The 72,089-nt window shown below is 41.3% G+C and overlaps 1 pseudogene; it reads right to left on the reverse strand.

Annotated features, from left to right (window-relative positions):
* Positions 1–39,772: 39,772 nt before the first annotated feature.
* LOC102983110 (neuropeptide-like protein C4orf48) lies at positions 39,773–40,129 on the reverse strand (annotated as a pseudogene).
* Between the last annotated feature and the right edge of the window lie 31,960 nt (positions 40,130–72,089).

The raw sequence follows: 72,089 nt of genomic DNA on the forward strand, positions 1-72,089 counted from the left end.
CCTGATTTCTGGGAAGGAGTGGCACACTGTTCACCAGCAGACCTGCGGTCCAGCCCTGACATCAGAAGTGACCTTGAGTCATCTGTTTCCCCTTCAGCTTTGGTTTCTTCTCCCACACATCAGGACTCTAAAATTCCCTGCCTGCTTTAACATTCTAAATTTGAATAAGGAGGATGTTTATCTATGCTGTTGTCTTCTCTTTTGTTACTCATTCTTGTTTTCATGTCTTAAATTATTTTCCTTTTCTCTTTTTCTCATTTCTTTCTCCTCCTCCTTTTGGGATGGCTCCTCCCCTCCCCTTCCTCATGGTTATTCTCCTTCTCACATTCAGTGTCTGCATATTTTCTTCCTCATTACCTAAGCACATGTAAATTGGCCATGTTGCTGATGCGGAAGCAATTTTTTAAATTGGTTAAAATGTACCAACGTCAAACATGACGAATTCTTCCACTTTTGGAGTCCTCATGATTTTAATCATCCCAGATCAGCCATTTAGGAAATGACAGCATGAAAAACAAATTCCCTTAGCATCAAATCTTTTGTTGTCTTTTGATGGTGTGTGTGAGAGTGTGTGTGTGTGTGTGTGTGTGTGTGTGTGTGGTATTTGCCAAAGTTGTTAGTGGGTTTGGGCATTATTTAACTCATCAAGTAGCACTGAACACCTGCTGTGTACCAGCATTGGCTGGGTAGGTGGAGATGGAAGAGAGAAAAAAGGGAGCAATTTCTAGTGTCTGTAAGTTGGAATGGGATTTGGGTGCTTGGTGGGTGAGAGCATGTAGGCATGGTTAAAAGTAAAGAAGGAAGCTTTGGATGCATAACAATGGTATTTTGGCCCAAGACCCGGGAATGCCTGACTCTTGCCTTAGGAAAGAGTTCTTGGGTGTTACTGATACACAGTAAACTGCAGCAGCAGAGAAAACTGCCACCTTGCCACTGAGGCCTGGCCTGATAATCCCTGATAAAGGGCTGTCTGTTAAAAGCTGGTTTAGAAAACATGAGTTAAGCCTATTAACTGCCTTTCTAAGCACCAAATCTCTATCTTGGGATTCATACATTCAGGCATATCCGTGCAAAGGGAAAGAAAGAGAATTGGCCCCAGAGGGACCGTGAACACGCTTACTCAATCAGCCATGAATGGAAGTCAAAGGCCAAAAGGATAACCAATCTGGCCTGGGGCCAGGCTTTACCTGGGTTTCAGGCAAAAAACCAAGAGAGAACATAGCACAGCATGCTGCTTGTATGCTTGTATAAGGTACAGTAAGCCAGGCCACAAGTAAACTGGGCTTACTGAATGTCCTGGCTCTGGACAATTAGTAAATTCTTCTGCCTTTGAAGGGGGAGTAGCTGGAGAGGGCATGCTCCCTACTACCCCCACTCCCCATCAGTTCAGGAGGAGGTACTGACCTGATGTAGCTTGAATGAGTTTATGGGAAGAGCAAAAGCACTCCCTCCTCTAACAGGGTCCTGGATAAAAGACATTGCTAATGACAAATTCAGGATGGAGGAGTGCACTCAACCGCACTTCAGGTTATGTGAGCAAGTTCATGAAAGTGGGCAAAGAACTGTATCTGGAGAATATGGTGAATTATATTCTGATTTCTGAGTAAGTGCTCAAATGAGCAAAGTGGCTCACCCAGTGCCACACTGTAGATCTAAGGCCCAAATAGAGCTTCTTACTCCAAGTCTGGGGTTATTCACATTTCACCACGGCTGCCAGGGTAATAGGCACTGTGCGATGGGTCATAGCAGGTGGGCAGAGCACCTGGGAAAAGGCTGAGCATAAAAGATGAAATCCCTGTCTTTCAGGAGAGGGCAGGATAGAGGAAAATGAAAAGAGCACAGCAAGGGCCTAAGCAGAGAGGAGAAGGGGACCAGGTTGATTTTCTAAGAAGGCCTGGAGACAGAGGTCAGGAGATGAGGCCAAGGTGGGGTTGGATTGCAGACAATGCAGGAGCAGCCCCTGAGCCACTGTGACAATGTCAGAGGGCTCTTGCAGCCAACCCACCTGGGGCTGACTTCTCCAGCTAATCCACCAAGGCTTCAGGGAATCTACTGGTGTGCTCTGGGATGCTATATGAAAGATATTGCCCTGAATTGAAAACAGACCTCCAGCTCTCCTTACCTGGAGGGAGAAATAGGCCCTTTCAGAAAACCCAAATGATATGGGAGTTTCTACATCCCTACACCTTCAGCAGGCACTCCATAAGTATCTGATCTGCCCACACCGCATTTGAGAGTGGACGTAAACGTGTCTCATATACTGGTAGGAATGTGGGGTTATTACAGACAAAGTATCTATAAAAGAGGAATCGGGACAATCACCTTCCTGAAACATCAATGTGTTCACCAACCAGGAAGCTTACCTTAATCCCCGGGATCTAGAGTTTTTATCGGGGTCTTATTGACAGAGATTTGAATATGACCATGCATGTAACACTGTGGCTTCAAAGTGAGATGATGGTTTGAAGGCTGGGTTAGCACCTTACTAGTTCCATGGTTCCAGGTAGGTTATCTCACTTCTCTGACCCTCAGTTTCCTCATCTGTAAAGCAAAGATAAACAATACCTACCTCCAAGCGTTCATCTACGGGTAAGATAAAATAAACAACATTTGGACATAGTATGTGCTCAGTGAAAAGTACCATTACTCCTGGTGCCATTTGTTATCCTACATATTATAAAATATACTAATTACCTGCTATAAAATATACTAATTACCTGCTATAGTACAGTGACTCCTAAACTCAAATGTGCTTAAGAAATCATCTATGGAGTTTGTTAAAAGTGTGGATTCTCAGTCCCATCCCACTCCGAGAGATTCTGAGATAGAGCTCTGAAACATGCATCCCCAAGTGCCTCTGATCACCCTTTGAAAAATACTGCCATAGAGTTATATTTTAAGTTTAAAATATGACTACTCCGGGTTCATGGCTCAAATCTGTCCAGTTAGGCTTATATCCTTAAGATTTCCAACTCTTCTTCCTTACCCTCCCCTCCAACCTCAAGCACAAAGGAGGTAGAAGGTGTTTAAAACAAGCTGTTACTGTTATTAGCATCACCTTTGGGTATTTCCAAGTACAGGAGCACTCAACATTGGCGGCATACAATAATCACTTGGAGAGCTTGCAACCATCCTGATGCCCGGGCCACACCCCAGACCAATTAATGAGGATCTCTGGGGGGCCTTAGGCATAAAGGTTTTGGAAGCTTGCCAGGTGATTTCAATGTATATCTAAGTTGAGAATCACTGCTGTAGATCCACTTTCCCATCTTCCCTTCAAATCTTCTCCCTCACCTAGTTTCCACAGCATGCCTGATATTAGGGTATTTCCTCTCTTTCAAAGCTTTTGTCTATGTTCACTCAACAAGTTTCCTCCTTTTATTGTTGTTTTTCCTGATCCACTGATGCCTCTTAACCTGGCTGCATTTGGCATTGACGTTCTATTCACCGCTCTGTTCACACTCGCCAGACACAACACTGCTGTTCTAGGAAAGCTCTATCTTCAGAGTGGGGATCAGATGGAAACATGCAACCGTCTTTCAAACACTTTTGCCATTTCCTCCCAATAAGAGTGTTTTCCCCACTCTTGCCTACTTGTCCTGCGAGAACTCATGCCAAGTTCTCCTCCTCTGTGAAGCCACCTCTACTTATCCCATGCCAAGGTAGAAAGATCCCTATTCTTGACTTCACTAATAAGCATCTACATCATGTGTTATGACATTATATCTATATATTGAGAGGGGAAGGTGCTAAAGTAACAGTAACCACCAGAACTTCTTGTGGGAAGGGAACTGTACATGTTTGGAAAAATTATGAGCGTTTGGGGTAGAAGTTTATACCAAGAAGGATGTAAAACAGATCAGTACTATTTTGCTCAAAATCCATGAAGGATTATTTATTACTCCAGGAGGAATATAAGAGGACAACCACTCTGTGATGTGATGCACACCATGATTTCTTCAAAATCCTGAGTAAGCTCTATATGCATTACAAAATATTCGATAAAAGTAGATTTCTCAGGGCACTGCTAAAGGGTCTGAGTCCAGGGTATTGTAAGGAAAGACAGGTCACATGGACACCGGCTTAGAGACAAGCAGTAAACAGAGAGCTCTAACAGAAATCTTAGAGAGAGATTTGGAATATCACAGAATGTGGGTTGTGGATTAAGGCCAGGTTTAACCAGACATCCAAGGAACACAGAGGTCTCAAAGGATATCTGGATTACATTCACACATTCTCTATGCCCACTGAACCATGAGTTTTCTAATGGCAGGGCCTATCTCCACTATATCCGAGTTGTCCTAGTGCCTAGCCCAATTCTTGGCACATGAGATGCTCTAAATAAGCGTTTGGAGAATGAACAATACAGGCAGCGTTAATATAGGCTTTATCCTAGGTCAAAGGAAGCACCAGTCTTCTGTCTGTGGCTATTTTGTGGCTAAGACTGAATTTACTTTCATTCACCTCTTAGACGCTATTGAACTTCTTTCTCCAAACACTGTTACTCAAAATTTGATTAATTCGAGCTCAAAATGACATTTCAAAATCCCCTGTTCCCAAACACATAGCTCATCAGAAATGCCAGCCACTATTTACAGTTTCACTTCATTGAAATATGATGATGCCAGGCAGACAGCGATGTGTATTCAGTGGAATTCAATTTTCCTGATCACTGGCTCCATCGATCAGTCTATTTGCGAAGGGCTGATGCAAGCATCAATCCACCTCGTATAGACGATGGGTGAGCTGCTCCTATTATTTCTGCATGTGGAAAGGGTTGTTAGACTCTAATGATGGGATTCTGGAGGATCACTTTATTATTGTTGTTTTAAGCTTTACTGAGTTCCTACCATGAGCCAGGAGTTTTACTATGTGTTCATATTTAATCTTTATGCCTGACATTTTGTGGCTGAAGAATTTGAGACAGAGGACTTGGGGGGAATTGTTTGTGGTTACAGAGCTGGCAATGTGTAGAGCCAGGATTCAAATGAGCTTCTTTTGAAGCTCATCCATTATGCTGCTTCTCTTCTTGGGAGTTGTTTTGGGGCCGAAGCAGGGGAGCAGAGAGAGTGATTAAGAAAGGACTCTGAGACAAGTTGACCGGGAAGAGTGACTGTGGTTTATTATTCATCATGCTCACTGCCTGTCAACCCTTCCTGTGACCTCCACTGTGCCTATATAAACATTTGTCACTGTACCTGGAAGGCCACTCTTGGCCGTTGGCCAGTTCCTCCTCATGTGATGTGAGCTCCGAGAGGGTACACACTAGGCACGTACACTCAGTGAAGCATCCAGACCCAGAGGAGCAAACGCAGTGTAGACAGGAGGTGCCTTGAGGGCAGTGCCATATAGATGGAAGTCCAGGGAAGGAATCTTTGTGGATCCTGCAGGAAAACAGCTTCCTCTTTGGGTTTACCAGAGGGCATGGCCAGGGCATCTGACTCAGACAGAGGGCAGAAAACACGGAAGGACCCACCCAGAATCCCAGTCTACCTGGTAGCTGTGCCAACCCAAATCCGTCTCAGGATAAAATCTGCATAGCATCCTCCCTTTTCTAATCTAGGCAGAGTCAAGAAAATACCTCTGTGGGACTTTCAGCAACTCCATCAAAGTCTGGGGGCAATGACTACTGTATCTTTCAAGCTTCAGGAAACTTTCCTTGTTGCTCATAATTGTGTCAACAAACATCTGTTAACCTGTAGCTACTTTCAATTCATGAAATGCATGGAAAATCTCAAACAGAACCTTTATTTTTTTGATTCTTAGGCAAAGTTTAAGAAAAGTGGAAGCATGCTTCTCTTTTCAGGCAATAATTCTAGCTGATAACAAGACCAAAGCTGATCAATAACTGACCTCAATTTCTCTGAAAACTGAATTACACATTATGAATATTCCCTCCACAAGTAGGATAGTTTTTCAAAGCCCTCACTTTCTTTATTAGAAAGTCAGGGTGTTTTCACAGACCTTTGGATTTGTCTACAAGGCCTGGTTAACAAAGAAAAGGATTACTCATACGACACATAGCAAACCTGGAGTCGGTTGGGCTGATGCTATTTTTTCCATTTCACAGATGAAGAAACTGAGGCTCAGAGAGTACCCCTGAATTATCCAAGTTCACATGGCTAAATAATGCTGTCACTGGGATGACACCTGTGTACTCTGTTGCCCAGTTCAATATCATGCTGTGCATTAAGGACTGACTCATGCCAACATCCTGTGATCACAGTCATATTTTATCATTCAACCCTGAATCCTTAAACCTTGAATCTTATTCATTTCTCCTAGAAAAAGAAACCAGGTTAGGTACGAACTGCTGTTTTTAAATATAATCTGACGCTACTCTGAAAAGATAAACTTGAGGAAGCCATTCTGGTGGGTAGTAAAAAGTCATGGTAGGTTCAGTGTCTGAAAATCCAATATAGATTTCAACATTCGGGTTACTAAGCAAAGAGCCTCAGATAATCTTTCGAATCCTGTTAAGGGCTAACTCCTATTCCCAACTCAGCTGATAAAGTTCAATTACACTGCCAGCCAGAATAAACACTCTAGGTCAAATATGTCACTGCTTTGCTCTTGCTCAGGCTAAATATTTTATTCCTTTTGGACAGCAAGTATTAGAGCTTCAAAATGTGTGTGTTTGTGTGTGTGTGTGCATGTATACTGTTTCCAAGCCCTAGTAATTACAAGGTAAGTTTTAAAGTAAATATTATAAAAGTTGTCTAGAAATTGGTTAACAATACTGATTGGGGCTTCCCTGGTGGCGCAGTGTTTGAGAGTTCGCCTGCTGATGCAGGGGATGCGAGTTCGTGCCGCGGTCCGGGAGGATCCCACATGCCGCGGAGCGGCTGGGCCCGTGAGCCATGGCCGCTGAGCCTGCGCGTCTGGAGCCTGTGCTCCACAACGGGAGAGGCCACAGCAGTGAGAGGCCCGCGTACCGCAAAAATAATAATAATAATAATTCTGATTGATATTCTGTGTTCCAGTTGCAAAAAAAGAAGAATGGGGAATAGAAATATTTGAAAAGACACGAACAGGTAGAGTGGCATATCAACACACACATACACAACATAAATAATCTCTCACATGTATAAAGTATACTATAACTTATAAAGCACTTTTACCCACGAACATCTCTACTGTGACTCTCAGCACTACCCCATGTATGAAGTAGGCAGAATAAGTATAAATAGCGGCATTTTTTAAATGAGAAAACAGAAAGATAGGTTCAGATCTAGCGTCTTGTTTAGGAGCCTTGAGTCCAGAACTTCCCCTACATTGTTATTTCCACATACCTATTAACCTTCACTTATATAGTGTTTACCAGCAGAAGAAGCCCTTAAAAGTGCTTTATGTTGACTCACTTAATGTCTAGATGTACATACTCTGATTCAAAATGCAATTGACCTTTCCATATAAACCCACCAAAATATAATTCATGGTGTGTGTGCGTGGATGTTCATTACAAAAAAAAAAGTTAACTGTTGGCAGGGTGCAATTTTAAATGGTTTGTGCTGCATTTGTACAACACTAAACACTCTTCAGAATGCCTTCTCCCATACAGTCTCTTTTGATCCTCACTAGATCTGCATTTGACACAGCAGGGAAGCTGAGGCTCTGTCTCCTGGGACTAAGTCACATTAGCCATCTTTTGACAAGAAGCCATGCCGTTAGTGCTGGTGGGTGGTATATGCTGGAAGGGAAGTGGGAGGAAAAACATAAGGGGTGGGGAGTGGGATGGAAGGAAAACCCAAGGGGTGAAGAGTGGCTCAGAGGGCAAAGTCCTCGAAGCAAGGTGAAAGCTTGCTTTGAGTGGCCCCGGGATCAAGATGAGGCTTTCTTTTGCTTTGTGCTTCAGCCTTCACTGACATTCATCCTTCTCACTTTCCAGATTTATACTCCTTCATTGTGAACCCTTTATGTGCTCAAGAGGCTGTGCACGCAGATAGTCTCCTCACAGGGACCTTGTAATTCTACCTGCATCCACATTCTGGGGCCTGATAAGGAAAGAGGGAGGATGGTGCGGGAGCTGAGAGCACAGTGGCCATTGTCTCCCGTGGCAGCCTGATAGGGTGGAATAATTCACAGGATGCACAGCCTGAAAGGTGTGGGTAAAACATGCAGGTGTCCTCTTAAGTCATGGTGACAGCTCTGCCACATCCATGCCTGGGTGCTGGAGCCGTCTCACTCAATCCTGCACCCTATGGTGCTGGTATTGGGTCAAGGTGAGGTCACAGATTGTGGGTCAGGACTTTAGGGTTCTAACCACCAGTTGGCAAGAATGCCCAGCCTTGTCATTTAATTTTTATCTTTAACAATCATTTATCGTCCACTGAAAATAAGCACCATACCAAGAGCTGGGGAAAGAAGTAGACTCCCATTTATTATAACTTATTTTATATTTTATTTAACTTATTATAAATTACTTTATATATTAACTTATATAACATTCACTATATACTAGGCACTGGTCTAATTGCTTTATTACTAATTTAATCCTCACTCCAACAATAAGAAGAATATTATTATCCCCATTTCACAGATAAGAACATTGAGACATAGAAAAGTCAAGAAACTTGCCTGAGGTCACACAGCTAGTGACTGTTAGAACTGGAATTTGAATCTATGCTCCATAATTTCTGAGTAAATGTTTGTAACCACTGTCCTTCAAAATCTCTGCCCTAAATAAACTGTAATCCAGAGGGCCAGACCAACATATAGACATGATAGAGCATGATTGTTGTAATAGAGACATATGCAAAGTATTATGGAAATTTAAACAAGCTGAACTGCCCAGCACTTCTCCTGTCCTGCCAGCTGTAACTCTGACCTCCTCACACCCTATTCTCACTAGCTTCCTACTGACCTAGTCCCATATCTGACTCAGAGACCAACCCTATCACTGTGAGGGGGGGATTTCAAGCACCCTATGCCAGGAGGGCAGGCACTGGCATGAAGAGAGTCTGGTTTCTGGTCCTGCTTAGGTCCCTGCTCTCTATATGGGTGTCTTCTGCCTTAATCTTCTGACCAAGCCCCATGTCATATCACTGGTCCAGTAAATTCTACTTCTGCCTTGGCCCCTGCTTGGGCTCTTTGGAAAGTACACTAATTTCTCTCTGTTTCTGGTGGATGAGAAAGGGATCTGGCTGTAATATTTCAGTTCTCATCCAAGACCAGGGCTCAATGCACTCTTCCAGGTACTCTTCCCCTCTCACTACTCCGAGTATGTCCCTCCAATGCTTGGACATAGAGGATGACCTTCTCTATGGGAGAAGGCCTCTTCTCAGTCAATGGCCAGTGGGTGTTTTCCCACTGGAACTTCTAAACAAGCCCTTGAGGTCTTGCATGCCTTTAGGACTGAAGCTCTGCCTTCTCTCTCCAGTCCTCTCTCCATTTCTACATCCGAGGTCCTGAGACTGCTGACCGATGTCACCACCATTGCTTACCTCTCCCAGACACCTCCCTTACCACTCCCCTTCCCCAATCACATGCCAGGGCCACCATCTCTCTCCACACCCTGTACATCCTCTGCTGCATTTATCACAGCCCTCTCCTGTCCTCTGCAACTGTTTCCGCAAGATTATCCTGATGTCTCCTCCAGCAACCTCTGCAATTACCAGTAATTTGTCAGCAATCTTCACACTCGGACTGTTTGTTTATATCAAAGTCTAGCCAATGGTCTCACCTTTTTTTTTTTTTTTTTTTTTGACGTTTTGTCTCAGGAAAATGAACCATTCCTGACACTTAGGACACTGGCATTTTTCACTTAGCTTTTTCTTCTAGATCCGTGAAACAAAGGCTCTGACTGTATAATCAAAGGGAGCAGAAGATAAGGGCTTGGTCCCAAAACACTGTCATAAATATATTTGACATTTTTTGACAGTTTAAGATATGCTAGGCACCTACTACAGGCTTATATTCATTTTCTTATCCATCCTTAGAAAGCTCTATGAAATTGGCAATTACAACTATTTTACAAGTGAGGAAACTGAGGCATGAAAAATTAAACAACTTGATGGTCACATAACAAGTGGAGGAACCAGTTCTCAAACCCAGGTCTGTCTGCCCCTAAAGCTGAGTTCTAACAACCAATATTTTTCCTTCTTCACTTCTTCCTTCTGAGTCTTGTTTTCCTTACTGTAAAATAAGGGGGTGAGATGGATCACAAAATCACTTCAAAACTCTGCTTCAGCTTGAGAAGAGTGTGTCTCCAGCAGGACAGATCAGAGTTGAATACGACTCTTGTCTCCCTTGCCTTCTGCTTTCTGTGGTTCTCTCTGGAGAGGCAGCGGCACTGCGTTCAAGTCTGAGGGGTGTCCTACGAAGGAGGAGGCTGGCGCAATCTTGGAGGCTTGAAGCAAATTATATTCAGTCCCACAGTAACTCTCTTACAACTGCAGCAAATTTAGTGTCTTATATATATTAGGAGCCTAATACTTTTTAGGAAAAAATGGAAAGTTTAGAGTTTGGGAAACTTGTAGACAAGAGAAACCTGAAGGCATGTCTTCATCTAACTTAGAGACTAGCTCTGCTTTGGAGTTAAGCCAGTTTTGAGGATGCTCAGTGATCAGGCCAATGGAATCCCCCTCACCCCCACCCCCCCTCCCCTACCCCCGGAAAAAAAAGAAAAAATCTTAAAGTGGGAAGGACATGGGATATCATATTACCCAATGTCTTCATTTGGCATATGAGTGAACTCAGGCTGGGAGAGCGTCCAGTTGCATGGTAACTCAGTCACAGGACAGTACCTTGAGCTGTTTTAGGTACTTTTATGGTGAGTTTCTTTGCTATAAATATCTTTGCTGTAAGCATTTTTACTGCAAACATTTTGACCACACAACTAATTGGCTTTAAGGCAATTCTGTCTTGGAAGATAAAATAACTGGTTGACAGTTTTTGGTTTGCCAGTTTGGATTCAACTGGTTGAAATGCATTAGTGGTTCTTCCAGTCAGAGATGTTACTGATGGCTTTATGGGGTGGACAATGATTTACATCAAGAGTTGGTATATTTGGAGACATACTACATTGGAGGAGAAAGAGTCTGAGGGCCTTGATGGTGCAGAGTTGAATCCACATTTCCCATAGAACTTTGGAATGTCTATCAGTGAACATGTGACAAGATGCCAAGAACAAACAACAGTATAGAGGCTTTCACAATGCAATACAAAGCTTGGTTACAAATATGCATCCTAGTACTGTATTTGGAAGCTGATACCTCTTAATGAAGGAAGAAATTTTAGCAAAAAAAGAAAAAGTGCAATGCCGAACCAGGAGACTAATCAACAAGCAAAAAAAAAAAAAAAAAAGTATAAACACTATGAATAAAAGACTTGGAAGACAAACGCTTAGGTACAAACCACAAAATATCATTTATTTGCACAAGATTGCTATGAATCTACACACATTTAAATGTATTCAAATATTTTGTATTTTGTAATAAAGTCTTTTTGTTATTCATTTTTCATGTTTTATTATGTCCTTCATTATAACGTCCCTCTTTCATTTTTCATGATTTTATCTTTTATGGCAAAATTGCATTATGACCAATCAGTTATGCCATGAAAATGTTTGCAGCAAGAATGCTTGCAGCAAAGATGCCCAACAAAGATACTTTTGGTGAAAATACCCCATATGGTTATTATCATCCTGTGTTATAATTAAGAAAACTTAATGTCACAAAGCTTGATGGTTAATGGGTTTTCCTGAATTATTGCATTCCACACAAAAGAAGGAAGAACTGAAAGCAGAATTGCAACACCACCTGCTCTCTGTGAAGACTTGAGCAGTCTTTGCTTCTACACCCACTGGGTACATCTTCCAGCTGAATGGTCTGCAGGAAACCCCTTCATCTCCAAGGCATTAATGCAGATGACACTATAGTTCTTTGCAATCACAGCTTATGACTTTATTATCAGTATTTTGAAGAATATATTTAACAGTGTTAAACTTACTGAAGTTGTTCAGTTCCATCCAAAAAAAGGATTGACCAAGATCAAATTAGCATTTAGTTAGCTATTTTAAATACAATTCAAGCTTGTTGAACAATGATGACAGAATGTCTCAGAAGTGATCATGCATTGAATTGCCCTTCAAATTCAAGTTCTCCCATGCTTATGAGAAAAGTGCAAAAGGGAGATGTGGGCTGACAAAACAAAGACACTTCTCCATCACAGAAGAGCAACAAGAATAATTTCTTTGCATGGCAATTCTAAGAGTAGAGTTTCAGAAAATTTCCAAGAGTCAGAATGATTCCCAAAGCCAGATTCTGAGTAAGATATTTTGAGATCCCACACAGAGGTCCCTGTGAGAAGCTAGTGGTGGAGGAGACAGAGTCAGGACCAAGACTCTGGGAAACGTCTCTGACTTACAAGCTGACTCTGAGTGTGGTGGCCATCAATTCAAACTGCATCATCCACAGGAGTGTGGGAACTCAGCTCATGTGAGCTGGTAGAGCCAGAAGGGAGATCCAGTCTGACAGGTGGGACGTGAGGCAGAAGTGCCCAGGCAAAGGTGACGTGGACACACGTAAGTGCAACAACACGGTGGCATAGTCCAGATGAACTGCTTTTTTCAGCAGGACCCCAGGACTCACTGTGAGTTGGGAAAGAGAAATAGGATCCAGTGCCCAAGAAGAGAATGGCCACACACAGGTAGAGCACCTGGGCCTGGTTAAATGGCTAGTATTTATAAACACTACAGTCTCAGCAGGAAAATGGGGAAGAAACGACTATTCATATTGACTGACCAAGCATAGCAGGAAGTAGATGAACCCTGTAGCTTGGATGAGGGAGCATGCCAGGCCAGAGCCCACCTCAGCGGAGTGACTTCCAAGCCCAAGAAGCAGAAACTACCCTAGGCCTCTCCTGGTAGACGTGCTCAGTGTACTCCAGGTCTCCAAGCTTGACTTGGGGAAGAGAGGTAGAGGCCTCGATGCCCAACACCACACAAAGTCTGGAAGTCAGGGACTGGCGCTTATGCTTTGGAGGTCACTGCTCATCTACACTGCAGCTATAGCATCATAGAAGGACATGTGGCTAATTTCTGGCAGAGAGAGAATGCAGGTACCATTCTTCTGCCTTGATGTCTGGGCCTCTTTCCATCACCTTCAATTAGGGGACCTGTCAGGTACTAAGAAACTCACCTCTTTTGAGTGAGATGGCTGCAATCAGGTCAGTGTGTTGCCCCCACTAAGTAACATTGTACTTAATAAAGACACATCCAAGGTCAAAAAAATGTAGTTCCTAAATCTAACATCAGTATATTTTCTAGGATGGTATAAATTTTGGGCTCTGATGCTTGGCTTATAAGGAAGAAGAGGAAAGAAAATAAATTGGGGGGTAGGTTTGGGGATTTTTGTGTTGTGGGCTAGTTGTGAGTCAGCCTTACATCCTTCTCAAAGATTTTCCTGATCTAAAAGGTAACCATTATGGAAACTTCTCAAATTTTCTAGCACTTGAATATTTTGGAAGCATTATGCAGTTTTATGATCACAAATTTAGAGATACAGAGTATATTTTAGTATCCCCATTTGACAGTTACAGTTAACTTCAGACAATGGAGTCATTTGTCCAGAGTTATCAGTTGTCAGTAGAAGAGTCTGAGCCCAGACTTGCTCCTATATCTTCTGAGTCTCAGGCCCTGGGCTTGTGTAAAAGAAAAATTTTGTTCCAGACACTTGTTAAAAATGACAAGACTGATTTTATTTGAGATAACTTCAGTAGGGAAGAGACTTCAGTGTATCAACTGAGCTCAACTCCAATGAACAAGAAGCAGGAGGCTTTTTAAATTCTGGAGGATGCTGAAAGAAAAGTACTGAGGGCTGTTAAGAGGTGGGCAGTCAGTGTGATTAGGCCATCTGTGTTTGCTAATTGGTGCTTTTCAAAGTTAGCCTCCCACTCTCCCTCAGAGACTGGGAGACCTTGACTCTTTCTTGGTGATTACATTTCAAAGGGATGGCTCCCAAGTCCTTGAAAAAGAAATGCCTGGGTTGTAGGAGATACATTTCAAAAGGACAGAGAAAGGATTTACCATTGTAACTTTTCTGAAGTATATGCTCTAAGAAAAGGGAAGTCAGAGGCTTATAGTCAGGTTTTAGCTGGAACAAACATTACCTTCTTTTGGTAGCATTAAGCTTTCTCAGGCAGGCTCTTCAAGGAGGCTTGGAGTTGTCATCCTAGGGACACAGCCCCGAGCTGATAGAAGTCATGCTAGAGTTTGTTCAAGTCTCATAGTGGGTGGGTGGGGGAAGTAGATGAAGTCGTTTGTGCCAAGAGTTGTGCAGTTTTCACCTGCTACCATTGCATGTGGGCTCTCCATTTCACTGCTAGGTGGGCTGGATCTCAGGCTTCTTGGGACATCTCCCTGATGCCAGCCCTAGAGAGAAGCTCCTTCATGTTTTAGAGTCCTGGCAATCCCAAGACTCATGTAAGAGCCGGGCCTGCTCTCAGTTTCTCACTATCCTACTAGGATCCAAGTGGAAGGATTACTTTCTCGTAGGCTAAAGGATCATCTCTCCCGCTTTCTGCCTTGTGTCTAAGGAGTACCGTTGTCCTGTAGCTGTTAGACAACTGTGGCCTTGCACCCTAGAGGGAGCTACACTTTTCAGTAAATCTATTTGCCATAGGCTCTGGAAACCTTGCTGAAGGACTCAGGGGGAAGCAGAGATATTATTATTATTTTCCACTGTTTGATTCATGTAGCATTCATTAGATGATTATAGCTCTTGGGATTTGATGGATGGAGCAGTCTGTCTTGTCACTATATTTCTGAGTCGCTCTGTAGCTACTCAATAATTACCCGGCAGCAAAGTGGGGGCATGTTCAAGAATGCTAATGAATTATCCGTTTTCTTTAAGCCTCATTAGATTTCTTGATAGCAAAACCTCCCATTGACAAGATCTCATCCAACATGATTTTCCAAATGTCCTGTTGCTTGTCAGGCACAACGCTATCTCCACATGCATGAGGTACTTTGGAAACCACAGTGGTTTCCTGCTGTGCCATTATCTCATACATTTGTTTTTGTCATAGCTTTTTGTGTGTGCATCTGTTGTGTACATGTGTTGTGGAGGTGGAAGAGGGTAGACTGAGGTCTCTGGAGAAAATTTCAAAAAGGGCAATACTGAATTCTATTATAGAACTGAATTTTCTGGTTGGAAATTATTTGAGACTCATATTGAACTCTTGCCTTTCACTCCCAAATCTATTTTTCTCATATAAGTAAATGGTAAAATGATCTACCCAATTCTTCTGGCCAAAAGCCTAGGCATCATCCTTGATCACCCTCTCTCCCTTAGATCTCATATCCAATCCATCAGCAAATCCAGGTGGCTCTACCTCCAAAAGCTATCCTAACTCTATCCTTTTCTATCTCCATTGCCATATCTCTAGGTTAAGCCATTGCCATCTCTTTCCTGGTCTACTGTACCCACTTCATCCCTTGGTTTCCTGCTTCCATTCTTGCTCCCTTAAAATTCATTATTCCCAAAGTAGTCAGACTGACCTTTATGAAAGTAATTCAGATTGTTTCACACCACTCTCCTGCTTTAAACCCTCCAGTGACATCCTGTAGCAAGTAGAATTCAAAGTCCTTTATACAGTCGACATGGCCATACGGGAACTGGCTCTTGTCTACCCCTCAGACCTCATTTCTTGGTTTTCCCCCCATTATTCACCACCTTCTAGACAGGCCTACCTCATTCCCACCTCAGAGCCTTTGTATTTCCTCTCCTCTCTGCCTGGAACCTTATTTCCTCCGAGTTTCACATAGATGGCTCCTTCATCATTTGGGTTTCAGCTCAAATGTCATCTCAGATTAATTCTTCAGAGAGCAGCCTCCTACCTTCAGATGCTTTCTACAAGACTGCTCTCCTTTATTTTCTTCTTAGAAATTATTATTTCTTGGGATTTTATAACATTTTTAATGTCTATTTGTTTATTGCCTGCCTCTCACGACTTGCATGCAAGCATCATGAGGGCAGGGACCTTGCTTTTCTTGGTCCCTGCTAACCCCTAGCTATACCTACAAGAGTGCCTGGCACATAACAGGAGCTTACAAAAAATCTACTGAGTGATTTAAGGAGTGAAAGAATGAAGGAATCTAGTACAACTTCTTTCTTTATGAAATGAAGACACTGAAGTCACAAATTGAAAGTGGCTTGTCCAAAATTACAAAGAGGATACTGTACTGTTCTCCTCATCCCCACTTTTATGATCTTTCCAGCATCTCCAAGTGGTTGTCAACCAGGGTGATTTTGCCCACCAGGGGACATTTGACAATGTCTGGAGAGATTTTTAGTTGTCTTAACCGTGGAGAGATTGCTACTGGCAGTAAGTACATGCCAGGGATGCTGCTAAACATCCTACAATACGCAGGACAATCTCCCACAACAAAGAATTATCTGGCCGAAGATGTCAAGAGTGCTGAAGTCGAAACGCTCTAGTAGCACTTGGAAAGGAAGGTTACTCCTCCTGCTTTCTTTGCTCTTCCTCTGGGCCACTGGAAAACCTTACATAAGCCAGTTTTCCTAGATGGCCTCAGTTTCTCTGTCAAACAAGCAGTCACTTTCCATTCAAGAAAGATGCTGTCTTTGACCACCAGATTCATCTTTTCTCTCTCGAAAGTAAATCTTCCAACATCTAATTAGCATAGGACATGCCGCTGAGTTGACATTAAATTAATACTAGTTTTAAAGTTTGTTAAAGAAATTAGTTGCTCAAGCTGTCCTTTCTGCTCGTCTACATTCTACCTATCTTTCAGTCCTAAATTCTACCACTTCCAGGGGGCCTTTCCTGAGTCCCAGGCAGAGTTCATATCTCCCTTACATAATATTCTCCAAGCACTGAATTTATATTAATTAAATTACTGACTTAAGCCCAGGAGTCGCTCATTTTCCCACCACCTCTAGTAGTTTATGCATTCCTTGAGGGCAGGAACCAGGTCTCAGCAGAGCATTGGTCAGAGAGGGTGCTCAGTGAGTACTTTCTGGAAGGAAGACACATGTCCCTGACAGGCTGCATATCCATTCAAAATGACAACAAAGAAAACCTTGCAAAATGAGCATGACAAGAGAAAAGGAAATACTTTCCTCTTTCACTGTAGTCAAAGGAAGTTGGGAGGCAGGCTTGTTAACTGACGTATCTTTTCAGAATATTACTTCTCTTTTGTGGATGAATGCCGGCATTCGTGAGGCAGACAAGTGGAGCCCGCTCCCCACCAACTTGAGAAGAGGCAGAATGAGTAATTATCCTAAGTTGGTGGCGAGGGTCCCAGGAGTGGGAGGAGCAGTGTGATCTCTGCAAATCCCTAAGCCCATGACAGGGATGGGGCAGGTGGCATGCTCTGTGATCAGCACCCCAAGGGAGATAAAGAAAACAAAGCAGCAACTCTGCTTTCCGGGGAAGCTGCCTTGCTTGCCTTAAGCCTGGTGTGCTAGTTAACTCAACACAGCTGCAAACAAGATTAGAAATGAATGATTGATTTCCTTTTAAAAGAGAACACAAACAAAAGCTTTTTTTATTGTTGTTGTCACTACAGGCAAAGCAACGGAAGTGCCTGTGGAGGAAAACAATTCCAACACGCCAGTTCCTTCCGCATTAGCTTAAATGACCTGTTTAAGACATAAAACACTGAACCTAGAAAGGCCGTTAGAAATATTGCCACATTCCCATTTTATGGACAAGGAAACTGAGACCTGGAGAGGACTAACGACTGACCCCCAAGTCACAATGCACACCAATGGAAAAGCCAGAATCTAGAATTAAGTTTCCTGTCTCCTGAGTGATGTGGAGAGGGGAAAGGTCAGTGGATCTCTAGAGAGTCTTACCACCTGACCTTCAGATTTTATCAAACTGCAATCTGTCCAAATTTGGGCAAGTCACTTTTCCTTGCTTCACCTCCCCCATCCGTGAAATAATGGGTTTAGACTGAATGATCTGTAAGACTCCTCCTAGTACCAAAGCTATATAGCTATGATTTCAGTAAATGCTAATATCAAATAAAAGAATAAATGAATAAATAAATAAATGTATGGAGTGCATACTATATACCAGATGCTATGCAAAACTTTTTCTTTTCCCCAAGAGGTATCTCATTCAATCTTTACAGCCCTATAAAGTAGGCATGTTTGTTACTGCCCTTTGCACACGAGAAAGCTGGAACTCAGGTTAAGTAACTAGCTCAGAGTCACACAATTGGTGTGTCAGTTGTGACACTGGTGACAGTGGGATCTGAACATCTCCCGGTCTGACTTCAAAGATGGAAATTACAAGGTCAACAAATGTTCAAATAGTAGTACTGTCCAGTTCTTCCAGGGACTAAGACCTCACATCCATCTCCACAGAGATGACACCAGTTGGGGATACTGTGATTGTGACAGAATAAAACTGACAGAGTATAGCTTGTACTCATTGATCCAATAATGTTGCAAGGCCACCAAGAAGTGTAACATGTATTCTATAAAACAGTTCTATAGGTAAGGGAGGATTGGCTTTTATGACCCTTATTCTGAGAATCTTCTCTAAATTTCCAATCACCTCTCTGGTTCTTTGTTTGGACCTGCTTCCAACTCCCTCACTACCCTCGGCAGAATGCCTCTGCCCACACCCAACGTATCTCACACTTTCAAATTAGAGTGTTATTACTGATCAACTCTTCAGTAATTGCAATAGAGGTGGGAGCAGGGAGGATGATTTCAGTGCAAATTTGAACACGGAATCTTTTGTTTGGGGCCATGACAGAGTCATAGGGACTTAGTTGCCCTTCCATCTCACACAACTTAAGAAAAAAAAGGCAAAATAAGCCAAAGAAAGAAAACAATAAAGATCAAAATAGCAATATTTGAAATAGAAAACAGAATAACAGAGAAAATCAATGATTTGAGGAGATTACTAAAATTGGTAAACCTGTAGCCATACTGATCAGGAAACAAAAAAGAAAGAAGACAGAAATTACCAATATTGGGAATGAAAAAAAGGTATCACTATAGATTTCACTGATATTAAAAAGATAAAAAGTGAATATTATGAACTTTATGCCAATAAATACTACACATTATTTGAAATAGACAAATGCCTTGAAGAACACAAATTCCCAAGTTCACTAAAAACAAAAAGATAACCCTAATATGCCCATATTTATTAGAGAAATTAAATAAATAAATAATAACCTTTCAGAAAAAGAGAAATCACCATACCCAGATAGTTTCACTGGTGGATTCTACCAAGCATTGAAAGAAGAAATGATACGAATTCTCCATGATCTCTTCCAGAAAATAAAAGCAGAAGAAACACTTTTTGTCTCATTCTCTGAGGACAGCATTGTACTTGATACTCAAACTAGACAAATATATTGCATAAAAAAGGAAACAAAAGGTAATTATCCCTCCTGATGCAAAAATTCCTAATAAAATTTACCAATATAGAAAGAGGTTAGCACATCACGAATAAGTGAGGTTTATCATGGAAATATAAGTTCCCTTTAACATCTGAAAATCAATCAGTGGAATTTACCACATTAAAAGACCAAAAAAGAAAACCCACATGATCATCTCAATAGATACAGAAAAAACATTTGATAGAATTCAATGTCTATTCATGATTAAAAACTCCCAGCAACCTAGAAATAGAAGGAACTTGTTTATCCTGATAAAGAGCTTCTATTAAAAACTTACAGCTCATATTATACTTAACAATAAAGATTGACTGTTTTCCCTGTTAGATTAGGTAAGAAGTCATGAACACCTGTTCTCAATGCTCTTTTCAGCATTGTATTAGAAGTTTTAGCCACTGCAATAAAGGAAGAAAAATTTTAATACAAGTTGAAAAATAAGAAATGAAATTGTTATTATCAGATGATGGCATAATATATTTGTAGAAAATCCTAAGAAGCCTCTAAACCAGCTACAAGAACAAATAAATGAGTTTATCAAGTTTGCAGAATACATGGTGAATACATAAAAATTATTTATAAGCAATAAAAAAATTATATACAAGCAATAAACTATCATAAATAGAATTAAAAACAACTTATGTCATCAAACTATGAGATAATTAGTGATGAATTTGCCAAAAGATGTGTAAACCTTATACACTAAAAACTACAAAATATTAATGAGAGATGTGAAAGAACACATAAAGAAATGGGATATACCACATTCCTAGATTGGAAGGCTCCATATTTTTGAGAAGCTAATTCTTCCTAAATTGATCTATAGATTCAGTGCAATTCCAATTAAAATTCAATTTTTATACAAATATAAATTTTCAAGCTGTTTGCAAAATATACATGACAATACAAAGGACCTACAGTGGTCAAAATAGTTTGAAAAAAACAAGAACAAAGTTGCTGAACTCATACTTACTGATTTCAAAATTTATAAATCTATAACAATCAAGACAGTACAGAATTGGGATAAAGATAGAGAAACCTATCAATGTAACAGAATGGAGTATAGAATTAGATCCACATGAAGATACATGGTGTGGTTACAGTTTGTTGTACATCTACCATACCTCAATAAAGTTGCAAATAATTTTTTAAAGAAAAGAGAAAATGAAGAAAGACAAAATTTTATAACAGGGAGCTTGACAGAATCCTCAGTGAGAAAAGCAAAGAAGAGGAAAAGACATTGAGGAACTGGTGGAACGAAAACGCAAGAAAAAGCAATAATATATTAGGAAATGGACTCTGAATCGACAGCATTCTATCAACCACATTTTAAGCCCAGGTTGATTCACACTGGCTTTATGGAGGAGATAATCTGAAAAGAGGCTTAAAGCAGTGGTTTTAGAGTGTAGGCTGCAATATGACACATGATTCTTGAGCAGAGTGTTAGAAGAAAGAATATTAAATTACAGGCTTAAAAGTGTCACCTTGTCACATGCTCTGCCTCCAAGCAGAGTTTACGTAGAGACATTTGGAGAAGAGAGCTGTTCCACAGTCCATTTCTCTAAATTGTGTTCATAATATCAGGAAATGTCTAGCCACCATTCAGGAGCCTTGGATTCATCTTTGACTTCTCTCTCCCCTCACTCCTTGTGGCAGCCAAGGAAGAGACCCTTCCAGATCTCCCCTGAAGAGACAGCATGCTGCAAGGCCTAGAGTCAGCTGACAGCCTCTGCCTGCACTGTTTTGAGATCCATCACATCATTTGAGCTAAATCCCTTCTCTTGCATCTCCTAGTCAGTGAATGAGCCTCACTGTTTCTGTCCAATGAGGGATTCCCGCCAGGCAATCCTGGGATTAGAGGTGTCCAAAGCGTTGGCCAAAACGTTCACAAAGCTTCACCAAAATGAGGCTCTTCTTTCTAATCATCCTTCTTCTCTCTTTCATGGATATCAGACATGCATCATGGTCTGAAGGCTTTCCCTACCCACTTCTGCTCTCTTTATTTTTATAGGCATTCCTCTCAATACATCTCTTGCACTTCTAACTCTGTCTTGACATTTGGTTCCCAGAGAACCTGAATTGACATGTACCCCTGACACTCTCTTCCCATCACTTTAGTCCCCAAGTTTTATTGAGTCTATCCTCAAACTCTCTTTTGAAGTTACTTCCTCTTCTCCAATTTCACTGCCACGGTCCTAGGACAGGCTGCCTTAGTTCCATTGCCCAAAACCTTGCCCTAAAAATAGACATCAGATTTGAATTTCAGTGCTAGTGCTACTCTAGGAACAAAGTGGTTGTTTGTGTGGCCTGGATATCTGATATCAGGGCTACACTTCCCTTAAGAATAGGATATAATTTGGAAGGGGGATGTGAAGTTTGACTGCTAAGCTCTGCTCTGACAATTAACTGGGATCTAATGTTTCATGCTCAAATACTACCTTACTTCTTTTACATCTGAAATGAGAAAAGTTTAATCACAGTCTCTGCTCTTTGCAAAGAATCAGGGAGGGTGGTGAAAATCTGATTGGTAAAGTGCTGTGAGCTCCTTAGAAGCTCCAATAATCCTCTATGGATAAAAATGCTGTCCTGCCACTATTCCCATATATACCTTTCATTTTGACTCCAAATAATGCCTGGCTGCCTTCATCTGGTGTTTAAAGCCCTCTAATTTTATCTCTCAATACCCTCTCTCATCCTACATATGCTGCAGCCAAATGGAACCACTCACTTATCCCCAAGCACAGTCAGTGCTTTCTCACTTCAATAATTTCACTCAGTCTCTTTCCTCCATCTGGAATCTCCTCGCTTCTTACTCCCAAAGCTACTTGTCCAAATTCCACACATCATTTAAAGCCTCTCTAAAATATGACATTCCCTAAGAATCCTCAGAAGTACTCTCTCCCTCTGCTACCATTTCACAGTAATTTTGCTTGTATATTTCTCATGGCACTCATTGCTTTCTACCGTGTCTTGTGTTTATTATACTCCCTGTCTTATACAAGTACTCTCTACTAGGCTATAACCTCCTTGCCCATCTCTCTGATCCCTACCCTCTCCCAGGACCTGCCACCTAAGGGCTGCTCAAGCCCTTGGTTCTGAATAGGTGCATTGTTTTCAGAGGTAGTCATGGGTTCTCTTGTGTTCCGTGCATTCTTATGCAGTACCTCTTTGAGACCCAAGGTTACAGACTGTCAGGGCTGCTGGAGAGGGCTCCAGGCAGCTTTGCCAGGAAATCAAGTATTTCCCTGAGCAAAGCCTGCTGTGCAATCCAGTGAGTCTTGCATTGTTAACAAAGTTATCTGGTCAAACTAGCTAAAAGAGTAAATAAGCAGAAGGTCTCCAAGTTTTCACATAAGGATGTGAATAGCCATCATTGCTAAAACAGACTGCCTTACCTCCAGTGTCTGAACAAAAGTTTTCAGAAATTATTGCAAGCTGGGGGGAACATCAATATTAGCTTCCATCCTGCGCCTAACATCTGCTCCATTGTGTGTTCTCTCATTCTGATTCTCCACTTACCATCAAGCCTGATCCCTGAACGTCAACCACTCACTCTGTAAAGTAACAGTCAAAATGTGAATGGGGGGCTTCCCTCGTGGCGCAGTGGTTGAGAGTCTGCCTGCCAATGCAGGGGAAACGGGTTCGTGCCCTGGTCCGGGAAGATGCCACATGCCGCAGAGCGGCTAGGCCCGTGAGTCATGGCCGCTGAGCCTGCGCGTCCGGAGCCTGTGCTCCGCAACGGGAGAGGCCACAACAGTGAGAGGCCCGCGTACCACAAAAAAAAAAAAAAAACTGTGAATGGAATTCCAATGCATTTTTCTAAGAACATTACAGTGGTCCTAGTCTTGCCAAGGGGTTCTCTCTGTCTGCTGTGTCATCCAAAACAAGCTTCCATGAACACATTCCCAGGTCAGTAAACATTCAACAAGGAATACATATTGAGGTATACTGTGTGCCAGGAACAGGGCTGGGCATACAGAGATAAATAGTACCCAGATCCTGCACTCAAGAAGCACTCAGTGAACCAAAACAGCCTTTATTCTTTTTTTTTTTTTTTTTTTTTTTGCGTTACGCGGGCCTCTCACTGTTGTGGCCTCTCCCTTTGCAGAGCACAGGCTCCGGACGCGCAGGCTCAGCGGCCATGGCTCACGGGCCCAGCCGCTCCGCGGCATGTGGGATCTTCCCAAACCGGGGCACGAACCCCCGTCCCCTGCATCGGCAGGCGGATTCTCAACCACTGCGCCACCAGGGAAGCCCCAGCCTTTATTCTTAGGATACAAATTTTCTTTTGGTTCAAACTTTTATGACATCCTTGGACCATACAACTCTGTCAATTCTTATTTTAAGGTTCAGTTCTAGAATAGTTTTTAATGAAGCAAAACAAACCTCCCTGATTCAGAGGATCAGCTCTGCCCACCATATCTGTCCAGTGCAGTGAGGTTCCAACCCATCACCTAGAGAAGCAATTTTACAAAAGCTCTGCGATAGAGCATCAGTAGAACACAATACAGCAACCCAGTGGATGAGTTAAGACCCACACATAAAAAGGAAAGTTGTTCTTTCACATCTTGGTCTTCCATGCAACGTAAAAGTTCTTTGAGTTTTCCCAGGTATAAAGAGAGCTAAGAACAGAAAGTTCTAGAAGGCCGTTCACAGAGGCAGGCAGATCATGATCAGGAATAGCAATTTTCTCCGGTGTGGTTAATTAGCTCTAGCTGAAAAGGCAAATGTGTTTCCTTCAGCAGAGCAGAAACAAACATGGTGCTTGTCTTAGTTTGCAAAAGGTTTCAAACAGTAGTGTTTTTAATCCACAGATTAAATATCCAATAGCGGCTACCAGCCCAGTTCCAAAGGCTGCAGTGCAGCCTGACTATTAATTTCCTGAAAGCTTAGCAAAACAAAGTTGGATGCCAGATTCTTGAGAAAAGTCTCCTCTTCGAATAACAAATCTTCCTCCAGCTTTTTAACTTCTTCCCAAGGTCTCAGCCAAGATAAAAGAAACATAGAAGCATCACCTTGGATGCTATCTCACCACCTCTGAAAAGCCTGAGAAACCTATCACTGCTTGCCAGCAGACCAAAGCTCCACCTTGTCAACAGCTCAAATGCCCTGGGATTTTCCATCCTTCTGATCTGTCATTATGGAGATGCAACACATTCATTAGTGAGCTGCTCCTAACTCTTAAAGTGTTGCTCCTGAAACAAGCTTGAAAATTTAGGTGCTGTTGCCTATGTGGAATGAGCCCTGGAACCAGAGTCAGGAAACCTGCATGATGGACTTTGAACTCAATGTTTACCCGTGAGAAAGTTATTCTCTTTGAAACTGTGTATTTACTTGAAATATAGGGATAATAGCACCCACCCTGACTACAGGATGTTTGTAAAACTCAAATGAGATAATGCATGGAAATAAATTTGATAAAAGGAAAAAAAAATCACTATATAAATATAGAGAAATAAGTAGAGCTGATGGCCAATCTGTTTAACTTGTATTGCTTATGTAGGCCACATGGACACAAATATTTAGAGATACTGTCTTTGTCAAATAGCAAAAGAAAAAAAATACCTTAGGATTAAGAATTAGAAAACCTGTAGACTGGACCATATTTGAGTTTTAGCACTGTCAGGTACACATATGACAATACATCTTTATTTATTTATTTATTTAATTTATTAATTTATTTATTTTTGGCTGCGTTGGGTCTTCATTGCTACGCGCAGGCTTTCTCCAGTTGCGGCGAGCGGGGGCTACTCTTCATTGCAGTGCACGGGCTCCTCGTTGCGGTGGCTTCTCTTGTTGCAGAGCACGGGCTCTAGGCGTGCGGGCTTCAGTAGTTCCGACCACGTGGGCTCTGTAGTTGTGGCTTGTGGGCTCTAGAGCGCAGGCTCGGTAGTTGTGGTGCATGGGCTTACTTGCTCCACGGCATGTGGAATCTTCCTGGACCAGGGCTCAAACCTGTATCCCCTGCATTGGCAGGCAGATTCTTAACCACTGCGCCACCAGGGTAGTCCATGACAATACATCTTTTGTTGAATAAAACCTACCTGCAAGAGTGATGGGATGCAATCCGTATATCAGCTCAAACTCTACCTTGTCCGCTTTAGCCTGTGCATGGCATCTCAGGGAGAGTGCTTATGCCCCTGGAAGGCAAGGGTGTTGTTAACACAGGGCATTACTGTTGAGGAGGTAATACCAGGACACTGGAGCTCAGTGGAGGAAACCAACAGGTCCAGACATGTTTAAGAACTTTAGTTGGGTATCATTCTACTGAAAAGTGTTGGGAGAATAGAATTAAAAACAAAACCGGGCTTCCCTGGTGGCGCAGTGGTTGAGAGTCAGCCTGCCAATGCAGGGGACACGGGTTCGTGCTCCGGTCCGGGAAGATCCCACATGCCGCGGAGCGGCTGGGCCCGTGAGCCATGGCCGCTGGGCCTGCGCGTCCGGAGCCTGTGCTCCGCAATGGGAGAGGCCACAACAGTGAGAGGTCCACGTACCGCAAAAAAAAACACCTCTTCCCAGACCAGAAAATCTTTCCACAAAGGAAGTAAAGAAGGAAAACACTTTTATTATTGAAAAAGCATTAAACCATGTGATGTGTTTCACAGGCAATTTGCTAAGTGATTTGCGAAGGCAGAAAGGACTCTTACTCCCTTATAAGGCCAGGCCAGGCGGGGCCAGGCAGATACAAGTCATTAGACACATGGATAAACAATCACTAATCCTCAAGTAACAGCTCTTAACAGCACCTTTGTCACACATAGTTCATCCTAACTTTACCATGGGAACTGGGGAGACCACCCATGTTGTTAGCTAATTGGCTTTATCCAGAAGAGAAACAAACTTCTTATCTCTTTATGACAGACAGTTTAGCAAATTGGAGCAAGGCACCCACTGAAATTAGGTTTTACCCTCCCATGGGAACTGGGAAATAGGAGCACCATCTCCCTTGATGTTCGCATTTCAAAAAGATGGTTTCCAAAAAGACATCCCTGGGTCATAAAACTGAGGAGAGGTGCATGTCAGAGGGATGAAAAACTACTCACAAGTTTTCTAAGGTAAATGCTGTGTGAAAAAGGAAGGGAGGGAAATCTTTATTTTCAACAGGAAGAACCAAGACTTTAATTTGTATTTGCTCTTACAGAAACCCCAAGCTTTTTCAGCAGAAAAATTATATTTGAGGGAACAGATGGAAGGTATAAGCACACCTTATTCCCAACGGTGACTTCTGGGTGGTAGAAAATCTGGGTGACAACTCTTCCCTTCATGGTTGGCTTTGGAGCCCGAGAGAAGCCCTGAATTCCTTACCTTTCATGCATCAAGTCCTCAGCCTTTCTCTGATATTACAACCTCCTAGTAACCAAAAAGGGGATGTCAACTCTCACCTATCAGTCACATTCCCCTTGTTCTTCTGGATATTTCTGCTCTGAATGCTGCTCTCTACCCTCTCTGGGCCATCATCTGTCTGTATGAACTGCCTCCCTGCTGACCACCCCTGAACCTCTGACCCCTCTGCTGCACACAGGTGCTCCTGTTGTTCTTCTCCAGACCAGGGGCTGGGGCCCTGCACCACCGCTGGTTGCCTGTTGTGGTTCTGCGTCCACCATGTCCTGGTGCCACTCGAGCTTTCCACAATGTAGCCATGAGTAACACTCTGGTGACAAACGATGCTTGAGAAAGCTGCTCTCTCCACTACTACCACGTAGAGCTCTGCCATTGCCTCCCTGCTTACCTTCCATATCCAAAGCTCTCTTCTATAAATAGGGATACACTTTCTCCTTCCAGTGTGCCACTCGGAACCCCAGGAATAGAATTCTCTATATTTTCACTTGTAGTTCTCTCTTACCCAGTGCATAGGACCCCTGAGGAAACTAGTTAGGACCATTTAACGTAGTGCTTCTAGGTTGACCAGAACCCCTGTTTGCCTGAGACAGTCTAGTTTTAGCACTGAAATCCCCCCAGCTCAGTCCAGAGTAAATCAGGCCAGCTGGCTACTCTATGACGGCATCTCAAACTTTAATAGGCATGCAAATTCCCTGGGGATCTTGTTAACATGCAGATTTGGAATCAATGGTTCTGGGGTGTGACCACATTTTGAACAAGGGTGTAAAGTACAGCATCATGAATTTTTGTCAGATATCTGATTTCTTCCCTTTTGTGCTTGCTACTGAGTGTGAGCCTCCATGCTCGGCTCTATTTAGCAGTGATTTTTCTGTACTTATTACCCCACCATCCTTCATTGCAATCTGGCTTTTGCCAGAGCCTCCTCTGATATACCAGATAGCCCCGCTGCAATCCCTGGTAGCAGACACTGTTGATTTTATAACCAACATCCATCCCTCACATTCTCCCTCCTATAGGACCTGACAGGTGAGTAAATATGGATCCAAGAGGTTTTAAAAACCATGTTGTCTAGCTCTTACGTCTGTAAGTTACTTAAGAGCAGAGACTGTTTATCAGCTCATTCCTGATGCTCACAACACAAAGCATGACTTCTTGCTAAGAGCAGCCTTTCCACAAATGCTTGTTTGTTCCTTCTTTAGGTCCCCAACTCATTCTACAGCACATAATTAGTATTTGAAATCTTCTAACAAATAGAAATATGAGAGTAGTTAAGGTGTCTTGGAGTTGTAGGGACACAGAATTTAGAACTGGGATTAAGAATGGCTTTAAATATCCTAAGGCTGCATATTTACCAATAAACACTATTGTTTGTCTTAAATGACAATGCCTTTTATGTACATGGCATTACACCATAGACTCACTTATTGAGGTTAACCAAAGAAAATGCTTGCAGGGTAAACACATGTCAGTGGACACTCTAAATGTAGTGTTAACCTTGGATGGAACATCAATTTAAAAACATCCATAAAATAGACATTTTTTGTCCAACAAATGGCAAACAGATTAACAGTGTTATAATAACACAATTATTTAATATTTTGTTTTTCCTTTATAGTAGCTTTTTGAAGAGAGGGGAACAAAAGGAGAAGAAGGTTTTAAGGAAAAGACTGAGCAGCAAGATGGTAAAAAGATGCTTAGATAAACCTCTCATGATATATAACCCACTTAAAATGTAAAAATCATATTTTTTGTCCCTGCATGGATGAGCTGCTGGGAAAGTAAAAGAAGCCAGACATAAAAGAAAGTATGGATCCCTGGGGATAGTTTGCACTTGTGTGAGCTCTGATCGTGGGTGGTCTAGCGTCTGGCTTCTAACTAGAGACAAAGTGTGAGCCTGGGCAGCGTGGGGTTAAGATTAGAGACTACATAAAGCTGGATTCCGCTAAGGAGAAAACATCCACAACTGGTAGAGGAAGAAAATGGACAATATACTTGATTTGATTTTGACTCTGGGTGGAGCAGAAAAAAAAGAAAGAAAAGAAAAGAAAGAAAGAAAGAAAAACAAGTTTCCTCTGAGAATTCCTAAACCCTGGCAGTGTTTGAGGATTTGAAGCCAGAATCTATCTTGCTTCCATGGCACCAAAAAAACCCAAGCTAAAAATTAAGTTTAAAGTGGTCTTGGGTGGCAGTGCCTCTTGATGGCTATAAGGAGCAAACACAAGTCTTCTCCGGAGAAACACACTTCAAAGCCAGGCCTCAAAGGATTTCCGCCCAGAACACTCAAGGAACATGAACTCACATGCAAAAACTAGTATACACACCAGTTAGCCTGTATATGAGAAACAGCAAAAACAACAAATTACTGAGTTTTATCCATGTGGCTGACTGAAATTACTAGAAATGGAATATAAAACAAATACTATTAAAATGCCTAAAGTAATCAAGAGGGTATTGAAATAAAATTTTTAAAAAAGACTGTAAAATTTAACCAGGCAGAATTGAAGGAAAACCTCACTATAGAATGTTTATTTATTAAAAATATATAAATTGACATTAGAAAATTAATGGATGGGTTAAACAGTATATTAGGCACGGCAGAAATGAGAGTTATTAAACTCTGAGATATATTTGAAGAAATTATATGGAAAATAGAATAGAAAGACAGAAAAAGATGGACGTGTTAAAAAATTTAGACACACAGATGACAGAGTACAAACCTCTAATGTGCTCGTCAGAATTTCAGGAGAGAATGGAAGAGAGAAAACACTTGAGGAGCTAATGGAATTGATGAAAGGCACCAGCACTTGGGTTCAGAATGCCCAGTGAATCCCAAGCAGAATAAAGGAAAAGAAATTCACACTGAGGCACATTGTAGAGGAACTATAGAACTCTGAACAGCAAAAAGAAATCTTAAAAGCAGTTGAAAAGAAAAATCTACACAACTGATAATTTACTTCTCAACTGCAACAATCAAAGTTAGAAGACACATCTTTAAAGTGCTAAGAGAAAATAATTGTCAAAATAGTATAGCATACATAGTGAAACCATCTATCAAGAACAACAGTGAATTAGAGACATTTTTAGACAAAAACAAAAAACCACTTCACTTCCAACAAACTCTTAACTAAAAGAATGTCTGGGTGATGTTCTTCAGAAAAAGAAAAGAATCCCAGAAGGAACATCTGAGAAATAAAAATACCAAATAAAGGACAGTGTGGACTTACGGGTAAAACTAAACAAATATTGACTGTAAAAGAAATTAACAATATAATTCAATTTGTGATGTTAAAAAAATAAAGATAAAATTTATACCTTGGAAAACAATGACATGTGGGGTGAAGTTAGTGACTGTCTCAAGAATTTTAATTTTATCTTTTTGTCGAGAAGGAAGATAAATATGCCGGTTTGCTTTGGACTTTGTTAAGTTAAACGGGCATGTTAAAATTTTAAATGTAGCCAAAAAAGTGGAATATAAAACTTCCAAACTGGTGGAGGAAAATAAACTGTTTGGGGTGTGAATAGGGAGCAGAGTCAATCCAAAAGATTGAAAGAAAAGGGAATTAAAAAAGAACACTGAAAAGGCACAAAAATGGAAAAATAAAATGAAATAAATGATTTCAAACATATCGTTTATCTCAATCAATGTAGATGAACTAAACTCCAGTTAGAAGATGGGGTTTTTAGATGGATTTAGAAACAAACTCAGCCTATATGGTATATACAAAAAGATACAACTAAAGAATAAAGGCAGAGAGATGTTAGGATAAACTCATGGAAAATGAAAATCTAGGAAAAAGTCAAAGAGGGAAGACGGTATTAAAAGTACTGCTAGAGGGCTTCCCTGGTGGCGCAGTGGTTGAGGGTCCGCCTGCCGATGCAGGGGACACGGGTTAGTGCCCCGGTCCGGGAGGATCCTGCATGCCACGCAGCGGCTGGGCCCATGAGCCATGGCCACTGAGCCTGCGCATCTGGAGCCTGTGCTCCGCAACGGGAGAGGCCACAACAGTGAGAGGCCCGCGTACCGCAAAAAAAAAAAAAAAAAAAAAAAAGTACTGCTAGAGATAAAGATGATTAGTAAATATTAATAAAGCTTTAATTCTCTAAGGAAATAATTCTAAACTTGCAAGCACCTAAAAACATACACACAGCGTCCAGCAATAGGATAATACATATCATTTTTGAGCCCACATGGAATCTTTGCAGAAAAGTAGCCTCAAGTTGGACCAGAGAATTTCCAGTAAGTTTTAAGGGGAACAAAGTATTTTAAAAAAGAAAGAGACAAATATAGATCAATGGAGGCAAGAACTCCTTCAATGACAAGTGTATCTCAAATTTTTCTTTTAGAAACTAAAAACAGAGTTACCATATGATCCAGAAATTTCGCTCCTGGGCATATATCTGGAAAAGATGAAAATTCTAACTCAAAAAGATACATGCACCCCAATGTTCATAGCAGCACTATTTACAATATCCAAGACATGGAAGGAACCGAAATGTCCATCAACAGATGAATGGATAAAGAAGATGTGGTATATATACACAATGGAATACTACTCCGCCATAAAGAATGAATGAAATAATGTTATTTGAAGCAACATGGATGAACCGAGAGATTATCAGACCAAGTGAAGTAAGTCAAACAAAGACAAATATTAAATGATATCACTTATATGTGGAATCTAAAAAAATGATATACATGAACTTATTTCCAAAACAGAAATAGACTCACAGATACAGAAAACAAACTTATGGTTATCAAAGGGGAAGGGGGGAGGGAGGGATAAATTAGGTGTTGGGATTAACATATACACACTACTATATATAAAATAGGTAAACAACAAGGACCTACTGTATAGCACAGGGAACTACATTCAATATCTTGTAATAACCTGTAATGGAAAGAATCTAAGAATATATATAAATATATATATATATATATAAAACTGAATCATTTTGCTGTATACCTGAAACATTGTAAACCAACCATACTTCAATTTTAAAATAATTTGTTTTCTTTTAGGCTTTGCTGATTGACAATTTTGATAAATTCATATCTTATCATTTTCTGGAATCCTCCATCTGGTTTTTTTCTTTAATATACAAAATATTTGGTTGAAGCATGAACAGTCTGTAAATTGGTTCTCTAGTGTCATGTCTCACACACATGTGCATGCAACTGTATGTGCTTACTCTTTGGTTGTTTGACATAATTTAATTTTAAAAACAAGCTGAATTTTAAAAATTCAGTCCTCTATGTTAGCCCAGACATTAAAGACTCTGTCAGTAATTGCAATTCACTTAAAAAAGAAAACTTTGATATAATTATTTTTTAAATATCAGTAGTGTGGATATTGATTATTGTTGTACTATATAATTTTTTTTAAACCCAGTTATCATTCCTTATGACAAAGTTCTCTTTTGCTTGGACTTGAGATACTCTAAGATGTTTCAAATGATCCCAAGGACATAATAATGTACAGAAATAGTTTGGAAAAGATAGGATTTGTGAAGCTGATTGTAATAAAAATGCATTCATTACAAACACCATAAAAGCAGGCACGCAGTCATTTTTTTCTCACCATTTTAACTTCAGGACTTAAAATAATATCCAGCACATAGTAGGTATTTAGCAAATTTTTTAGTGGAAAAAAAGATATTGTAAATGTAGGCTGATAATTAAGTGGCCAGAAATGAAAGGACTGCATCTAATAGGAAAGGAAAGGCACTCATAATCATTAATTATTTTATTTCATTCAGCCAGTCTCTACTGAGTACCTACTCTGTGCCAGGAAATGTTCTAGGTATCTTGTGATATACTGATGAGTAACAGGCATGGTTCCTTTATCAGCGTGGAACTTACAATCTGTTTGGGGAGATACAAACTGTTGAAAATATATAGGGTGGTCACAAGTATCAAGTTCTGAGCTTCTGAACAGTGTGGCAAGGGAATGGGAGAACTCAATTCATCGCCTGCTACAGGCATCTTCCAGTGCAGCTTTGATTTTACCAAAAATTTAACCATTTACAATAATTCTTCAATATCCATTGTTGACACAATACTTTAATATCCATCATCTCATTTGAAGAGGAAAGACTGTATATTACCCATTACAAGTAAGGAAAATGAAGTCCAGCGCAGATAAATCACAGGATTAGAACCCAGATTTCCTGAATCCAAATTATTGGCAATAAAGGGGATATCCCCTCTTTAAAAATGGATTTTGATATTTGTTTTTAGCAAATATTTGAAAAGAAGAAAAATCATAGTCTTCTTTTGGTGCTTTCCAAAATGTCAATCTATCCAGAATTTCCAATTCTGGGTGACTGTCAGAATTTTTCACTTTTTCTCTGAGGATTAGTTCTTAGCTATAGAGAAACAGTCATCGGTTATATGAGAATTAGTCCCTGAAAGAAAGGCAGGTTGGACGTGGCCTTTAGTCCACTGTGAACTTCTTGAAACAAGACAATGTGATTTGCATCTCTGCCCCTAGTGTCCCCCACTTAACAGGGTGGCCGAATGTGCGGGGTCAGCAGTAAAGCGTGTCAGTCCTCCACGCCATTCTGACAACCACTTCCCCGGGCCCAGGCCCTGTGACACCACAGCTCAAATTATCTTCCAAAAACAGCAGTGTCTGTCATGCCTTTGCTCAGAAGCTTTAGGTGGCTCTCTCTTACCTACTAGGTATTGATCAAATCATTCAGTCTGTCACTCGAAGTCTGCCATAGCCTTTTTGAGGTTTATTGTGTTCTGCTCATCTCTCCTTCTCTCATTCAACACCTCCTCCCCTGGTCTCCAACCACCCTGGTTTACTCGCTGGTGCCACAGCACACTTGATTTTGTACAACGCCAGGTCTTTGCTCAAGCTGCTTCTTCTGTCTAGAACACCATGCCCTGCCTATGTATATTTATCTAACACATCCTTAACAATCTCTGACTTCTTGCATCCTTGACTTGTAATTAACCTCCTTTCCCCAGGCTCCCACCGTGAGCCCTTAGTTTGCAGGCCTCCCTGACCCTTATCACAGTCTACTTTGAATCAGAGTGACCACTACATATCAAGAGTTTAGGAATGGCTTGCAGAAAGTGCCAATGTTTCATTCTTGCTGACCCTAGCTCAGTTTCTGTCACATAGTAGATGTTTCTTGAATTCCGGAATTAATCAATTATACCACTTAGGGTAACCAGAAGTGCCAGAACCACCTCTATAGAGTCAATTTGACCCTGCCAAAGTTTCCTCCCTTGAAAATAGAATGCAATGACTCACAGAAGTGGCAATATTGTCATGATCACAAAGCAGGTGACAAATATAACATGCTACCTGACATCTATTTTTAAAAATGAAGAAGACCTAGAAACTCAAAGCAGGCATTGGAAATTAAAACTGTCTGTTCACTGTTACCAGAATGTTACTAATGAAAGTTGTCTAGTGATCCCAGAAATTGGTCCAACCAGGGAGAAAAAGTTTTCTCACTTCTATGCTTGTTTTTCCCCATATTGCAAAGTTAATTTGTATCTAGCTCTTCTAAACTTTTATTTTGTTGGCTTTCAGTCTCCCAAATTCAGAAAACTATTGAATTGCTCCTGACATCTAGTTGGCTTGATCTGGAGTGCATGCATAATTTAAGCTGATTGAATATTTTGCCACATTAGAGTGGAAAATATCTGAATCCCCAAAACAGTAAAAGAAAATGACAGGTTCAAATAACACTTGGCATCACCTTCTGCAAATTTCTGCCAGGTAATTAAGGCTGTCTAGGAGGCTGAAATGGAAATTTGCCTTTAGCTATAGGATATGCTCATAAACAGTCAAGGCCCAGAAAGATGACTGTCTTTAGCAGATGCAAAGTCTTCCTTCCTTGGAAGCAAGATAAAATAAACACATTCCTCAGATTATTTGCTTTTTATTTTTTTAAAGATTTTTTTTTTTGAATTGATTTCCTTTTGAACCAAAGAAAATGAGGCTTGGAAGATGCTTTCATTAGTAGAATTTACTTAGCTTTGAAATATACAAAAAAGACACTATTAAAACCGTCAAGGTTTGTTAGAAAAAAACAACTAACAAAGCTGCCAAATGGCTCAGGTTATAGTTGCTGGTGGTTTCCCCTCCTTGCTCCAGCCCTGTGCCCCCTCTCACTCAGTGTTGTACCCGCAGGGCATGAAACATGCTCTCCCTTCACCCTGGCGATGACCTTGTGCAAATGGCCCGAATTCTAAGAGTGTGAAGATGAGGCATCTTCCACAATCGCAGTTGCAGCAGTATGACAACAGAACTGACAGAGCTAAAGAGAAAATCTACCGGGAAGGCAGGGTGTGGCAAACTGGAAAATGAGGGCAGAGAGGCAGCTGAGCCTCCAGCATAGCCCGGAGGGAGGAACAAGTAGGATCTGGGAGACTCCTGCGCGGCTGGGTGTAGGTAGACAAGCTCTCTGTTGCAGAGCAGGGGCATTTCATCAGGCCTCGCCAAGCGAGGGTATTCCTTAGGGCTCTCAGTTTCTTTTTGTTTTCTTCCCATGCTCATCAATAACAATTCTGATCTTCCTTTTGAGATACTTTGACTCTGGGAATGGGGGTGGAGGATGTGAGTATTCTGGTCCCTGGAAGGGATGAGTGCAATCAAAAATATGCACCAGCTTGCTCTATTTGGCAAATTTGTTGAACACGTACCCAGGGCCCTGCACTGGGGATTTGTCAGGAAAATAAGAAAGGCCATGCCCTCATGGAGTTTCTATTCTAGAAGAGGAAGATGGACAATAATCATATGAACAAGCAAACAAATAAGATCAATTGATATAATAATGAAGGTCACAGAGAAATTTTACAAGGTGAGTTCAGGGAGGGTGACTGGATTGGGGGAGGATAGCTGCAGATGGAGTGGCTGGGAAGGCCTCTGTGAGGTGGTGCTCTTTGAATTGACACCTGAATGAGAAGAAGGAGGCAACCATGTAAAGATCTGGGAGTTCCAGGCAAAGGGAAGAGCAAGAGCAAAAGTTCTGAGACAAGCATGAGTTTACAGTCAGGAACAGGAAGGAGGCCTTATGCCAGGGAAACAATGAACACATGGGTGAGCAGGGAGAAGTGGGCTTGGATAGATGCTAAGAAAATAGAGCTTGGGAACCTGAGAAATGGGAGACCAAACAGACCTTGGACCAGATTGGATTAAGATGGATGCTCCCCCTAAGAATTTCTTCCACTAGCCAGTTCTAGACAGTAATCCCTCTCCATCACCCCTCCTCTCCCAAGAAAACCCTTCTGTTCTCTGAACTACCACGGCAATTCTCCTAACACACCCTGTCAGTTCACACCGTGGGCTTTTGCACCTACAGTCCCTTTGTCCAGAATGCCTTTCCTCCAGTCTCTGCCTGAAGAAATCTTTAGCCTATACTTCCAAATTCAGCTAAAATATCCTCTCTGTACATATCCTCCCAAACATATCCTGCAGAAGTCTGTATAATTCCATTTTAACATCTTTCCAATTGTATTGTGTTTGTTGCTCTCTAATCCTAGACCAGGAGTTCCACAGAGGGCAGAACACTTTCTTATTGATCTTTCCAGTCTCCGTGCCCAACAGAGCACCAGATACGTGGTAGGTGCTCAGTAAACGCTTGTAGGAAGGGAGGAAGGAAGGAAAGAGGAAGGGAAGGAGGAAAAGAGGAGGAGAGTAGAGGAGGAGAGAGGTGACAAAGATTCTCTCCTTGACCAAACTCTGATCAGACTCCTCTGAATTCTCTTCCCAAGTAGGCCCTGACTTTTGGGTCTCTGTGTTTGTCTTTACATTGTCTAATTTTAGCAAGAATCCGGCAAAGCTGGTTTAGCTAGATTCCCCCATCCTCCATACCTGATCTCCCTCCATATCCACATCCTCCACCATCCCCCAGGTGAAATCTGATCACTCTTGTCTGCCATCAGAATCCCCCCTTATCTCTGACGTTTTCTCTTAGTAATTTTCTATCACTGATCTCCACCCTGCTCCTTCGCTATAAATTCCCACCTTTCTTTGTTGTATCGAGTTGAGCCCAATCTCTCTCCTCTACTGTAAAACTCCATTGCAGTGGTCCCTACAACTATCATGATAGTCCCCTTTGAATAAAGTCTGCCTTGTCATCTTTAACAAGTGTCATGAATATTTTTTTAACAGAGGGAGGAAGGGAGTGGGGAAGGGAGGAAGAAGGGAAGGAAAAAGGAAGGAAAAGAAAGAGCAAGGAAGGAAGGACGGAAAGCAGAAGGGAGGAAAGGAAGGATTTAAACTGTAAAATGTAGTAACTAGTTCATCTCTGGAATATTTGTATCAATAGTAAAAAAAAAAAAAAGGGAAATAGATGCACCAGAAAAAATATATTTGCAATAAAAGAAAAGTTACACTCATCTGGGAAAGTATTCTTTTGCCCTGCTAAGACCACCAATGAATATAAAATCCCTCCCACACTTCTTTTCAAAGGTATTTGCATTTGAGTCACAATTCCTGCCAATCCCAAATTACATAGATCTGCATGGCAGCAATTAGGTGTATAAAGAGCTATTGGGGAAGAATGACAGCTGTTGAATTCTGCAGTGGAAACAGAAAACCTGTGCACAAGGGCTCAACTCTGACTAGTAACAGAGAGATTGAGAATCTGCTAGGCACTTCTAGAAAGTAATCTTACCAGTGTGAATTATCAGGGACACAGAAATCAACAATGCAGGAATGAGATGATCAAATAACCGTGAAGCACACCAGGCTTAGAACGCAGGATACTCCCAACTGAGGTTTTACTTTGGTGAGGAGAGTGGCACCAGAAGTGGAAAAGGGGCCATGGACCCTTTGGACCCCAGACCATCTAAATAAGAATTTCTGGAGATGGGGCCATAACGTCAAAGTTTTTAAAAAGCTCACCAAGTGACTCTACCAGATACAGGTGACTAAAATTAGTTTACTTAGCACCGTTTGCTAAGCTGGTTCACATGCATAGGTTTATGTAATCTGGATTTATAAAGAAAGGTAAAACCAAAGCTCAGAGACAAGAAGGAAACTTACTCTGAGTCATACAGTTAGTGACAAGGTTCAAACTTGTGCCTTCAGACTTCAAGTTTAACATGTATTCAGTACGTCAGACCAGTTTAGGGAACTGCTCCCAGGGAATGTCTTAGTGGAGAAAATCCGGTCTTGAGTGATCCTGCTCTCCCTTTTCTCCACAGCATTTCCTCCTACACCCCTCTCATTCCCAGGTGCCCATTTCTACTCCCATGATCTAAGCAGTGACTAACCACTTGGCAGGAGTCAGTTTTGTGGGCAGCCTCCCTGTGGGAAAATGTTCTCTTTGAAAGAACACTGGCAAATGAAGTAAAATGCGAACAACTGGTGTGTCTCGGTGAAGTGTATGGGAGTCTCTTGAACTATACTTGAAATTTTCTGTAAGTTTGAAATATCAAAATTGTAAGTTACAAGGAGAAGGAGAGGAGGAAGAGGAGGAGCAGGAAGAGAAGGAGAAGAAAACATCGGCAGGATTTCATATAGATGAGATGGCTTTGGTGATGAATCCACAGCCTGAGGGTCTGGAGGCCTGAGTCTGTTCCTGACTCAACCACCACTCTGCTCTGAAACCTTGGCCACCCCCATTCTAGATTTCATATCGGGAAAATGAGAGGGCTGGAGCAGATTATCCCTGTAACGTTTGTTGATGCATAACAAACCACCCCCAAATCTTAGTGGCTTAAAGCAAAAATTTATTATCTTTCATTGTTTTTTGGACTAACTAGGCCCAGCTGGGTGATTCTCCATTGGGGGATTCTCCTGGCGTGACACTCAGATAGAAGTTGGGCTTGGCACTACCTAGCTCATATGGGCTGGACATCCCATGTGGCTGGCTTACGTGCCTTGCAGTTCATCCTGATTTTGACTGGGAGCCCAGATGGGGGTGTGGACCCAGAATACCTACACTTCAGTGTCTTATTAAATAGACACATGGTGCTCTCCTCAGTTAGGGCATGCGTTTTTTTTTTTAAAGGATGTCTTTCATAAATTAGAAGCTCCACACTCATGTGAATAGTTATTATTGCTGTTATTTACGTTCTGCTGACCACTGGCTGTTACCACCCTGCTAACCACCATCCTGTTGGTGTCCGGATGCTTCTCCTGACTACTCCCTGTCTCTGCTGGCAGTCTTCTAGTTCCCAGCCACTCACTGGAGATGCAGCTACCTAGGAATTCCAGGGTAAGCAGCAAAGGAAAAAAACTTAGGAAAAATTGTGTGGGGTTTCCATTTATAAAAACTGTGATTGTTTTAAAATATTAATCACTATAATAAGGGTAGGTATGTGTAAATACATTCCCAAATGCATCCTCTCTCATACCCTTCCTGTGATGGGTGAGGAAAATATGCTATTTGGGGCTTGCTCAGCAACCCATTAGAACCAGAGAAGTCCACAGGCAGAGAGCTCATGGCCCATTTGAGAAGGTTTACTTCTGCTTTTTAGTTTGTATACTTGTTTTAACCAGTTATATATTTACATTTAAAGTCGATGGTTCCACAGATTTGTTTTAGAAAGGAGTAATTCCCCTCCACTTGAGAGTCCCCTCCCCAAGACAATTTCTTTCAACTATTTCAGCTAGGTTTTAGCTTGGTTTAGTTTAGTATTTATTCCAGATATTGCTATTTCTTGATTTTTTGTTTTTCTCCCTTCTCCATTATCGCATATACACATCCTTCCAGCCACCCAAATATTCTCATGACAGTTACTTCTTAATTTGGGCTAGGTCAATATTCTGTTTCTTTTTACAACTAGGTAAACACTCTTCCCAGCTGAATCCTGTGGTATTCACTGATCACTTTTCCTTTCTAAATAACTATTTTTTTCTTCAGAGCTAATGATTGTCTCGTTGCTGTTGTTTAATCTGCTTACTTTTCTATGTAGATAACACTAATTCATCCAAATCTCTGCCAACTATTCAGCTCTTGTCTCAAAATGGTCAGAAACATCCGTTATTCCATCAATCATATATATATACTTTTTTTCTTTCTTTTTTTTTCTTTCTTTTTTTTGATGGGCCATGTGTTTACTGGTGAGGGAACAGTGCTGGCCGAGGGTCCTCAGCGGTCACACAGGGGCTGACGCTCGGCCTGCAGCAGGAGGGTCTCCGTCCGCGCGTCTAGGCTGTAGGCCGTCTTCCGCAGGTCCTGCCCTGCGCGCTGCATGAACTCGAAAGCAGGGCAGTCCACCCACTGGCGGCTCTGCGCAGGGACGGCGCTCCCGGCGGCGGCGGGTCCCACACGGGCCTGGGCGCCCAGCAGCCCAACGCCCAGCAGCGGCGGCGGCGGCGGCGACCGAAGGGGCCTGCCCAGAGGCGGGGGATCATGGCGGAGCGGAGGGAGCCCGGACGCCCAAGGTTCGGGGATGCCGCGACAGCAGCGTGGGCGGCTCGGGAAGAATTATATTATATTTTTGAGGCATTCTTTCTTTTGTTGTTTTCCCCCTTGTTTAAAGGAAGTACATCTTTGGCAGAGAACAGCTCTCTGAAAAAGAGTATATTGCAGGTAAAATTTTGAAGACTTGCCATCTCTGAAGATGTCTTTATTTTTTTCTCAAACCTGATTGATAGTCGGGTATATCTAAGTTAGGAATCATTTCATTCAGAATTTTGAAGGCTCCCCTCCATGATCTTCTAGCTTCTTGTGTAGCTGTTGAGAGAAATCTGAAATGATTCTAATTCGTGATCCTTTGTAAATTATTGCAATTTTTCCTCCCCTCCCCTCCCTTCTCATTTCCTACTAGTACAGGACATAAGAAAGTTTATTAGTAGCTCTGGACTTACAGGCGGTGGGGGGACTTGTGGACTGTGGACTCTAATGATGAGCTTGGGCCATTTTATATCAATGTCTGTAAATCTTTCCTCTTAAGCTGATCACAGTTCTGGGGAAGAATCCTCCAGTCTTGTATTGGAGGACACAGTCTGGTTGCTGGCATTCTTGTAGCTGTGTTGGCAGAACTAGCTGGAGACCTCAATATTTAGGACACATGTTTTCTTGTCCTTGTTTTCAGAATGGTGCCATGCTACCAACTGTGCCTAGTATCCTGTAGTCCAGGGAGTATCTGTTTTATCCTATCCAGAGAATACATCTCCAGTCTTCTACCACAGTAGGGGAGCATATACACCTGGCTGCAAGGTGTGAGGGAAGGGATCTAGAGAACTGTGTCATAAACAGACTTTTAAGCAAGTCTATTCACTCCCAAATCCTAAGGAACGTGGTGTGAATTCATAAGTTTTTGAGGGCTTCTGCATGTAAATCGGTTCTTTTTCAACTTTTACCAGTGCTAGTTTAAGATTCAGCTTTTTCTGTGCTGCTAAGTTAATTAGCACCCATTCATTTGCATTTTACTTCCTAAAATTTTGTTGCTTGCAACTTTGTCTTTTTTCATTTTCTCCACTCCTGCGGATTTTTGCCTTTTAAGATACCTCTCTTTGCTGTTGTTTAAATGGAGTTTGAGAATGGAGCAAAACAATGTACATTTTTTTCAAACCACCATTTTTACCAAATGTTCCCTGAGGACGATGCTTTGAATTGCTAAGATTGGGGGCGAGAGCAGAAAGATTCAGACCACAATATTTCCTCAGGCTTAAGGGATTGGATTTTGAGGCCAAATTCTCTTTCCAATTTGCCTTCTTAGTTTGTGGACCTTGTGAAATTATCGAGGACATCACATTATTACCACTTTCACCCCTGTCAAGATAAGATGACAATAGCTACGATTCACTGAGTGGTTACCTCATGCCATTGCTGAGCCAAGCACTTTACAAACTATCTCATTTAATTCTCATACCAACTACATAAAGTAAGTAGTTTTATTTATTCTCATTTTAAAGATGAGGAAAATAATGCCTGGAGAGATGAAATAATTTGCCCAAGGTCATAAAGCTATAAATTTGAGGAATCAAGATTCAAACATAAATCTGTCCAGCTGGTAGTTGCTGTATTGTGAGGTTTCTGCTTATTGTAGGCTTTTTGTGCCTTGGCTGACGCAGCTTTCTACTACCATCACCACAGCACCATCATTGCTGTTGCTGTGTGTGCCCCCTGCAACATCAGTTTCACAGAATGCACTTAACAAGTATACAAATCCCTGAAAAGTGACATTCTTGGAAAAGGAAAAGAAATCAGAGGAAAATCATGGTTGCACAGAGGGGAAGCAATATGGCACAAGCACGGGAAACTGTCCATATCAAAGTTTTTTCTCCCTGAAGTACAGTCTCAATTATTCCTACATTGTACACAACAGACTGATATTTGGCACATACTCCAATTGGGGGTATGCATCCTGCTCAGAGAGTCAGTCATTACTATGACAACAACTTCTTTATTTTTTTCTGAATGAATGTTATAATTAGCTGTCACATGAAATCAGATACAGCAACTGACATCACTGTCAGACCCTCTAACCCTAGCTATTCAAGATTTCTTGGTGGCAGCAAGCACCGGGAGCCTTGGCCAAGTGGATGTCTCCAGATCAGGGCAGGCAATTCAAGGATGAGAGTTTTAATGACAAGCAACTTCTCATTAAGGCAACCTAGCTCTAATTAGATGCTGCCTCACTCTCACACATTTTACTACACACGTTAGTCACTCAGCACATTTTACTACATTAAGCAGCCATTTATCTCACACACACTCACACAGGAGAAATCAGACTCTGCAAAAGGAATCATGTTTATTGAAAGGTGGTTGACTCAGGAGAATATAATTGGTTTATTTCTCCAGGCATGAGGAACCATTAAAAGTCAGACGCTGCATATTTGTATAGGCCAAGTTTTGTATAAGGATACATATGTTGGTTTTACTTGATCTGCAGCAAAAGCAAAAGTAGGGAGGGGAAACTAACTTCCTGCACTGCCTACATTGTGTCAGGAGTCTTGTTAAACACTGTCACAAATGCAATGCCCATTAAAACCTCACCTATTATTTAAGGCAAGGTGAAAGAAGCCTTCGATGGAGACTAAGTACATATTATGCATTTTCATTGTAAAGAAGATGAAACTATGGCTCAGCAAAAACCAGGAATGCTTTCTAGCTGGAAACATACTCTAGAAATCCATGTCAAATGTCAAAAAAAAAAAAAGGGTAGAGAGAAATAAATAGGAATAATTGGGATTTCCCTGATTCGTGTAATTTCCACAAATCTACTGCCAACTCCTGGCCATCCAGTGGTCCACACACCACTGACAATAGTTGGACAGAATACGGGAATCAAGGAGGGGAGGAATTAGAGACAGATCAGCCTACTGTAGTGATCAGATCACTGATCACCCATAGATCCACAGCAATGGTAATGCTGATGGGACATAGAGGTCAAGTGCTCCTACTCCTCATTTTACAGAGGAGAAAACAGCCTTGTTGCCCAGTTCACAGGATGAGTAATCAGCAGAGGAAGAAAGCAGACCTCAAAAGCCAGAATGCTTTTCCCTCCTTTATACAGTCTCCTGGGGATGTTATATCAGGATTTCTCATATAAACTCTCTGCCCAAAGGAATGTTTGACTGGGTTCCCTCATAGTGGAATTTCAGACAATGTTTTAGGTGAAAAATATTTATTCAGAGATGCCTTCACTTCCCCTTTTCAGCAACACCAGACAGCCACTTAATCCATCTACACATACTAATCTAACTTGACTGTGAAAGCATAATCATTCTACATCCCAGTCGGAGACTAAGTCACCATCATCATCCATTTCACCCTTTTTCCGTCTGATGCACTGATTAAGGATTCCGTGGTATTATATCAATTTGCCTTGTCTACTTATAGGTCCATTAAATACCTGCAGATAAAGATCTGATCATACAAGAATTGTAATTTGCTTCTTCTTTGAGTTACATTCCATTTTGATAGACTTCACAGATACACACTGGAAATAAATGTTGTATCCATAGTGTTAGGATCCTTTCCTTTTCTCTTACTTTTAACTGGGAAAATGTGTAACAAAGATATTGTTATTTTTCTTTAAATCAATCTGTTAAAGGGAAGACTGGACAGAGAGTATGGAAGCTACATATTATTCTTCCCCTCTTCTTAGACTTATATATTTTCTTCAGTTGGAAAGAGAAGCTGAGCTTGAACACCATTCCTGATATTAATATGACCCTGAGAAAGCTATTTAAAGTTTCTGAACCTTAGTTTTTAAAAAATCTTTTAGTTGAGGATAATAAAACATACTTCAAGGTAGGAAAGTTGACAGAAGTAAATTAAATCATATTTACAAAAGGGCATTGCAATATGTCAAATACATAATACAGTAAATGATAAATGGCTGCTTAATGTAGTAAAATGTGCTGAGTGACTAACATGTGTCAGCCACTGTAGAAAATGTAGAGGTGTTAGAAGAATTAATAATGACATTAAATCAATAATTAATATTAATAGCTACCATTTATTCAATAAATCTCATTGGGCACCCAACAATGTATCAGGCAATGTGCTAGGCAGTTCCTGCCCTCAAGTTGCTCATAGTCTCATTTGAGGAGGCAGAAGTAGACAGGTGTTACAGTATAGTGTGATCAGTACTACTAAAATGTTAGGAACGGGAGGAGAACCTAATCCAGGCTTGAGATGTCAGAAAGAGCTTCACTAGGGAGGTGATGACACATGAATCAGATGAAGGGGGAGAGCATTTGCAGAAGACAGAACAATTTCCACGAAGTCCTGAAGCAAAAGAGAACATGGAACATTCAAGGATTGTTAGTTGTCTAATGCGTAAAAGTTGGAGGTAGCAAGTGATAAGAGATGATGCTACAGCAATAGGAAAAGGCTGGATTATTAAAGATCATAGGAAGTTTAAGAGGATTAGACTTCAATATAAAGAGAATGAGAGACATTAACCAGGGGAGTGGTGTTATCAGATTTGAGCTTTAAATGGTCACTCTGGCTTCAGTGTGGACAATAGATTGAGTGAACATAGGAGGACCATGAGACACTGTTGAAGTCCAGGTAAGGAATGGTAGGGGTTTAGACTAGGTTAGCTGGCAATAAGGAAGGATAGAAGTTGACAGACTTGAAAGAAGTTTGAAAATATTTAGTGACTGAGTGGACCTGGAAGAATCAAGCTGACTCTAGTGGCTAGATGAAAATTGGTGCCCTTCACTTAACAGGGAACCCAGGAAGAGAAGCTGGTGCAGGGGTGAGGTGGACAAAAGAGTGTAAGACCCAGGCTTTAAATCTGGAAGCTGGCAGCAATAGCTTAAAATCTATTTCTATAGAGTATAGATATAAAACGGGACCATATATGGACCAGAGGGGTTACCTGTCTTATTAGATCGGGCTAAACATGCTGACAATGAGGATGGCCTCTCTTAGAGGTTTATGTTTATCTGCAGGACTAATAAGGCAGGAACACTCAGATTCAGGTTTATTAATCAAACTGACCTCAGGTTAAGTGGCTAGGTCTGCAGTATATCCTATATCTCATGGCAGAAGTCATATGGAACCATCAATGCAAGACTTAGATCAGTGGATCCAGTAAAGGAAACAACCAAATCATACAAATGAAGTAATGATCCAGGTTGAAGGTGTCATTTGCCTTTTACCTTAAAAACTTCCTTTAACATTTATTGTAGTGTGGGTCTGCTGATGAGATATCCTCTTGGCTTTCATTTATCTGAAAATTTTTAATTTTGCTTTCATTTCTGGGTATAGAAATCTAGGTTGCCTTTTCCCTTCATTCCATTGCCTTCTGGCTTGCATCATTTCCTAAGAGAAGTCTTCTGACATTCTTATCCTTAGTCATCTCTATATAATGTGTCCTTATTCTCTGACTAAGATTTTTTTTTTCTCTGATGTTCATCAATTGGATTATGATTTACCATTGTGTGTGTGTGTGTATGGTGCATGTACACGTGTATGTGTGTTCAATATTTATTCTGCTTGGAGCTTATCAAAACTCTTGAATCTGTGGGTTTACAGTTTTTATCAAGTTTGAAAAAAAACTTTTGATGTTCTTTCTTCAAATCTTTTTATCTGTCTTCCATCTTTCTCTTCTCTTTCTGGGACTCCAATTTATGTATGTTAGACAACTTGATATTGTCCCACACTCACTAAGGCTCTGTTCACTTGTTACAGTCTTTTTTCCTATGTGTTCCTCATTTTGGATAGCATTTAATGCTACGTTTTCAAATTCACTGATGTTTTTTCTTCTGAAGTGTCTAATCTGTTGTGATTCCCATCTATTATATTTTTCATTTTTGATACATCTTTCACCTCTACAAGCTCCTTTAGATATTTTAAAATATCTTCCATTTCTCCTTAACATGTTTGTGTTTTACTTTACATCTTCATAAATATTTATAATAGCCATTTCAAAATTCCTTATCTGCTGTCTCCATCATCACTGTCATTTCTGAGTCTGTTTCTATTGATTTATTTTTCTCCTTATTATGGGCCTAATTTTCAAGTTTTTTTGAATGCCTGGAAAATTTTGATTGGATGCCAGGTCTTATGTATTGGTTGGCTGTTCTATTTAGTTGCATTCTTTTTGAGAGTGTTGGTCTTTATTACAGTATATAGCTAAGTTACTTTCAGATCGATTTGATTATTTTGAGACTTACTTTTAAACTTTATAATTATAGTGACTCCAGAGAAGCCTTTACCCTGGGGCTAATTTAGCACCACTACTAAGGCATGACCTTTTTCAATGTCCTATCAATACCCAGTATATATCAAGGTATCTCCAATGGTTGGTGGGATTGTAAAAATACTCCCAGCTCTATGTGAGTTTTTTTGTCTTATGGAAGTTCTTTCTCCACCATTAGGAATTTTATCCCATACATGTGCATATCAGTACTCAGTCAAAGATTTGAAGGAATTCCTCTGCAGATATCCAGTGTTCTCTACTTCTCTATGTACCTTCCTCATCTTTGATACTCTGCTTGAACACACATGCCTCATGTGAGTCATACTTGGTGAATGTTGAGAGTGAAGGGCATGGGAAATTAAGAAATAAGAAAAGGAGGTTTTTTGTGCCTGGGACAATCTAAAACTAGGCCAGGACCTCCTGTGTAGGATAAGACAAACCATAAACTATACTAATTTGTCTAGAAAAGGTTCACAACCAGAGATCACTAAGGATAACATAAATCACCATCCCTCCTCCTGCCATAATCACATAATAAATTAGAATGTAGGAATCCCACTGCAAGTAGTATGGGGCATGAGCCCTTTCATTCAAATATCAAAAACAGAGACAGGTCAATTCTTCCCTTTTTTAGCTTGGCAAAGATGCCTATTCCTTTCTGAGCTTCAATTTTCTCATTTGTATGTGAGGATAATAACACCCATATCATAGAATTGTGAGGATTAGATGAGATTTTGCATGCAAAGGACTTAGCATAGTGACTACCCACCATAAATGTTTAAAACCTTTTTAGCCTGAAATCATAGATAATCCAGTTGAATCTATCTTTTCAAATGTCTCCTAACTCTGTCCCCTCTGCTCCATCCTTCCACACACCCTACATTCTCTATCAGGAGTTTGTGTGTATATCTCCTTACTAGACTGTGAACTTCTTGTGTAGAGACAGGGTTTTGCTTATCTTCACTTCCTATCCCACCTTATCTTGAATGTACATAACAAATATTCAAGAAATATTTGTTGAATAGACTGCAGAATTTGATTTTCTCCCTATACTTGGTGCAATAGATAGAAGAAATAAAAGAAATATGGCTAAAAATCTCAAGGTTCTTGAGGGCTGTGATAATTCCTCGTGGACATTTGATGCAGAGCAAACGTCTCAGTAACTCAGTCAATACAAGTCACCCACACAGGACCCCAAGGTAATATGGAGCCTATTAACTGGGAGTCTGAAAGCCCATTCTACAAAAAAGTCTAACCAGTCATTTTGTTTGACATGCTTCTTAGACAACACACAGCAATATTTGTCTTCAGGGGACAGAAGAGGGTAAGGGGCTGAGAACTGGAATGAAAAAATAAAGCCACAAAATAAAACTCTCAGCTTCAAATTTATGATTATATGTATTTGTGTCATTACTTATCACATTTTCAAACACAACACCAGTTAAGTCTAGCAGTTTAATTGACAACTGATGAAAAACACCATATTGTTACTCAGTTAAGTCACACTGATCTTGCTATTTGATCTCTTTTTTCCAATGTCAGTAATTTGCCAGCTTCATTATTGACAATGTAAACTGCTCAAACTCCTATGAGAGACAATTTGGGGAGGGAAGGATATGACATTTTGGTCCAAACTGACACTGTTCAAAAAATACAATTGATAACCAGGAATGGTACAGTCCATAAAATGAGCCATTACTGCTTATGAGGCAGCATTGGACACAGAAATGGTGGTGTTCAAAAGAGGCAATTATAACAGCTTTGATTTTTCTAAGCAAATCCATCTGCTTAATTGAACTCATTGGTCCACCTGGCATGTGATAACAGTATATGTGGAAATCAAGGAGACATCTCATATAGGTGGCCTTATTCATGAAAATATAAAAGAATGTTCTGTTCAAAATGAACAGCTTTTCAGCTTTTCCACTGCTTGAAATTCCACTATTATTGTCAATCTTTATAGTCCTTCTGACCACAAAACGTAACCTTTAACTAATCAAGAACTGGGCAAGTTTTAAAAAATGAAATGAAGTCCACTGTTACTTAGGAGAGAGCAGGTTAGAGGAAGTATGAGAATGGGGCTATGGGTTTTAGAAGATGGAGTTCTCTCAGCTCAGGTCAACAGCCTCACATCAGTGACTGGGAGATAGAAGTAGAAAGACAACTCTGTTCATTCAACCAGCTGACTGATTGATCACTTCCTGCCTGCTGCTCCTGCTACAGAGCTTTCATCATTTCTCTCCAAGATCACTGCAAAACCTTATTTTTTATTGGAGTATAATTGTTTGACAATGTTGTGTTAGTTTCTGCTGTACAGTGAAGTGAATCAGCTCTATGTATACATATATCCCCTCCCTCTTGGACCTCCCTCCCACCCCCATCCCACCCATCTAGGTCATCACAGAGCACCGAGCTGAGCTCCCTGTGCTATACTGCAGCTTCCCACTAGCTATCTATTTTACACATGGTAGTGTATTTACGTCAAACCTAATCTCCCAATTCATCCCACCCTCCCCTTCCCCCCACCCCGTCCCTATGTCTGTTCTCTACGTCTGCATTTCTATTCTTGCCCTGCAAATAGGTTCATCTTTACCATTTTTCTAGATGCCACATATATGCGTTAATATATGATCTCTGTTTTTCTCTTTCTGACTGACTTTTTATACGTTGCTCCCCTCCACACAAATGTCTACATTTCTTCTTAAACTATTCTTCTAAAATTTTGTCTGATCATGTCAATCACCTGTTTTAAAATCTTTAATGGGGTCACACTTTACCCTTAAATTAGCCCCACATTCCTTAAGCTGAACTTTTCTCTCTTAAAGCTTCATCCTCCAGGCCTCCTCTCCACAATCCCCATGTATCTAAACATGTAACGTCCTTCCACAGTTCTGAGTTTTGGCCATTGTGCCTCTCTCCATCAGGAATTTTCTTCCCTGTCTTCTCTGCTAGGTGGCCTCCCACACATTCTTCAGGGCTCAGGTTAAAAGTCAATCTTTCAGTAATGCTTCGTTGGACTCACTCAGCCAGAATTAATCACTCCTTCCTGTGTGACTAAACAGAACCTAGTTTATATTATGTGACTGTCTCATTGAAATAATGTTGGTTGTCTGTCTTCATTTGTGTTAGATTGTGAAGGCAGTGACTGTGTGTTGAAGAGGCAATGGGATGTTTGCAGGAGAAAATTTTATTTCCCTTCTGAAGGGAAATAATAAAAGAAGGACCATATTTCCCAATTGCAATATGTCTGGATGTGGCTTAAAGCTACCTCTAACCAATGCAGTGTGAACAAAAGCGATGTAAACCACTTCCCACTGACCCCTAGCATTTGATTCATGATTTTCATTTTTTTTCTCTTGCCAATTGCTCAGCTACAAGTTGAGGATTCCAAGAAGCTGCTGGACGGAAGGATCCTGGGTCTCTGAGCTACCACCTGAAGGAAATCCATCACAATGAACATTGGCGCCAGATTTCCCCCGAGCAAGAAATAAACCTTTATTGTGTTAAGACACTGAGATTTGGGGTGTTACAGCAACTAGCCTTACTTACTCTGAATAATGCTGGGTCTTCTTCTACATTATGATGCCTTCTTTCTCATTGTGATTTACAGTTGTCCACTACTCCTGATCCAGTTCTGGCCTCACTTTCCTTTAGACTAGATCCCTTGGTCAACCGTTTAGTAATATTATTGCCATCACCCTAGAATCTTCTTCTGATGTTTTCCTTTATTAGTACTAGTGTAGTTGTAATAGTAGGAGCGGTAGCAGTTGTTGATGCTCTTTAGGAGCATGTAATGCTTTGCAGATGAAATATTTTTGCCTTCATTTTCTTACTTTGATTTTGGTCTCTCATGGTTTCTGTCTTACCTCAAAGTGCTTGTTACCTGCTATCTCCACTCCTAAATCTGAACTGATCCCACAGAGAAAGTCACAGAATCTTTGGCTCTCATACAAGTTAATGCTATCTCCTCACTGCTATTGAGCACACCTCTTAGTCACCTCTTATAATCTTTAAGTCTCCATATATAGCTTGTTAAACATGTTTATTAAGACTTTATTTTTTAAGAGCACTTTTAGGCTCTCAGCAGAATTGAGAGGAAGGTACAGAGATTTCCCATTCACCCCATGCCTCCACATGTGCATAGCCTCCTCCATTATCAACATCCCCCTTCAGAGTGCTATGCTTGTTACCACTGACACACTGTAATCATTCAAAGCCCACAGTTTACCTAAGGGTTCACTCTTGGTGCTGTACATTTTATGGGTTTGAATAAATGTATAGTGACATGTGTCTTTCATTACAGTATCACGTAGAATATTTTCACACCCTAAAAATCCTCCGTATTCTGCCAATTCATCCCTCTCCTCCCCCACCCCCTGTCAACCACTGACTGTCTGACTGTCTCCACAGTTTTGCCTTTTCTAGATCATATGGTTAGAATCATACAGTAAGCAGCCTTTTCAGATAGGCTTTTTCCACTCTTCATAGCTTTTTATCCAATTTTTTTCTACTCTCCTCAAAACCTCACCCCTTATTTCTAAGATTAATCCCTCTCGTGTACTTGATCTCTCCTTCCAATAACTTTTTTTTTCTCATTTCTTTTAGAAGGCCATGGGATCAAAAAATGTGTCTAATCCCTCATCCTACCTCTTTTATCATCATGCTTCAATGCACCCTACATTCCAGACATACCAAAATTCTTAGTTCCCCAAATGCAGCTCATACATTTTTACATGATGTTATCTTTTTCTGAAATGTCCATTCCCCACCTCCTCAACCTGGAAAACTCTTATTTATCTTTCAAAAAGCAGATCAGATATCACCCCCTTTATGACATCTTCTCTGATATTCCCAAGCAGACATAGTGGCTCCCTCCTCTCTGTTCCCATAGCACCTCAAATATCATTGTATTATATCTCATTGCATTATCATTTTCTCTTGGCAAGCCTCTCTACCCCTAGACTGTTAGCATTTCTGAGGGCAGGACCATGTCTGATGGCTTGCTTTATTTTCAGCACTAGGAACAATACCTCACACAAGCAGTTCTTTAAATCAAGAAAGCAGGCAATTGAGTCTGCTCCTTGGAGAACTGGCTCAAGCATCCTAAGCATTAACAGCTTAGGACCCAGAGTAAGTGGGGATGAAGTAGAGAGAAAGGAGAGCTATCTTTGTATGGGACATTAGGCTTGGCTCTATTCTGTAACAACAAATTATAAACTTAACCTGGCTGAGTGTTCCATGTTCTTTTAGGTGATGGTCAGTCAGGTGTGGCCATAAGAGGGGACACAGGAGAGACATAGGAAAGCATATTATACTCACAGGTCCTGGAGAGACAGAGTCACCACACACCATGAGGGGCCACATGGAAGGAGTGCCAAGGGAACCAGCTCAACCAAGCAGGTGGGGAGCCAAGGAAGAGGGAGGACCTGTGGGCAAGCACCTTTACTGGGGGTCAGGATGAAATACACAAGAAAAGGTGCAAGGGGACGTCACTGATGCCTCTGAAGGTCACTAGGTCAGGAGATGGTAGGAAGAGGAACTTGTGGCAGGGGCCCACCTATCATATTGGTGTACCTGGTCACCTGGGCAGGGTACTCACAGACTATTTGTGGGGATGTTGAGGCAACAGGAAAGAAAAGACAAAAAACAGTATATAAAGTTTTAGAATTTACAATACATGGAGTATCTTAGATATGTCTTAAATGGCCTCAGAAAGCAGAACTATGACCTATAGACAAAAGTCACAAGTAGACAGATGGGCACTAAAGATAAGAAAGGACTTTCCAACCATCAGAGATGTGAAAAATGGAAGAAGTTACCTTGGAAGGCAGTGAACCTCATTACTGGAGGTATTCAAGCAGAGGCCAGATGGTCGCTTGTGGAAAAATTGCTACATAAATTCATACAGCATGTAGAACCCATGTGGTGTTGTGTGGAATACTCATCAGTGCAGATCAAGTCAAGGCCCACCTTGTTTGGGGAAGGCTTGCACAAGTTGAACAAGCAAAGCTATATGGATTTTATATGACCATTCTTTCCAAAGTCTTTTCTTCATGTTTCTAGTCCAAAAAGATATTCCAAATGAAAAAATATTTCTTAAGTCAAATATATTTGGGAACTACTTCATACAGCACCCTATTGATGATACAAAGCCATTCTCAAAAAGACACTGAGATTTCCTGAAATAAAGGGAGCCATGTCACTTGGCTTATCTCAGCATTTCCCAAAAGTTTTGTTCAGCAAAACTTTTTATTGTGTAATATACCTGTGAATATTGCATGGTAGAATTCCATCTAATTCTGCTTTCACCAGGGTAAAAACGTTTCCCTCTGGAGAGAGGCAAATACAGCATTTTCTCCTTTGCTGATTTCAAATAACTCCAGGTCTAAAATATACAGGAAGGCTGCAGGCATACTAAGGGATTCTTGCGCCCAGGGGAAAAAAAAAGGTATTACCAAACTCATATACCTTTTTTCATTTAATAATGATCCCACCCTATAAGAAAAATGTTAGTATTCTTCTTTTTACATAGGGGGAACCAGAGGCAGCTAGTAAGAAGATGAAGGATTCCAAAATCCGTTATATCCCATTACTCAACTCAGCTGGCATTGAGCTGGGAGCCCAGAAATGGAGGAATTCAACTAAGAGACTGTCAAGACTACTACTAGCTTAATGGTCAATGATTCTTGATTTCATTATTTGAGAACTGACAGTCTCCAGAAGCATAAATGTCACCTTGATAGTAAGTACTGGAGCCCATTAAATCCAGAAATTTACTTTTTCATAGTTGCCACAAGAATGAGAAGGCAGGCAAATATAATCATTACTCATTGGCAATATGAAAATCAATAACCCATTACTTCTGTCAGCTGTATCCCCAGACTGGGCCACCTTCTGAAGGAGAGGCTGATGAGTTACCTCCTGAGTTATATAGTTATATAGTGAGTTATATAGTCAGGACCTATATAAACAGGCTGGAAGTAAATGACTTAGATATATCCACAGACACTGGGCCAGGCAGCAAATGACGGTAAATTCTGGATATTTTTACTGTCAAAAAATACCTTTTATTATCCTCAATGGGCTCATACTTTGCTACCAAACTATTAATTAAGTAAAAATCAGGCTTTCCCATTTGTTTTCATCAATGGCATACAGAACTGCCAAATAGAGCTTGAGACCAGCATCTGCCTAGATGGTGTAACTGTGTTAATTTGATGTAACTCCAGTCAGAAGCAAAGAAATCTGATATTTCAGAGGCTTTTGCCTTCTCATTTCAGGTAAAAGCACAGCTTCTTTGGGGCTATTTAAAATACAGAAAATTGTTTGAGATTATGGTGAGAATGGGTTGAAGGACATCTTAAACTTTTTTCATATATTTTGCATAGGCTCATTGGTATAATTATCTTACATTGTTTTGTAGTCTAAAGAATTAAGAAAGCAGATAATAATCAAAAAGGACAATAGCCTGGGAACCCTTATTACAGCCTTCATGGTCTTGTAAGGGTCTAAAAACTTACGTAGAAAACTAACCTAGATCTATCTCAAAGGACCCTTCTGACTCAAAAAACATCAAGAAAAAAATCCTATGACTTTATGTTTCGTTTTGTTTTCAGGGAGAAATGATTGCCCCCCCCCCCACCACCAGTATGATTCCCCTTAGCTGTTGCAACAATTCTGGAAGACCCTTTAATACTCCTGCTAATGAGGCATCCTTAGGTCCTTGCATTAGGTTCATTCAGTGTCTTGCTGAGAAGGCTGAGTGGTAACAAAATTTTTAAAAATAAAAAACCTTCTCATTTCCACAGCACAAATCATAGCCAGAAGCAAAAAAGGGGTGGGGGAATCTTTAAAAACTCCATACTCCTGGTACCTAAGCATTTAAGTAATTAGTTTCCTGAAAATTCGCTGCCAGACTTGTAAACAGCTACAAAGGTCTTAATATTTATTTTACAACATATTTCCAAACTCACTGCAAACAGCCTACAGGTTGGCCATTAATTGGGTATCTTTTATTTATTTATTTTCTTTGATTGGAGGAGCAGTTGATAGGGAAAAGGAAAACAGAGAAACTAACTTTATCACCCTTCTTCCACTAAGTTCTCCTTAATGTTCTCTAGAGTAAAAGGAAAAAATCTCCAGGAGTGGGTCTCTTTACACTAGCCCCTTCCTTGTAAAATTCTCAGTTAAGATGCTACTTTTCACCACTTCTTTTAATGACCATATTATTTTGCTTTTATTAGTTTGGCTTCTTTCTAACTTCTACTAATGGATGAGTTAACACATGACTCACACTTATAGTTATTTATTCTGATGTTTGGGGATACAGAGATGCTTTTAAAAAATTCCATCTATATAAGCATTTGGACCACTTTGCATTGAAGGCCATATTTTATTACCCATAAGAGAAAGATGCTACACTGAGGAAACCAGTAATACTGGTAAATTGATAGCACTTTTGCCTTCTTAGGAGTCTAGAGGACACTGAGTGAAGGAGTTGCATCCTCCACTTAAATTATTCCCAGGGAGAAAGTGAGGTGCTGCATGGTGTATTTGGGCATTTGGATCACAGTTTGCTTTAGCCAGAGCAGTATGATAGACCAAATGATTTCCTAAAGATATGGTATTAAAAATAACTGAAAACATACCCATTAAGGACAAGGGTAGGAAAGTTGGAAAGAAGTTCAATTTGAACATTTAAAAACATATATTATGTGTCAAACTTGGTGCTGGGGTGCTAGGGATAAACAGATAAATACCCACCCACATAAATTCAGAATTTGCCAGCAGGGTATACATAAACAGCAGTTGATGTATAAATAAATGTAATCTTAAAGAAATGAATTCCAGTTTTACGTAAGATGAAGTAAGCAAACATCATCTCTCCCATTGGAAGGAACTAACAATACTACACAGTATGCATGCAGCATCTATCTGAGGACTCTGAAAAGTAAAGGCTAGCTGGCAGTTTGGGAAACCAGAAGTACTATCAAACTGACAGTGCCTTTATAGCTCCAAACCCAGAAGAGCATGCCAGGTGCAAACAGAAATAGCTCTTACTGAAACCCTCTCTTTCTGGTCCCACGAGCCCCTGAAAGACAGAGGGAATGTATAACTTTCCTCTGGTGGTGGTGGTGTTTGTTTTGTTGTTTTCCACTCTCTCTTTCCCCAGCCCTAAGGCAAGCCCATGGTGGCAGCAGTGGCTGTAATAAATGTGCCAAATAACAGAAATGATGGCAGTGCCAGTAAAGCAGATGCCTAAAACTCTGAGCCAAGAGCATGGAAGGAAATCTCACTGCTTTCCTTTTCCCGTCAGTCCTCTTACCACTCACTTGACCTGGGAGTACACAGCAAAAAGTACACAGCAGGGTAACCAATTCAAAGCCTCAGCTTTCTAGCCAAAGGACAAAGAAGGGGTATCCGCAGAGCTAGAAAGTTCCCAGGAGATGTGTAACAGGGGAAACTGGGGGAAAATAACCCCATAAAGTTGTATATCAACACCTGGGCTTACCCTTAAACTTCACATGCATGCACCTGAACTTAAACAGTAAACCACAGGCTTTGAGAACTAATCTATACAGTAGAGCACTGCCCAGGTCCTATACAGGTCACTTGGTGGCACACAGCAGGGCAGATACAAGAAGCATGCAATGGCTTTGAAAACTGAATTGACACTTGAACCACAGGCCTCAGAAAGCCAGCTTGAACTTATGGCCTGAACCCAACTCAGTCAACTGCCTGCTTAAAACAAAACAAAACAAAACCACATTCATATTTTCCACAGAACATAAGACCAAGAGTCTTCCAATGTAATACTCAATGTGTCCAGGACACAACATACGAAGGGAGAAAATTTCTATGACTTACATTCAACGAAGGTAACATGAAATGCTACAAATGTTGGAATTATCAGATATTAAAGAAGCTTTTTAACCACGCTCCAAGTGAGGGTGCTCACCCTTGAAATAAATGGAAAGAGAGAAAGCTGCAGGAGAGAAATAGAAGGTATTAAAAAGGACCAAATGGAAATTTTTAAACTAAAAAAATACAATAACCAAAATTTAAAAATACAGTGGATGGTTCAAGGGCAGAACAGAGATGACAGAGGAAAGGTCTTTGAACTTTAAGGTTAGAAATTGGATAGAAATGATCCAATCTGAACAACAGAGGAAAAAAGATTGAAAAAAAATTAACAGAGTCTCTGGGACTTCTGTGACAATACCAAAAGGTTTAAAAATCATATTGTCATAGTCCCAGAAGGAGAGGAGGTAGAGTAGACGCAGACAAAATTTTTGAAGAAATAATGTTGAAAAGTTTACAATATCAGCAAAAAGCGCTTCTCTGGTGGTGCAGTGGTTAAGAATCCGCCTGCCAATGCAGGGGACACGGGTTCGTGCCCTGGTCCGGGAAGATCCCACATGCCGCGGAACAACTAAGCCCGTGTGCCACAACTACTGAGCCTGCGCTCTAGAGCCCGTGAGCCACAACTACTGAGCCTGCGTGCTGCAACTACTGAAGCCTACCTGCCTAGAGCCCATGCTCCGCAACAAGAGAAGCCCCCGCGATGAGAAGCCCACGCACCGCAACGAAGAGTAGCCCCCGCTCGCCGCAACTAGAGAAAGCCTGCGCGCTACGAAGACCCAACGCAGCCAAAAATAAATAAATTAAATAAATTAAAAATATATATATTGGCAAAAAAATAGAGAGAGAGATTCAATGATCTCCAAGAAGCATATTGCATCCCAACAGGATAAATTCAAGGCAATGACAAGCCAGATACATCATAATAAAGTTGCTGAAAGCAGCCAGAGTAAAAACAACACACTACAAATAGGGGGACCAACAATTTGAGTGACAACAGATTGCTCATCAGAAACAGTGGAGGAGAGAATGCAGTGGGTTTACATTTTTTTAATTCTGAAAGAAATTTACAGTGAACCTACTTTTTTTCATATTATACTATGAACATTTTTCTATATCATTCAATACTCTTTAAACACTATGATTTGTAATAACATAAAGCTTTGTTTTTAATATTTTATGTAATCATTTTCCTAATGATGAACACTTGTCTAATTTCCAAACTTTTGCTCATAAATACTGCTGTGATAAACACCATTGTACATAAATAATTATACATGCCTCTATTTATATTCCCATTATGAATTCCTAGTAATATAGCTACTGGATCTAAGGATATGGTTAACTGTTAGGCACTTGATATGCATTGTCAAATTGCCCTCCAGAAAAGATTTAAATTATCACTAGCGCTGTATGAGAGTGTATGAGTGCTACTAGTTTTTGAAATCCTCATCAACATCAAAACTAAAATTGGCATGCTATGGTTTCATTTGGCGTTTTAAAATTATGTGTAATGTTAAATATTTTTCAAATGTTTTTCAGTCACTTGAATTTCTTTTCTTCTGAACTGTTTATTCATAATATTTGCTTTTTATTGATTTGCTTACTGATTTTTATGAGCTCATACTCTGAATCAACAGTGTGAACGAAAGCCAAGATAACCAACCCAACAATTCCCTTCCCTAGTGTGCATTGTTTTCACTGGGTCATTTTTTCCTCCCTACTTACAACTATTTCTCTGTTGGATATACACTTCCAAAGATAACATCAGCCATCACCAACCCCCAACTCCTCTTCTGCAGTCTGGCCCTTCTACCCCACCTATCTATGCCAAGTGCTTAAACAGAGTTAAAATATGTGTGTGTGTGTGTGTGTGTGTGTGTGTGTGAGAGAGAGAGAAAGAGAGAAGAGGCTCTCTCTACTTCATAAATACATTACATAAATTGTTCTTACAATAGTGATGGTACATTATGTTTTTTCATCATTTGTTAAGGAAGAATCTCCCTCATGAGGATATAACCCAGGTGACTGAGTATGCAGCTGAAAAAAATCCTAGAAAGATAATATCACCTCATTTTTTAAGGTTTCGTGTTTGCCTTTTTCTGTGCATTACAAGGATTTTTAATGGGAAAATAAAGATGCTTTGTCCAGAGGTGCTACCAGATTTTATACTAAAATTTCAGAAGCTGGTTTTTGTAGGAGTTTTTTGGGGGGTGGGGGGATGGTTCTTTGTATCCTTCCTCCTTCCCTCCCTCCCTCCCTCCCTCCCTTCCCTATTAGAGTTGGGTTTTGAAGCATGGAGTTTCACATTAAAACAGGTGAAATCAGTCCAAACAGTGATATCACATGTGCAAAAACACAGAAGCATGATGCTGGTGGGAAAGGCTGAAGCAGGCAAGAAGTTGGAGAAACAAGGGAGAAGCTGATGTGGATCAAAGATGGACCTTTATGGGTGAGCATGTAATAAATCTGCTAGATTTGTAACCACTGGGCAGTGTATAAGGGGAGGTGCTCTGGCCACCTCATAGAGCAGGGCTCATGCACTCAAGGCTGAAGAAGGACTCCAGTGGGAAAAATTTCCAAGATATGTACCTAATTTGATAAAAGAATAATCATGGAGATGTAGGGTTCAGAAATGAGGAGTTACCATTCAGCCCTGTTCAGGGATATGCTCACCTTGTACTTTTCACTCCAGTCATAATGAACTGCTCCACTTAACACTAGAACACAGAGCAAACAGAGAAAAGCATTCAAGAGCCTATGCTCCCTTGCTGCAGTCTAATTTTCTGGCCTTATTTTCTATTACATGTACTACAAACTTTTCAGTCCGCTCACCACTTGTTATTCCTCTAATCCTCTAGGCACTTTTATGTACCAATGCCATTGCTCAAAGTGTTCTGTCTACTAGAGGGCCTTACTTGTCCCTTAAAAAAGATTTTACCTGTCAAAAATCTTTTTTATGAGCCAAAGCCTAGTTCAAATAATATTTTCATGAAAACTTCCCAGAATTTATTCCTTTTCTCCACTGGAATTTACACACACACACACACATTCCTTCAGTGTAAGATTTTCAAAATATATCAAGTTATAGCATGTACTAGCTTTTTCTGTTTCTACTTGAATCCCACCCTACATCTCTGACTAACCTTGAGAACTCATTCCAGAAAATCTGCTTTATAGGAGTAAAGCTATTTTGTCGTGAATACCTTTCTATTTCATCGGTTACAAAACTCATTCAGAAGGTGCTGGGGACACAGAGATGAATGATTAACTATCTCATTCTAATTATAAGATTGGGAAGCCAGACAGGTACACACATGGTATTGGAATTGTGACAAATTTCTCAAACATGCTCAGAGTGCTAAGGAAGCATATAGAGAAGCATCCCTGACTATCTGGAAGGGAGTGGAAGATCTGGTCACGGAAGTCTCCTCAGGTTGGATAGTGCCTGCGCTCACCCTGCAGGATGAGGGGCGAAGGGAAACAATGGCATTGGAGACAGAAATCGGATGTGTCTATTAGAGCCCTCCTGTTTGGTTATAAATACAAATAGCAGAGAAAGAGTGATTTTTATAACGAAGAACAAAATTTTCAAAGGCGGAAATAAACTGGGTCTCAGAACTAAACCAGAACCAAGGCACTGAAGGCCACAGGAATCTTTTCACATTGACTTCACCTTCTCTCTCTCACTGTGGACTGACTGTGTCTGGTTCCCAGACCACACAGTAAAACATGGTCACCTGGAGCTCCCAGGCTTACATTTTTCTGGTCTATTGCAACGTAACAAATTACCTCAACACTTAGTGATTTAAAACAACAAGCATTTATTATTTTATAGGTTCCATGTGTCAGGAATCCTGACTGGCTTAGCTGGCTCAGAGTCCCATTTTAATATATACCTGCTGAAAACCCAATTCTGTGAACAAAGGGGGAAGTTTTCAGGGAAAAGGGGCTGAACTTATCATTCTAATTGAGTGGGGTTCTCACTGGCCCCTACACACACGCACACACACACCTGACCTCCCTGCCTTGTATCTGTTGTACATATTAGGATTCGGAAAACACTATTTTTGAATGAAGCTTTGAAAACTTATATGTGATGAGATTGAGGCCCCAAAATAGGTAAGACTTGTTCAGGATCACAGAGCAGGTTAGTGGCAGAGCAGGGCAGAAGGTAGGGGTTAGCAGAATACCGGCATTTCATGCTGGTGCCTAGAAATGATGCATAGAGCCTTAGAAGTGGTTTTCAAGGAGGAGAACAGTTGACACCTTGCCTGTGATTGGGGTTTATGAGGAAGAATGGAGGTAGGGAAGTGCTGAAAGAACGAGTACCAGACTTTGTTAGAGGAAAATAATGAAACGATGATGCCAAGACTGGGAAGCTGGGTCAAGGGGAAGGTCTGTTTGCAATGAGTGAGACCTGCAGTATCTGTTGGTTGAGGGGCCAGAGTGGGAGGAGATTTAGCATTTGAGGGAGCGGCGATCCAGAGAGAGTGGACGAAGCCAAATGCATGGAGACAACTGGAAAGGGGGGCGCCAAGACCATTTGGGAAGGGACACAGGACACTTCTTCATCAAAAGGAAAGGAAAAGGAGAAAGGAAAGGGGAAGCGCTCGGAGCAGTGCTCCTGGGGAGGCACAGAAAGGTGAGGAGCCTCAGGGCAGAGAGGCTCGCTCTGCACAGGCTGAGAGACGAGCAGTGTCCTGGGGAGATTGAGGAAAACGGGGCAGTCTTTGAGCCTTAAGAGTGCAAGGAGAATCTGCACAGCTGCTGTGGGGAAGCAACTGGGCATAAAGAAACAGGAAACAAAAGACTGGTGAGGAGTGGTGAGGTCTCAGCTGAGGTCAGACAACAGGACTTTGCAGTGGGCTTACTCAGGTCCATTTCCCAGGACTTCTCTGACTATCTAGAAACCAGCACCCCATCCCAGCCCTGTGGCACCCTGTGGAACTTTACTGTTGCTTTTGCTTAGACCTGGGGAGCTGAGGAATTAGTTAATGGTGGCCAAATGGACAGTATTATAAAGAGGAGGACCAACCATCCTTCCTCTTCACCAAAGACAAAAAATAAGGCCTATGGTATATGCAGAGACCCAGTAGGGAATTCACTGGAGCAGAAGAAATATTGTCCAGCTAGATTCAGGAAAACAAATTCCTTCCCTATGATGGGACAACAATTAGGTTACAGGATGACATATTTAATTCTTCAACTGGTTATTTCTTTTATATGCTTAAGACAAAATGAGCTTAAACTTCAGTTTGAGCTATTTAAGCAAATGTCAAGGAACACATTTGTGGGGTTGTCAAAAAGCTGGATGCATAATGGTTATTATCGCAGGCTTTGGAGCCATGCTGTCTGGATTTGAATCTTGCCTGTGCTGCTTAGTAATCGTGTGACCCTGGATGAGTTACTGCACTTTCGTGTTTCTTTTTATTTTCCATCTCTAAAATAGTGATGACAACAGTACCTATCTCATGGGGTTGTTGTAAAAAGCCCTTGGCACAAAGCCTGATACACAGCATTCAATAAATATTAATTAGCTATTATCATTTTAAAAAATCAGATTGTTTAGTGAACTTCATAGAAGCACTGGCTCTCGGAGTGGAGAACTTCTGAGACCACTTGGTCCTATGGTTCTCAAACTGCGCTCTTCAGAGCCCAAGAGTAAAAGAGAGATGCTTCTGGGGTTCCTTTGGGGTAAATGGGGTAGGAGCAGAGCTGCTATTGCCCCAGCAGCTGCTTCCATAAGAATAGCTCTGCTTCTGTCAGTTTCACATACTTAGTAGGCTTCTGCCTATAGCTGAAAAGAAGCTTTCAATATCGAAAAAGAAAACTGAACTAACTTTACAAATGAGGAAACTGATGTTCAGAAGGGGAAATGACTCGCCCAAGGTCAAATGCTGAGTTTTCAGTAGAGCAAGATCTAGCACTCAGGCCTCCAGCCTCCAGTCCAGGGTGTCTCTACTGCAGCTCTCTATCTGCAGTTCAGGCCCCATAGCAAAAAGGCCTAAGATTTTTCTCTCCCCCAGGACCTAGCCCAATCACATTTCCTCTGAAGAACCTTTCCCAATTCCCCAGGCAGTTGGCTATCCCCTCCTAAAGCTTCCCACAGTGCCTCTTTCCACATAATGTTTTAAATGGCCATTTTTCATGATGGATAAAAGGATCCCACTTTCAAATGCAATCATATTTTATCTATGTTGAACTTCCCAGTGCCAAGCCCACTGATGAGAACATAGTAGGTGCCGGGCAAATAACGGATGTGTATACACGTTTTAAATCAAAAAGCTGATGTACAAATGTGATGAATAATTAATGTTGCTGTTATTATTATGGTGAAGGAGTGGCAGATATAACAGTTCTTGTCCCAGATGAGCTAATTACTGAGTTGGCTAAAAACTTTTGCAAAATTTATTTCTTTTTGAGAATAAAATCTGAGTCCAAAGTGCCACATGGGGTTTAATTTTGATTTGTAACGTAAAATGCCTCTGGAGTTAGAAAGGGGGGTTGAGAGTGGGAGGGACTGGTTAAGGGCAGCCAGTGTCTAGAAGAAGGTTTCAAGAAGACACACTGACCCTGTGTGCACAGCCAGAGACTGGCTTCTTTCTCCTGTACAAGGCCCGCCTGTGAGCCCCAAGAACCTTCTTCCTGTAAGCACCTTCCTCGGCTGATTGATTAGGGGAAACCTTTTAATGAAGGCGTTAATAAAAGAAGCTCCAGTGCCAGAGGGGTCCTGCACTAATTAGGATGGTGTCAGTCAGGAGAATAACCACACAGACAGCTCCCAGTCTTTTCTCCACGGCGGGGGTGCAGGGAGCTGCCAGTTGCTGCTGCCCCTCTGCCCTCTCCTCCCCACCAGGGGCCTGTTTGTTAAAATCTGCTTCCTGGGGGCTTCCCTGGTAGTGCAGTGGTTAAGAATTCGCCTGCCAATGCAGGGGACACGGGTTCGAGCTCTGGTCCGGGAAGATCCCACATGCTGCGGAGCAACTAAGCCCGTGCGCCACAACTACTGAGCCCGCGTGCCACAACTACTGAAGCCCACAAGCCTAGAGCCCGTGCTCCACAAGAGAAGCCACCGCAATGAGAAACCCACGCACCGCAACAAAAGAGTAGCCCCTGCTCGCCACAAGTAGGGAAAGCCCGCGCACATCAACAAAGACCCAACGCAGCCAAAAATAAATAAATAAATAAATAAAATAAAATTTAAAAATCTGCTTCCTACACAGTCAGCCCCCCTGAGAATATGTGGGCCCACCCTGCCCCAGCCAGGACCTGGGGAGGTGGCACTGTTAAACTATCTGGGATGCCTCTATCCTTACAGGAAGCATTGCAGCTATGCACGTTTCCTGGGAAGATGGAGAGACAGCAGTTCTAGGCCTTCTCAGCCTCTCAGTTCCCTTAGCTGAGCAGAGAAGCTTTTGCCTTCCTCCCTTCACTCTCCATCCTTCATCTTATAACCTTCCAAAGTGACCAACTATCCCATCTGTATCAGTCAGTGTTTTCCAGAGAATATATATATGTATATGCATATGGAAAACACTAAGATATATATATATATGTATGTGGATATATATGTGTGTGTGTATATATGTAGATGTGTATATATATGTACATATATATATGATTAGTTTGCAGAAATTGGCTAATGCAACTGCGGGGGCTGACAAATTCAAAATTTGTAGAGCAGGCCAGCAGGTTGGAAATTCAGGCAGGAGTTGATGCTGCAGTCTTAAGACAGAAGTTCTTCTCCAGGAAACATTTGGTTTTTGCTCCTAAAGCCTTTCAATGGATTGGATGAGGCCCACCCTCACTATTAAGAGTAATCTCCTCTACTTACAGTCAACTGATTGTAGATGCTAACACCATCTGCAAATTACCTTCACAGCAACACTTAGATTAGTGTTTGATTAATAACTGAGTATTATAGCCTAGCTGAGTTGGCACACAAAACTAACAGTCACTCCATCTTTATGACATTTGAACCTCCTAATATTTCTTTAAACTAAGCAGAAAAGTTAGCATTATCTCCATTCTACAGATTAAAAAACTGAGGCTTCTCTAAGTTATGTCCTGCTTACTTTTACACAGCTAGGAAATGTTATTGCTGGATGTTAAAATTAAACCACAGTTTTCTGGAATCAGTCTTAAAGTTCTTAACGTGAGATGATACTGCCTTTCTCATACAATGTTCGCTCATTCATTCAAATAATTATGCATTGGTTCCCCACCACACATGCCAGGCACTAACTTGAACGGGATGGACGTGGGGTCCTGACATGACAAAGCTGACCCTCTGCTGAGGGAGAAGCACACACACTAAAGACACACACACACACACACACACACGTGAGCACATGGAGATGCTCGCAGGGTTTAAAAGGTTTCTCTGAAATGACTGATGACCTCTGGAAGAAGCAGAAATTGTCATCCATAACAGAGAAGCAGGAGATTGAGAAGGCCCTTTGGAAAATGCAGCTGTTTTTTCAAAGACAGAGACAAGCTAAATAAACTCAGTGTCAGTGTACTTTAGAAGAGTCTAAGACCTGTCTGTGGTACAGAGGGAATGAGTCAGGAGCCAGGACAGAGTGTCTTGGTTTTTGCCTTTGGTGTGAGAGAGGCTGTCAGGGTGGGAACCAACGTGGGGCAGACAGACTGGCAGCTCAGGGCAGGCTGGCCAAGCAGGCCCCTCTGGTCTACTCCTGGCCTCCAGATGCTAAGTTGTATGAGGAAGAATGAATCAGTTACCTCTCTGGCTGATGAAGACATTTTATTTAGGTCACAGAATCAATCAAAGTATTTTATGTGGTTTTCTGCAAATGCAGAATACGTATCTTAATCCTGTATCTAGGTATCCCTTCCGTCGTACCATTACCAGATCAGAAATGGACCATCCCCAAACAATAACTGTTGTATAGGCTTTCACAGTTTACATATGCTTTCAAATATATTACCCCACCTAATACATGGAAAAAATGCAATATAAACATTCCCATTTCACAGAAGAAACTGAGATCCAGAAAGGTTAAATGACTTGACTGAGGTCTCTAGGTCAATATTTTTGAGGGCATTAGACCTCAGAGTATCTCACCTAGTTCTTACTGCTCAGTCATCAAAACCAAACATCATCAGTACTTTAGTTTACTAGGGCTGCTGTAACAAAGTACCACATACTGGATGGCTTATTGTCTCTCAGTCTGGAGACCAGAAGTCCCAGGTCAAATGTTGACAGGCTAGCTCCTCCTGAGGGCCATGAGGAAGAACCTGTCCCAGGCCTCTCCCATAGCTTCTGGTGGTTTTCTGGTTTTCTTTGGCATTCTTTGGCTTGTAGGCACATCACCGTGATCTCGCCTTCATGTTTCCCTGTTGTTCTCCCTGTGTGCATTTCTGTGTCCAAATTTCCCCTTTTCATAAGGACACTAGGTAGGCATATTGGATTAGGGGCTCACCCTACTCCAGTAGGATTGCATCTTAACTAACAATATCTGCAAGAACACTGTTTCCAAATAACATTCTGAGGTATCGGGGGATTAGGATTTCAACATATGAACTTGAGAGGGACATGGCACCATTAAATCCATCACAATTAGTGACCCTTAAATCCATCATCTTACTACCCTGTGAAGTAGGCAAAGCTGAGATTATTATTCCCATATAATGGATGAGGGTTAAAATCTTCAAGGTAAGGTGAGCTGCCCAAGACCACTGGGTGACAAATCTGTCTCTGCCCTCACTCTGCCTCACCACTCAGCTTTAAAAGCTGAGCCTTGAAGCTATGTTATGGTACATGGAACCCCACTGACGTCCTAGGTTTAGGGTTCAGTGAGGGTAGAACAACAGCCCACATAGTCCTTGAGAAATTGCTGGTTGAGAGAAAATGATTGACTCAATGAAATTCTTAGACTGTGAAGTACACTTGGAAGGGATTTTAACTTGAAAAGGAAAGAAAAATAGTGCTGGATCTGTGTGTCGTCTGTTTCCAAATACCGTACCAAGGAAATGGAACCAGCCAGAGGTCATACAAGGTTAATGAGATAATGAAAAGGTTACCTGTAATCTTTGGGCACATTAACATTCCTTTGTTGCTATAACTATATCAGTAAAATTTTTGTAATCCAAAATAGGATCAAAATATTTGAATGAGATTATCTCACACCAGAAAGACTTCCAAAATTACCTAGATTTTTCTGAAGGGAGCAAGTATTCTTCTGCCTCATCATAAACACAAATTATGGCATGCCTGGTAGAGAATTGATTTGAGTCAAAACTTAAGGCAAGGCCTTTCAGATGAGCTACAGAACATCAGGCAGTGCTCTGCCCTCCGTAGTGCAGTAGAGAAAGCCTATGGTTGCAGGTAGAAAACACGGATTCCCATCCTGCCTTGCTCCATCACTTTCTGATTAGATGGGAGGCAAGTCAGACAGTGGGACCTGTTGGGCATTTTAGGTCAGAGAGACGTGGGATTGTGTTGTGTCACTCACTAGCTATATCACCAGGGGCAGAAATTTAAGCTCTGTGAACCTTGGTTTCTTCATTGTAAAATGGGTATAAAAGTCATTAGAATTAAGCAAGATAATGCATATTAAACGCCTGTCACATAAGTGCTCTTAATGTGAGTTGTTTTTCCTCTTCTATCTCTCTGACTTCACCCTTTCTACCTTCACACAGTTTTTCTGATGATAACTAAGGAAAATGGAAATGATTATCTCTTGGAGGCATCCTAAAGAAGCATTTTTCTAAGTAAATAAAACCCTCTTCCTGAACCTTTGTTGTTGTTGACATGCCTGAGATTTTGAGGCTCTTGCATAAATTCAGTAGATCTGAGGTTGAACCAGGCAATTGGTTGGCAAGCACAAACGTCAGTTGGCAAATGCAAAAAATAGCATTTCCAGAAAAGTATCTCTAGCAAAGATGTCCTGGTGATCTAACAAAACATGCTAATAGCAACCATGTGGACCACCAACCCCACACTGACATACATACACTGTTCAGGCTACAAAGGCTCTGCAGAGCTTTATTTCCTTGAGCCTCGTTCTGCCCTGTCTGTGCATTGGAGAGGGACACAAGTTGTTATTACCAGCCTGGACTGTCATGAATACACTGAGTCACAAAGCAGCTAAGTGGTATTGGAGCCAGGACTTAAACCTGAGCTTCAGGCCTCCCAGTCCACCACACCACATTGACTTCTGGCCTGGAATTATCAGTCCAAACTCCGCCCCAGAACTCTGTGCAAGAGACACGGCTAATCCCCAAGCCAAGGCAGTGCGGTATCTGTGAACCTGTGTGCTGGGGCACTGGGCTCCGCCCCTTACTCTTCCTATCCCCCTACACATCACTCACCTCCCCAAGGAGTCAGGGCCTCTTCCCCCAGGAGGAGGGGAACTTAACATGGATTCCCACTTAGCCAGCAGCCAGTATTAACTTCTGTTCCTCTTTACCAAAAAGACAGATTTTTACCAATGTACTGAATATAGCTGTTTTCTTGATAATACTGAATGGACGAAGAACATAATTTTATTTAGTCACACATTCACAGAGGCCTATCATATGTCAGGTCAATTCTGTGGGAACATAACATTAATCAGAAACAGACACTGCTTCCAAGGAGCTCACAGTCTAGCAGGGAAGATAAGACATACATGGGGATGGCAGGAAGGGGAAGAGTCCAAAATGGCTGTAGCAGGTAGCCTCAGAATCCCAGTCCAGAACCTAAGGGGCACTGACATGGGCTGCCTCTTTCTGATCTTTCTCCGCTGGAGTGTTTCTTCTGTAGACCAAGGTATCCTACCCAGGTGTCTGGAGCTGCACTGTGTAATAGAATCTTCAGCAATGTTAGAAATGTCTTATTTCTGTGCTGTCCACAACAGTAACCACTAGCCACGTTTGGCTGCTGAGCACTTGGAATGTGGTTAGGGCAACCAAGGAAAAGAAGTTTTAATTTTATTTCATTTTAATCAATTTCGATTGTAGCTAGTGGCTACCATATTGGACAGCACAGAAGTACAGACAAGAGAGTGGACAGTGATTTATGACCATATCATGTTTAGGGGGGCAGCTGGAGGTGGTTATGGGGAAGAGTTCTCCCACTGCCCTGCTGCCCCTCCAAAACATCTGTCATGTTCAGATGACAGGATATGTCAGGAGGCTGAGACACAGAGGGCTGGGTCCTCTGAAGTGTCACTGAACCAACGTGGTCAGCCGGACCCTCCCCACACCTACATGTGGCTGCTACCGGCAATCCTCCCTTCTCCTTTGAGTGGTAAAATTAACAGACTCTGGCAGGTGCAGATTTGGAAAGGTGCCAAACCTCCGTGAAAGAGAAGCAATGAGTTGTCCAAGAAGCCCCAGGCATCACTAGCAAGGTCGTGCGGCAGTCTGAAGGGAGTGTGAAATGGCCGCGTAGAAATCTGTGATCCAGCCCCACCTGCCGTGAGCTCACTCTGTGACCCTGAGTAGCTGTTCCCTCTTGCTGGGCCTCGGCGCCCTTTTCTGTAAACTGAGGGATGAATTTTCTGATGTCAGCCAGCTCAAAGCTTCAGAGAAAATCTTACTCCCAGAGACAGCAATTTAACAGTGAAGGAGAGTCTGGGGATGTATTTTCCAATGTGAAGCACAAGGCAAAACTAATTTAGCAGAAAATAAAAAATGGGAATAGTCGAAAGTACATGGTGTTATCAACGGTAAGCAAGTGCTACTCGTGAACTTAGCAACAGTAAGAAGAAAAAATGCCTAGAAGATTACAGAGGAGGAGGGGAAGACTGATGAGGAACCCATAAGAATAGAAAGTGGAGAACAAGAAAGGCAGGGGCCACAGGGGCAGATAAATAACAAGAGAATCATCAGCCGTGCAGTCAGTGAAAGGTGAAGACGGCAGCAAGCAGACGTCCCCGAACTGGAAAAAGCAATTCGATTAGAGGTGAAAAACAGCACATTTTTTGTCCCTGATGCAGAACATTCTGACTTTAGTCAGCGTCTGAAAGCACAGGGGAAAAAAATGCCTGTGGGAACAACTTCAGTCAGTCAGTCAGTAAATATTTATTGAGCACTCTGCAACACTGGCTCTCAATCCTGGATGAATATCAGAAGCACCTGGGGAGCCTAAAAAACACTAAATAAAAGCTTGATGTCCAGACCCTTTCCCAGAGACCCTCCTCTAATTGGTCTGGGGCAGTGCTCGGTGCTGATGGGAGGTTAAAGCTCCCCAGGTGCCCTGGCCTCAGCTGAGAATCTCTGGTGTCTGGTGTGCCAGGCTTCATGCTAATCCAGGACCTACAACGAGAACAAGATAGACATGCATGGCCCCTCCCTACCAGTGTAGGTATTTTTCAATATAACAAAGACCCAGTGAGGACTGTGGAGCAAGAATGATCTCTATACCATACGTGAAGAAAATGACACTCAGAGAAGTGGTCTATTTCCAAGGTCATATTACTTGAAAGTCATCAGTCCAGGACTCACCTCCATTAGGTCAAGTCTCAAAACCCAGCACACCTTCCCTTACATCACATGACCTCAAGCAACAGGATGCAGAGAAAGATGACTTTCCAATGGTCCCTTCTCTTTCATTTTCAGCACCTGAAATGTTCACCAGGCCCTGACCATACCTAGACTTGTCAGACCCTTAAGTGCCCATGGGCTGCAGGGAGTGGCCAGAGGCTAGGGACCCTGGGATAGTCCTAATGTGGATTACAGTAGAGGGACACATTACTTGAAGTACTTGAAAAGCAGGGGGGAACAGTAATTTATAAATACCCAATATTTGCCAGGCACTGTGCTAAATGCTAAAGACACAGAGATGAAAGAAAGTCAGTTCCAATCTTCAAGGATGACATAGTCTGGTAGGTGGAAATAAGTGCATTATGACATGATCATGAATGTTCCAGAGTAGGAGTCTGCAAACTTCTTCTGTAATGGGCCAGATAGCAGGTATTTTCAACTCTACTAACCTTGTGGTCTTTGTCACAACTACTCAATTCTGCCATTGTAATGCAAAAGCAGCCATAGACAACCCACAAATGAATCAGTATGGCTAGATCCAAATAAAACATGATTTATGGACACAGAAATTTGAATCACATATATTTTCATGTGTCACATAATCGTATTCTCATTTGATTTGTTTTTAATCATTTAAAAATGTAAAAACTCATTCTTAGCTTGCAAGCCATATGCAAACAAGTGGTGGGCTGGATTTGGCCCATGGGCTGTAGTTTGCCAGTCCCTGTTCTAGAAGTACCATGGAAGGGAGCATGTGGGAGGACATGGCCATGTCAACCAGGTTTGGGGAATCAAGGGAAGCTTCTCAGAGGAGGTGGCGCTTTAATTTCGCCCAGGTGACCTGGATGTCTGTTAGCCCATGGTTATTTTCCTACTTGGAACATAGGGTCAAATCACCCATAGATTGACTCCTGTGCTAGCTTTAACTCTCCAGATATTCTTTAAAAGCAGAAAAAGCACAATTTTAAAAAATGCTCCTCAGATATTTTCATTGGATGCCCTCTCTGCATTGGAATACAGAGCTGTAAAGTTTGCTTATGATAACAGGAATTGATCCCTGCTTTTGTAGAAGTTAGGAGACACGAGGATGAGAAATAACATTTCCTGAGCATCTTCTACGTGCCAGAGACTGTTTTAAGAATTTTACTTACGTTTTCTCATTTAATCCTCACACCTACTCTAAATGTTATAATTATCTCAATTTCACAGAAGACAAAACTGAAACTCAGAGATGTAAACCTTCTCAAAGTCCCAAAATTAGTATGAGGCAGAGTTGGAGTTTGAACTCCAGCTATCAGATTTTAAGGCACAATTTCCCTTATCGTGCCTCCTTTCCTTATAAAATGATTCTCATGAACAAGGTTTGCAAACAGAATTGAAATAGTGCAAAAGTTTCTAGAAAAATTGTGAACTAAGGAAAAACCTTGAAAACTAACTTTCGATTAAAATGCATCTGGAAAACATCATCTGTCAGACTCACTCGCTCACCTGTCTGTATCAAAATTCCATCCAATTAAAAGATTTAAGATACAGATTGGTAAGGAAGAGCAATAGCTTTTAGAAAACCAGTCTTTATGAGGGCTCTTAATATTACTGGAGCCTGAAAGGTCTATATCTCTGATGACAATTCTTATGGGGCAGTTTAGGAATCTAAACTTTTATATAAATGAGTTCCACCCCAGGAATAAAATTCACTATTACTTCATTAATACTCTCCTTGTAGTTTTTATGGAGGGAGGAGGCAAGTAATATTGCTTCTGGTTTTGAGGCGTTTCTGTTTCATCATTGTCAAGACCAGTCTGCGTCATATGCGCCTTTCCTGAAAATCAGGCTACATGATACCCACTAGAAAACTTAGGAAAGAGAAAGAAACCCTTAAACAGTGCCAGCCTTGCCCCAGACAGGAGCCCCTGTCCACACTGGATGTCCAGTCAGAAATCTTGTTTTTCTGTTGTATGTGACAGCTCAGACCTTTGTCACTTCCCAGACTCCGGCAGGGAGTATTTGTTACACACTTCCCAGGTCCCCGATTCCAAGTCTTCAGGGGTCCAGCCCTTCCTCACCTCCAGTCCCTGCCTTTTGCGGTTGAAACAAATGACCTAGGCATAAGCCAATCCCATGTGCATCCCCTGCACCATAGGTGGTCATATGCCTAAACCACCCCATTCAGTGAATCTTAGAAGTTTTGCTGGTAATGCTGGGAGTGGGGGGAAAATACTTCTTCTTTACCATTTGATTATTACCTGATGGTCATAATGATACTTTTCAGGGACAATCTGCCTGAGAATGGAGTTGAAAGAAGGAAGGAGAACAGAGAAATGGAGAAGTAACCAATTTTCATGACGTCAGAGATCCTTGGATTAAGTCACATTTGCTACATCTGTTAGATGAGCCAGTACATTCTATTTTTTGCTTAAATTT

Source organism: Physeter macrocephalus, chromosome 1 (assembly GCF_002837175.3).
Source record: "Physeter macrocephalus isolate SW-GA chromosome 1, ASM283717v5, whole genome shotgun sequence".
Lineage (NCBI taxonomy): Eukaryota > Metazoa > Chordata > Mammalia > Artiodactyla > Physeteridae > Physeter > Physeter macrocephalus.